Source organism: Eumetopias jubatus, unplaced genomic scaffold, assembly GCF_037043125.1.
Source record: "Eumetopias jubatus isolate StellerSeaLion01/CBP00866 unplaced genomic scaffold, mEumJub1_p1.0 scaffold_13, whole genome shotgun sequence".
NCBI classification, from domain to species: domain Eukaryota; kingdom Metazoa; phylum Chordata; class Mammalia; order Carnivora; family Otariidae; genus Eumetopias; species Eumetopias jubatus.
The window spans coordinates 17,857,923-17,926,827 of NW_028274819.1; the positions used below are offsets into that span (position 1 = coordinate 17,857,923).

Consider the following 68,905-nt stretch of genomic DNA (forward strand, 5'->3'; position numbering starts at 1 on the left):
ATGCTCCCAGGGCCCTCTTGGGATGTCGGCACAGCCGGGTCAAGGAAGCACAGATGCGGCTGAGACGCTGCTCAGAGCTCACACAGTAGTGAACGATGGAGCTGGGGTCACACCTGGTCTCTCCTGCGCAAGGGGAGGCTCTTCCGCCCTGCCCCTCCCACCCTCCCCTCCTCCTCTCCGTCCCCCCCAACCCCTCCCCTCAGGCCCCCCTGGTTCAGGCCCAGCAGCAGTTGTGAGGCAATTTGCAGAGCTTGTCCACCCTGTGATCAGCGGGCTCTCCGGTGAGCAGACAACCGTGGGCGGGGGGGGGGGGGGGGGACGGGGGGGGGGGTTGGGCAGGTGTCGGCAGGTGTGGCCGTTCCTGGGCCCGAGCCCAGCTTCTCCGGCTCAGTGCCTGCCTCTGAAGGCAAATGAAATCTCACCCTGTGGGAAAGATTGGAGAGAAAGCAGGAGAAAATAGTTCCTTTCAAGAAAGGGGCCCAAAGGGACCCTTGTTTTACTAGATTCCTTGAGAACCTCTGTGAAGCGAAGCTCTTTTTAATGTATTTTGAAGGAAAACGGAAGCCCAGGAGAATGGTGGGGTGCGGCGGGGGAGGTGGTGGTGGGGACCATTTCTAAACGTTCTTCCCTCTTTGGGTCTCAGCGACTTCTTTACAGTGTAGGGATCGGCCTTGACAACCCAAAGCCAACAGCACGTGGGCCTCCCATTCAGGACGTTTAGACTCTGAGGACAGACTGCAAGGTTTCCAGAAGGTGGGAACTTGATTTGGGTCTTGAGGGATTTGCAGGAGGAAGGGCAGGAGCAGTGACAGGTGGTTGGCCAGGGCCAGGTACGAGGAAGCAGCCTGAGGCCTGATTGCAGGGGAGGCTGTCGGAGGGAGGCAGGGGCTGTCAGAGGGAGGCAGGGCCTGTAGTGGGGGAGAGCCTTGACCCAGGAACCAGAACACCTCCCAGCTCTGCCACTGACTTGCTGGCTGATGTGCTGTGAGGTCTCTGCCCCTTCCTAGGCCTCAGTTTCCCCATTGGCAGAACTGGAGGGAGAGGTTTACACTGGGCGGCCTCTGAGCTCCCCTGGCCTGCCGTGGCTCTTCCAGCCCCTTCCCTCCCCACTGGGCAGCGCCAGCCCATCTCCAGCTGAGGCTGCAGGCCTCACTCCACTTCCCGGGGCCCTCCCACTCTTGCTGTTGGGCCCGCAAATCCCCCTTGAACCCATTTCTTCCTGGATGCTCTCACCAAGGGGGGCTTGTGGGGTCATCCTTCCCCAGGAAGAGAGGACTCTGGGACTTGGCAAGTTGGGGGGTAAAGGGGGCAGGTCTGGCTTCCGTCCGCCCCCTCACCTGCCAGGGGCCCATCTGGTCCAGGCTGGGTCCCACCTGAGAGGCCATTCAGCACTCCCTGCCTGGGCCTCCCCCCTGCCCCCACCCATGTCTGAGCAGATGGCCCTGTTGCCATCCCTCCACACAAACCAGGGAGCCCTGAGGCCCCGCTGGAAGCGGAGGACTGTGGGGTCTGCCCTTCTCTTTCAGAATTGGTTAGCGTGCAATTTCAGGCCCCGGGCCCACTACCTTACTGGACCTTTGTTGTCATACCCGGCACCCTCCCCACCTCGTGCTGCCCAGCCAACCCCCCTCCCCCATTCGGAGAGGCCCCCACACGAGGTACCACCACCTGCCTGAGACCACAGAGCTCCTCAGAGGACAAGCCCGACTGGAGCCCAGATCGCTGGCTCCTGGTGAGTGCCCCCTGCCTCACAGCTGTGGTCTTTAAACTGCAAGGGCATAGAGATCTCTTGAGGGGCTGGGGAGGAGGCTGGTTAGATTGTGACCTGGGAGGTCTGGGGAAGGGCCTGCGAATCTGCATTTTTGGTCAACTCTCCAGGAAATTCTCAGGTCTCACGGGCGCTGCCACTCTGCCCCCTGTGTTTCGAGCCTGAATGGCAGTTAAGGGTCCGAGACGCCGGCAGGACAGGAATTATCCCCATTCCATTCAGTTTCACATGGAGCCAGGCCTGGTCCTGAATACTTATGACTCAGTTGATGGCTTCTGCACAACAGGCCCCTGCCATCTCCCCAGGGGAGCACAGGAATGGCCCTTAGACCATCTCTGCCACTCCTCCACCTCCTCCCAGTTATAACACTTAAAGGCCCCCAGTCCTGGAAAGATGATGATGTCTCCCCCGATTCCCAGTGCAATCCTAAATAAGATTAGCACTAAACTCTAAAATAACTGTAAGGATGTCCCATGATGGCAATAGCACTTTAGTGCATTTAAAAAATATATTGAATTCTTTAAATTCATTTTTTTTGGTGGCCCTGCTTCTGTGGCGCCCAGAGCAATATCCCCGTTTCCTGAGATAGCTCAGTGTCCCTGGGCCCCATCCAGTGTGGGGTCTGGGCGAGGAGCCCGCTGGCCGCCTAGAGCACCCCTCTTCCCTGGACCTGGTCCCTTCCTGTCTCCCCCACCCCTAGTCCCTCCAGATTTCCTCCCTCAAAGCTGGAATGCACCCAGCAGGGGAGCTGTATCTCCAGGAGGGGCCCTGCAGCAGCAGACTTGTGGATGGGCACTTGAAATGTGTGTCTCTTGTCTCCTTGACCATCTGGCTTCCCTGCCTGGGGGGGCTTTGAGGGAAATCCCAGGTTCCCTCCTCACTCCTGTGGGGAAGGGGCTCCTGCCTAGCCGTCTTTAGAGATGAGAGAGAAGGGCAGGCCACCCAGGGATGCAGCCCAGAAGTCACTCACTCCTCTGAGGACACTGGTGTTAGGTGGTGCTGGAAATGCAGCAGCTGGGGGGGTCAGCAGTGGCTAAAAAAAGCCAGCTATGTTGGGTGCCTTGTAAGGCACTGGACGTCCCCGGACCTCACTAAGGTCAAACAGGGCCTATACCCTAATCCCACTTTATAGGATTATTCGAAGATGAAAAGAAACAGCACGCACACGTACAAGGCATTTAGCACAGAGCCTGGCTCGCAGGGAGCATGCAACACACTGTCCTTATTGTCACTATGAGCTACTTGGACATCTTAAGAGAGAGCACTGAAACAGGAAGCAAGCTACTCACATTCCCTTTTTTTTTTTTTTTTTAATTTGAGAGAGAGAGAGCACAAGCAGGGGGAGCAGCAGGCAGAGGGAGAGGGAGAAACAGACTACCCGCTGAGCAGGGAGCCTGACATGGGGCTCGATCCCAGGACCCCGAGATCATGACCTGAGCTGAAGGCAGACGCTTAACCGACTGAGCCATCCAGGTGCCCCCACGCTACTCATATTCTATTTTGGGCTCTGTCACTAATGTGTGGGTGGCTTTGAACAAGTCTCATAGCCCTTCTTGGGGCCTCAGTTTCCCTATCTGTAAAATGAGAGGCTGGAACCAGATGATGTCTCTGACTTCCATCACTTCATCACTTTCCAGAGCTCCCATGTGTCCTTTCTGACTCATTTAAATGCCAGCATCTCTAGGAGGTCTATCCTGAGACCCCCTAGGCCGTGACCCTACTGGTCACCCCTCCAGCACCTCCCCCCCTCCGTCTGACACTGCATTCCTCCCCCCCCCCCCCCCCCCCCCCCGTGCAGGAAGACCGGGTCCTGGGAGGGTTCCCATCCTGGCTGTGTGTGCCACCTCAACCTGTGATTTGTAGCTCTAGGGTGAATCAGGAGATTAAGGCGACACTTTGCCAGATCCCTTGGGGATATTCCTCCCTCCATTTTACGGATGGAGACACTGAGGTCCTGGCTATCACACAGGCCATGCCACACAACTCAGGGAGTCTGGGAGTCCCAGAGTGTCAGCCTGATCTCCCGCAGTGATGGACGACTCCCACAATCATCACAGCAGCGACTGCTCCTTAAAGTGGTGATTTTTCACTCTTGACCGTGGGGGCCTTTCTTTTTCTCTTTTCAGTTTGCATTCACCAGCTGCGGGGAGGGGACCGCACAAAGCGAAGCAGAATGTCAAGACAGAAAAGGAGAGGGGGCAGGAAGGCTGGACAGAGGAGAGGCCAGAATGGCTGTGGCATTCCTCACCATCTTCCAGCCCTGGATCCCTGGTGGGCGGGGGAGAGCAGGGTGAGGTAGGAGGCAGGAGGGTGGGGGCAGGGTTCTAATCCAGGGCCAGGGAAGCCACGCCCACCCCTGCTCTCAGTCTCCTCCTGATCCCCCCACTTCTCAGACACCCACAACAGGCCAGCACTGTGCTGGGCACAAAGATAGAGCAGCAATGAGACACAGTCTTGCCTGGAAGGAGCTCTGGGCCAGCCCTAGGCACTTGGAACCTAGCTAGCTGCCAAATCCCCTACAATGCCCTGAGGGCCCTGCTGGGCTCAGCTGGTAGGAAGTGGGAGGCGGCGTGTCTGTGTGGCCCAACCTTGAGTTAGAGGATGGGGGTGGGGCAGCTATGGGAGTCAGGAAAGGTTGCCAGAGGAAATGAACTGAGACAGGAGAAGCTTGAGCAAGAGCCAGCCCATGAAGACCGGGGCATGACAGCAGAAGAAAGTCCCAGCAGAGGGCACAGCACATAGAACAAGTCCAGATGTGGAAGACAGTGATGCACAAGAGGGCAACTTGGAGTAGCATCCGCTCAGAGTCTGTCTTCACCAGATTTCAAGTTCCTCTGATGCAAAAATGGAGTTCCCCTTATCGTTCATTCCATGTATATATGTATGCATGCGTGCATTCCTTCGTTCTTTTTTTTTTTTTAAGCTGGAACAATATAAAGTTTATTACAAATCATGCAGAGTGAAGTGGCATGAAGATCTAGAATGGCCTTTACCCTTGGGGCTACCACGTACTGTGGCACAGGCTGTGTACTGCAATGCTCCCTCTGAGATAGGAGTAATGCCCTGTGGCCTTGCTCTACACTGCCATTAATTAGTAGTAATTATTCTTCCCCTGCCTCAGCTTATATAATATGTATAGAGTAAGGTGCTGGGAATACAGTGGTGAGTGAGACAGATCAAGTCCCTATCCTCAGAGAGGGTATATTCTAGAGGAGGCAGGTAAAAGAAACAGGTAAATTTTAAAATTTAAAGGCAATCTTAGATATGACACATTCTCTAAGGACACAAAACAGGGTGAAGCAGTTGAGGGACAGGGGCTGCTATGACTTGGTGATGTGGGAAGGCCTCTCTGCCTAGGTGACCTTTCAACTGACACCAGGGGTGAGAGAGAGAAAGGCAGCCCAGTGAAGGCCTCAGGGGAAGAGCATTGCAGGCAGAGGGAACAGCAGGTGCAAGGGCCCGAGCTGGAAATGCTCGGGGGATGCAAGGCCTAGGGTCGCACTGTTTATCGTGACAGGTCTGGATTTTATCCTAAGCAGGAAGGAAAGCCGTGTTTCCCAATCTCTGATTAAGCTCTCTTTGAACGAGTGACCCGGAGGAGGCACAGCTGGGAGCTGGGGGGCCAGTAAGGAGAGGCGGCAGTCCCAGTGGGAGCTGGGACTCCCAGCTTGGGCTGGGGAACTGGGTGGCGTGCTAGGACAAGTGGCAGGAGCCGAGGTGAAGAGGCCCAGAAGGGGCACGATCGAGGGGGGTGTCAGTGTCCATAACAACAACAAGAACAACAACGAATACAGTGGTATTCCTGAGCACAAAGCACTTCCGCAGCACTTTTTCTCACCTGGTGAAGCAGACAGGACACCAGTAATAGGCCCCATTACAGCTGTGTCAATGGAGGCTCCGAGAGGTGAAGAGTCCTGCTGAGTTCCCACAGCCTGGAGGAGGCCCATGGGCACTGTCTCCCTGCCTCAGTCTCCCCACTGACACCCACGCTCTACAGGCCTGGCTGGGGTCCCCCACAGCAGGGCGGCGACAGTGCCAGGCACTTTGGGCTCCTATTGACTGCCTTGGGCTGAAAACACATGTGAGCAATTGGCAAAACACAGGGAAGCTGCAGTTCAACATGCTTAGATTGGCACATGCAATGTGCCCTTTTCTTACGTAAGGACACAAAACAATAATTTATTTATACTCAGAAGCCAGAATATTGTCTCCTGCCAAAGCTTCCTGCAACCCCCTTCCTCCACCCCCACCCCCACCGAGGAGCTTCCAGAATGCCCTGGGGGGGGGTCTGCAGGGATGGTAGGGGGACCCAAGGGCAGGAGCAGAGCTGCCCTGGGACCTCTCCAGTGAAGGCGCAGAGATATCATTGAGAGTATACCAGTCCTGAATTATTTCTCATCTGATTGCCAGACTCAGCCTGTGAACAGGAGGTAAGAAACCTAGGAGATAGGGACCAGGGTTTGAATCTAGGCTCTGTCCCTTATCAGCTAGTCATTTGGGAGAGATGCTTGTCTCTCACGTGGAATTAGGACAGCACTACCTCCTCGTGGAGGCTGTGTTGAGTCCACAAAGTCTCCTGCCTCTAGTAGGTGCTCGATAAACACGAACTAACCTTGTGAGCCTGGGGTTGCTGTTATCCCGGTTAGCGAACGGGCAAACAGAGGCCCAGGGAGGCTACCGAAGTTACCCGAAGCCACACAACTAGGCAGAGCCATTGGCAGGTTTTCAAAGTTCTGTGGTCTGGGTCTGAAGACTGTCACCAAGCATTAAATGAACCTGAGGGCTGTCCACTTCACCTCAGATTTACCCGGTGCTGAGAGAGACCCACTGTGTGCCAGGCCCGGCGGGGCGATACTTAAGATGAGCAGACGCAGAGCCACCGTCCCAAAGCACACGGCCTAATGAGGGCAGACAGCTAACAATAACTCCCATAAGGCAGTGTGTGGGAACTGTCAGCAGGTGCTCCGAGGCCTGGAAAAGACTGCCTTGAAAGGGGGGTTCCTGATGTTGGGGGGTGGTCAGGGTGCTGGGACAGACCTCCCAGAGCGGACCTGCTGCATGGTGGATGGGAGGAGGGCATTCCTGGCAGAGGGCCCAGCCTGGGCAAAGTCCAGTAGGGCTGCAGCATGGGAGCATTTGGGGGGATGGCAGGGGCTGCTTCCCAGGGTCTGGGTATGGTGGGGCATGTGGGGGCCAGGCCTGGTGTGCTGATCCCCACTAACCCAAAGAGCCATGGCGTGTCCTTGGCACCATCTGTTCAGTGGACACCAGCTGCAGTACTGCCTGAGCCAAGCCTTCTCCAGGCCCCCGGATGCAGAGATGCACACAGTACTTTCCACCCTGTCCACAGCATCCTGCCACTCGGATCCCAAACGGGACACGGAGACACCAACTGATCCATGGTAGTTAGCAAGACCTGCTGTGGGGCACGAGGGAAAAAACGAGGGCTTTGGACCCATTCCGGGATAGGAATTTTTGGTGCCAACCCTTTCTGGGCCTCAAATCTCCATCTGTAAAATGGGTCACCTCACAGAGGGGAGCTGGATATGAAAGCCACGCGTCCTGCACCTACAACTTGCCCTCTGCGTTGGTCTATTCTCTCTCCCCCAGCTCGGAGGGGCAGTGGTGAGTAGGGGAGGGGAAGCCCTGGCTCAGCCTCCGGTCTCCCCCCTCCCCCCCCCCCCCCCGCCCCAGGACAGGGGATCCGCCTCTGAGAGACCCTCTGCCGCGAGTGGAGGGCTGCAGCCAGCCACGGAGGGGTTAACCCGCTCCCGGCGTGGGAGGAGGAGCGCGCGGGCTGAGGACTCCTTGGCTGGTGCTCCCTCCACCGCCCCGGAGCCCCCAGCCCGCCATGAGCGCGCAGCCCGCGCCAGGCCCCGTTACGTAATGAGGCCCCCAGAGCGCGGCGGCCGGCCGCCTTTGTTGCTGCGATCCGCCTCGGCAGCGGCCCCGTGAGTATTAATAAACCGATCACTCAAAATGGCAGGCTGGGCTTTATTTATGTAGATTCGGGTTGGGGCACCCCGGAGGGAACGATCAACACGGCCCGCCACCTCGGCCCAACCCCGCCCCGCGGCTCCCTCGCTCAGAGCCCCTGCCCTCCCGCCTGCCTTGGCCAGCACTCCTCCGGAGAATGCAAACACAATTACTCCAGAACCACACACTGTGGGTTCTAGGCCCATCTCTTCCACTTCTCTGATGGGAAATCTGGCAAAGGGAGACTCATTTAGCCTCACCTGTAAAATGGGCCGAAGAATACCAAAGCGTCAGTTTCGGTGAGAGAATCTTAAGAATCAGCTTTGCAAACTCTAAAGCCAGGGTTCTCAGACTTTAGCTCCTATGAGAAATCAGCAGGAGGACCTGTGGGAATGCAGATGCTGCCCCAGCAACTCCCTCCCTCCAGACTTTGTGATCTGGGGTGGGACTGAGAATTTGCATTTCTAACATGTTCCCTGTCACCCTGTTTTGAGAACCACTTCTCCAAAGTGATATTTTATGAATTCGAATCCACTGGCACAGGTGATGCCCTTGTCGGAAACTTGAATGATGGCATTGGGTAGGGGGTGGGGCACTGCCTTGCAGGGGGGTGGGCTATCCCCGCCCAGGGTCAGCAGCATAGCCAGAGCCATCTGGGGGCACTGGGCCAGACTACCTGGGGTTCCAGTCCTGACCTCAGTGCTTTCTAGAGTGTGGCCTTGGGCAAATTTTGTAACTCAGTGGGCCTCAGTTTCCTCATCTATCAAATGGGGCTAACAATGGCACCAACATCCTGAGATTTATGACGATTAGGTACATATAATGAGCCTAGACCGGTGCCTAGCACACAGTAAGTGCTCAGAATGCTATCTATTGAGATGATGAAAAAGCCCTCTGGGGTATGGTCACCAGGTGGCCCAGCATCCCCTTGGGCTGGAGGCCGGTGAGGTGCTGGTCACAGCCCTAGCTGGCCACCTGGGGCCCAAGGCCCTGACCTCACAGCCCACAGCTCTCACTGTGATGCAGTCCTGGGGTCTACAATCTGCAGCCCCCACCCACACAGCAATTCTTTTCTCAATCAGGGCTCAGCACTTGGAGAGTCTGATGCAGCCTGAGGCTTTGCAGAAGCATCAGCTGTACCCACAAGGGAGAGTCCACAGTCCATCCTGAGTTTTGGGGTGTCCTGGACCCCCAGACATTCCCCTCACTCTCCTGGCTGGAGGGAGGTGGAGGTGAAGGATGGCTTTCCTGCAGACAGCCACGTGTACCCCCACCCCTCCCCCCAACTCACTGCCATTGCCGCACGTTCATTCATTCCTTGAGTCAATGAACATTTATTGAGCACTTACTGTAAGCCAGGCCCCGAGCTCAGGACTTACATATAGAGTCTAACTTAATCCTCCAAGTATCCTGAGAGTCATCATGATTTTCCTCTTTCCATTGGGCAGCTGAAGAAACCAAGGTTCAGAGAGGCTGAGAAAGTCGTCTAAGACCACAGAGCTAGTTAGCAGAGGACTAGGGCCTTGTGCCTAAATCCAGGATGATTTAACTCCCAAGTCCTGCCTGTACCTGCCCTCTGGAGCTCAGCCCTCTGGAAGCAGGAAAGGGTCAGCTGTGGTCCTCTGGCCCCCAAGCTGTCCCACCCTTACTGTAGGAAGGGCTGAGCCCCTTCAATTCTACCCCCATCCTGATGGGTTGTCTCCCCACAGGTGAGGAGCTGACAGCCCGCAGCCTGGCTGGTGGCAGTGAGGATGACTCATAGGAGGGAGGGCAGCCTCCAGGGAGCAGGGTGGAGGGAAGGAAGCCTGGGCAGTCTCCCCAGGCTGGAGGCGGGGCCAGGCAGTGTCGGGGAGGCCTGTCTCAGAGGGCCTGCTCCGGCAGGCTCCTCTCCATCCCCAAAGCTGTGCTCAGCCTGTGACCCCCAGCAGTGGCGAGGAAACTCGCAGAGGTCTTACCAGGCAGGCTCTCTAACCAGGAAGGAAGCTCTAGAGGAAGTGAGGGGAACCGGGAAGGGGAACCAGGAGGGGTTACAAAAGCCTAACTCCTCTGCCTCACTCCCTGGGACAGTGGCCCCTTCATCCTGGTCCAAAATGGTGCTCCTCCTGGCAGCTTCAGCTAACCGTGGCTTGACAACTTCCTTACCCCAGAGCTAGCTACCTTTTACAGTTTACCAAGCACCAGCTCCTGCAGAGTCCCTCTCCCTCTCTCCTTCTGGTTACTACTACTGATATCAACAATAGTGCCTCTTCCTTGCTAAGAGCTTAACATCTGTCCTCTTTGTTAAACTCCCAGTAACCCCTAAGAAGTAGGCTCTACCCATCCCCCCATTTCACAGACCAGGAAACTGAGGCTCAGAGAAATGAAAGCACTGGCTCATGATCCATAACTAGGATTTGAACCCAGGTCTGTCCACTCTAGAACCCCTGGGTTCAACCACAGGGGCCTCTGACGACATCTTCTTCCTCTGTGTGCCCCACCCCCCATCCCGAGGGAGGGGGTCACTGCTGAGCCCAGTCCCCAGCCCCAAAGACTAGGCCCAACGGGCATTCCCCTAGCCTCTCCACCTCACCGCCTCCAACACACAGGTGCCAACACTAGTCCCATGCTGCACCTTTGAAATCCAGTTGCATTTGCACTCCTCCCCAGGGATTCACAGTCCACAGGTGATTTCAGGCCACAGACGCTGGCATTTCCTGTGCCCATGCCACCCTCCAGCCACGCACCCGCCCACATGCCACCCATCTGTGCAGATGAACGCATGCACACACGCAGGCACGATGAACGTGCTGCCGCCCTTGCTGAAGGGGATGGGGCAGGCTGCTCCCAGGCTCCAGTGGGAGGCTGGTGGGGGGGAGTGACCCTCCCCCAGCTGGCTGGCCCTTGGCTCCACCTCCACGCCCACCCCACCCGACCGTCCTGGGGCTCTGAGGGACAATTTCACAAAGAGAATCCCAGTAAACATGATAGCACCAGGGATCAGCATTTCCAGTTTGCAGATCTTTTCTCATCTAATCCCTCACTTGACAAGGACGAGCTCCCAGAGGCAGGTGTTTTATATTTCCATTTCTCGGGTGCAGCAGAGGGTCACACAGCTAGTTAGGAGTGGAGCCAGGGCCCTAGCCCCCTTATCTCGTCCCCTCCGCTAATGCTCCTTCTCCCGAGCTGCAAATAATGATGACACCTCATGGTCAGCAGGTCCGAGCACCTGTTCTTGCCTACCTTTGCCTTGTTCTCGCCTAGCACTTGACAAATGTCAGTTTCAGGCTCACGACAGCCCAGCACGGTGATCTTTTTTATGCCCAGTGTAAAGATGAGGTAATGGAGAAGTTAAGAGCAGAATGGCAGTCTAAGGAACGTTCCTGAACTAGATGCACATCACTTTAGAAAACTCTATGGGAAGGTAGAGAGCAAGAGTTTCCAGTGGGTGCTTTAGGGAGTGCAGATGCGGGGGTAATGGAGAGCTTCTTCCCTCTCCTGCCCACCCAGCCCCTTTGCCTGTCGCCAAGAGCTGCCTCCACTGCTGCTGCATGTGCATCTGTCTCCCAGGAGCTGTGAGCTCCCCAAGGACAGGCACTGGATCCTGTTTACCACCAGAGCCCCAGCACTCAGCACCTTGCCTGACACACAGTTAGGGCCCAGACAAGACTGCCTCCTTCATGAGGCTGGGGGGGGGGGACAGCCTGTTCTCCCAGGCTCCCCGCTGATGGGCTTGGGGAACAGAACACACAATCAAGACCTGCAGGGCTCAAAGGTTATCCACATCCTATGCCACCTAAGGTGTGAATGCCTCCTCTAGCACCCCTCATTGACTCTTCCCTGGCTTCTGCCTGCATGCTGCTAGTGACAGGGTGCTCACTACTACTAAGGCAACGCCTCACATGTTGGAGATCCTGGGGGGATTGTTACAGAGTCCCTCTTATGGATGTGAGGTCAGGCTCTTGGGTATGTACAGTGGTCATGCCAAGGGCAGCACTGGCAGTGTCTCCATATCAAAGGGGACAATCAGAGGTGACACTTCACACTAGTGAGGTCGGTACCCTCCCGGCAGCAACCCAGAGCCCTGCATGCTGGGAAGACAGAAGAGGCAACAAAGGAATTCATCATCCCAGCTTGAGCCGGCTCTGTTGAGGCAGCAAGCTGAGAGTCTGAGCTGTTGCAAAGACTACTATCAAGCCTCGAGTCAGGTGGATCTTGGGTCTGTGCTTCATCCAACACACTTAGGAACAATCCTGATCTGTAGCTCTAGCCATTCATTCATTCATTCATTCACTTACTCATTATTGGCCATCGGTGACTGAGGGCTTTGTCTGGAAGCAGGGATGGTGGCACTGTGGGCCACAGAGGTGCCTCGGGATCAGAGTTGTTCCCTTGGTAATGAGGACAGCTCAGTCACCGAGAATTCTCGAGAGCCAGATACTGTTCTGTTTACTTCCGTGTAAAGGGCACAGCCTCTCCCGCCCAGTCCCAGCTCTGGGGAGGGCAGTGAGAGTCTTCTTGGCAAACAGTCTGCGCTCAGTAAGTGTGCGCTGCTGCCGTTCCATAACCAGGGGCACTTCCTACTATGGGTCAGCCCCATTTTGTAGGTGGAGGGAACAAGCCACAGAGAGGTTAAGTAACTTGCACAGGGCCACACAGTTACCAAATGGCTGGGCCAGGATTTGAACCTGGGCAGTAGGTCTTGTCCCAGAGCCTGCTTGATTAACCCTTCAGGAACTGATGCGGAAAGAGCTCAGACTCAGAGTCAAAATGCCCATCTAGCTAGAGATCCAGGGCAACCACTCACCTCACCTCCACCTGCTCTATTTACTGATCTCATGAAATGGAGCGTGTCATCAACCTTGGCTTTCTGAACCCACCCACCCCCCACTCCCATCAGATAAGATGAAGAGAGCCAGGCATTTTGCTCAGAAGGAGGGTGCAGAACCACACCTTCACCCCTCACTTCCCCCACAGGACGTGCAGAGATAAAAGGTCTGACAACTGTGCCCCCCACCACATGTCCAGGAGCCCCAGATAAGATCTTTGTCCCCTGACAGTGCAGTTTAGAGCAACATCGCAGAGACCAGATTTTAGGGTGGAGGATGAAGAAGGTGGGTGTGTATGTGGAGGGGGTGGGTGTCCTATGCAGGGGGAGAGAGAAGGGTGGGTCTAAGCTGGAAGCCCAAATCAAAAGTCACTAACCATCATCTGTAAAATGGGATTAATCATGCCGCTTTCATAGGTTGTGGGAATCAAATGAGTTAATGCTCGAAACTCCTTGAGCACCCGGTGCCTGGCACGGAGCGGGCGCTCAGCAGATGGTGACCATTGTTGTCACTGTGTTCCCTACACACTTGGGTGTCTACCAGCCAAAGCAGTCCCTTCCATTTTAGACACTGGCCTAGGCCCCAGGGGATACCCCGAGGATATTTAAGACAGTGTGGCTTGCCAACCTATGGGGGTGTTGAGAGTCTCAGGAAAGGGGCGCAGTCTTCAGAACTTGCCAAGAGTCTTCCTGGGCGGCGCGCGGGCCCTCGGCTTCGATTCTCCAGCGCCTTCTCCCGGGGCGTGAGCGCGCCCCCCACAGCAGTCCCTGAGAGAGCCTCAGCCAGGGAGCCCCGGAGCCCAGTGGCCCCAACCCCTCTCCCCCTCCCGCCCGGCGGCCACCCTCGGGGGCGAGGCAGCCGGCGCGTGGGAGGGGACGGCGCGCCATTGGCTTGCGCGCGGGACTGAGAGGAGGGACCAGCGCGGGCCGCCAGACTCGGGTAAACCCCGGGCGCGCAGGACGCCGCGCGCAGTCCCGCCCGGCCCGGCCCTGCCCTGCCCTGCCCCGCGCGGGCGGCGCGATGTGAGGCTCCCGAGGGCCCGAGCGTCCCCTGGCTCGCCAGCTCCGCGCAGCGCCGGCGCCAGCATGCGCTAGGAACGTAAGTTCTGTTCCCCGCCGCCGCCTCGGAGCCTCGCACGCTCCCCTCCCGCCGCCGGCCGGTGCCTGCGCAGCGCAGCCCAGCCCCGCGGGGCTTCTCCCACCGCGGAGACCGCGGCGGACCTGGGGACCCCGTGCGCGCAAGCTGGACGCCCCAGGACCTCTTGGCCCCGGCGGATAATGCTGGGACTCCACGGGTCCCCTCCCCCCCCCCAAGGCGCAGTCCCGCAGCCCCTTCGGTCACCTCCTTTGGCGCTCTCCACTCGCCGCCCTTCCCGCTGCTTTGGTTTCCCTCTCTCCCCCGGCTTTCTGCCTCCGCTGTCTCCTCCCCGTTGGACTGTTTATTTCCCCCCCTGCCTCCCCCTCTGCTTCGGAGCTAGAGAGAAAGAGCCAACAGCAGTTTCTGTCTCCCTGGGGTCTGACTGTTGTCCCCGCGCTCGGTTCTCTGTCCCCTCCCCCCCATCGCCATTGTTCCCCGGTCCGAGGAGTGCGCGGCACAAACTTGCGAGTGCCCCTCCTTCTGTCTTCGCCCCCGCAGGGCCGCGGACCGCGGTGGCGGAGTTCCCGCTGGCCCGACCTACTGGTTCGGCGGGCCGTGGGTGCGCCCAGCCGCCCGGAGCTCTCCACCTGGGGTCCCCAGCTCTCAGGCCCGGGTCTCAGAAAGTGGGTGAGTGCCTGGAGCTAAGAGAGGAAGGACACAGTGGAGAAGGAGGAAGCCAGACTGGGAGAGACCCTGGTCTCCGGGCGGGCAAGGGAGGCAGGGGTGGGGGGGGGAGGGGGAGGAGGCAGAAACCGTAGCCACGCCTAAGCCCCAGTTGTTGGGTGGGAGGGTCCGGGAAGCACAGGTGGAGACGGACGCCCCCCAGACTCATCTAAGTCGCGCGCTCAGCGGGAAGGTGGCAGTGTGGGGCCATTGGCCTGGCTCTCGGAGGGCTGGGGCTCCCTGCCAGGGGCAAAATACTCGCACCCACCCCGGGGTGGGTGGGGGGGGGGTCTATCGAGGAACCGCCAGAACCCCGCGCGCAACCCCGGCGCGCGGGTCAGGGTCGGGCGCTTGCGTTGCCTCCCCTCGCTCCGCCCTCCCTGCCCCACCCAGTGCCGGGCTCCCGCCTCCCCCTCGCGGCCCCAGGGGAACAGGTTTCTTCTTTGGAGCAAGGGGGCGGGGGGGGGGGGGCTGGAGCGCGCGGAGGCCGGAACCTCGGGGCTCCCCACCACCGCCCCGCGCTTCCTGGTTCATTTCCTTCAGACAAACTTTTCCTGGTGGGGCCGTCCTGCGGGGAGAAGGCATCAGGGCCGCGGGGATGGCCACCCCAACTGTGCGGCCTCTTGGACCTACACCTCTGGTGGCCGGTGTAGAGGGGCCCACGACCCTCTGCAGCCCAAAGAGCCCAGGGACACAGAGTGGGGTGGGGTGGGAAGCGCTGGACGAGCGCCAGGAGGGGACACTGTCCATTCCTTAGCCGAAGCCTCACACCAGCCCCACGCTCAGCCCAGGAGGAGGGAAAGTTTTTCTTGTTGGGTTGTTAGGAAATAAGGCACTGTGTATTCTCCAGGTCTCTGTTGTGCCATCTATAAAATGGGCCATCTGGTCCCTGAGGTCCCCTCTGGCTCCATTAGCCAGGAGCAAGCTGCCCTGGCTTCTCTTTTTCTGCCCACATGTTGTGGGTTTAATCAGTTCTTCCAAATTTGGAGTGCAGGGCTGGGGCCCAAAGGCCTTCACCCATGTCTGGCTGTCAACACCTGCTGGATCCCTGCCCCCAGGCTCCAGCTGTAGCTTCTCCAACTCTGTACTCTGCTGCCTCCCCTCCCCCCCCAAATCTTCTGCTAGCCACCACCCCTCCCAAAGGGCCTGCCCCTCACTGTGTGAGGGTAGGAGAGCAATGAAATTAGCAGTGACCCCTGATATACATAGTTCTAGACTCTTCTTTCCTTTGATTGAACAAATTGTGGACCCTATACCAAAGGTGATTTAGTGAACCAAGTGCCAGACAGTTCGGGGCACTGGGAGACAGCTGAGAACAAAACAAAGATTCTTTCCCTCATGGAGCTGACACGTAAATGGTGGAGGCACAAATAATAAAATAAAGTATATAGTGTATTGGGAGGTGGGGGGGGGAGTTGAGTGTTAGGCATGTTGAGGCTGGGGTGGTTTTGCCATTTTAATGGGGTGGGGTTGCCATTTTAAATAAGGTGGCCTTCCTGAGGAGGTGACTCTTGAGCCAAGGCTCTGAAAGAGTGAACTGTGGGGCTAGCTTGGGGAAATAAAGATCCTGCAGAGAATGGCCTGTGCAAAGGCCCTGGGGCTGAAATATGTCCGCCATATTTGAGGAACTGTAAGGAACCACTGTGGTTCCAGTGGAGTGAGGGGGTGGGGCAGAGAAAGGAGGCAAAGCTGACTGAAAAGGGATGAAGGGTGTCCTTTTCACAGATGAGGGAAGTGATGCTCAGAGATGACCTGGAAGTCAGCACAGGACATGCAGGAGCCGCAACGGCAAGGCGGACTGCCTGATGTTCTGCCTCCTGGTCCATACTATTTTCACTTCACCTTGCATCTCAGCTACTCACTGGCAACACTGGTTTGCGTCCCTGCCAGGGTCAGGCCTGGCCAAGTGCCGGAAACGTGGAGGGGAGCCACCCAGGCTTAGTACCTCAAGGTGTTCTGTATCCCTGCCACCCGTTGTCAGCCGTTGTGAGCGCCTCAGGGCAGCATCTTCCTCCTGACCCAGCGTGACCCTTGTTCCCTTCCCATTTCCTTCTTAAGGCCACCCCTTGTAAACACCCCATTTTGTATCCACGTGTAGCTCCTTGAAGGGGACTGAAGCTGGTATGGTCAAGGGGGAAACGGAGGCAAAGAAGCTGAGTCTCCTAGCCTGAGAATAACAGCAGCGACGTTGTTACTGAGCATTCATTATAAAACGGGTACGGTTCTAGGTGTTTTTGTGCATCTTCTCATCAGTGGGTTGTAGGTGTCCTTATTACACCCATTTCACAGATGAAACTGAGGCCCAGAGAGATGGTGTCACTGGCCCAAGGCCATGCAGCTAATAAATGGTAGAACCAGGATTTAAGCACAGGCATTTTGAGTCCTGATCTACTCCTTTGACCCTGAGCCAGAGCCCCAGACCCTGGGGGGAGATGGTCAGTCCTGGACTGTTGTTCTGGCCCATAGCATCCTGGGAAAAGTACAGGGACCCTTTTGCCTGCCTCCCCCAACCCACCCAGAAGGCAAATCACCTCCTGCTTCTGGAAAAGTTGGCTTAAAATGGTGGAGCATCCCTGCAGGGAAGTTCACCTGCCCCCCTCTTGTCCTCCCGTTTCGGAGGTTTGGAGAGAGGTGGGAGGGGCGGTGAGGGGAATGGCATGTGTCTGCTGTCCCTCACCACAGCCCTGGCCCCTGGAAGCACCAGCTGCTTTTGAGGGCCCTGACGTGGTCACTGGGCTGGTGGGGAGGGGGGCAGGCCCATTCCCCATTGAAAAGGTCAGAAATTCCCCTTGCGCTCGCCTTCTGTGTCAGCAGGGACACGGACGACCCTCCCAGTGACATCTGAGTGGTGACGGCTGGCCGTCAGGGGGCTGAATTCCCCTTGCACAGCAGCCTCAGACCCAGGGGGGTGAGGCCCAGGGATGTCCCCTCCTCTGCTCTGCTCTCCCAGCCTTTCCAGGGTGCAGGGAATGTTTATTTTTGGTCCCCGAAGCTCTGGAGATGTTTGTGATGAACGTTTGGGCTTCCCTCTGCCATTCTGGAGATCAGGCACCTTCAAAAGAAAGAGAACTAGTAGATAAATTCTGTGTGTCCCCAGGGGCAGCCCGGCAGCTGGAGCTAGGGCCTCGTGTCCTGCCGGCGAGTGGATTTAGAAGCCACATCGGGAACATGACAGAGACCACACTCCCAGTTTTCCTTAGATGAGGTGCCCGAGTCCCAAAGTCGGGCCCTGGTTTCGCTGCGGTGGCAGACAGAATCTCTGGGGACCTCAGGTGTCCTGTGTCCCCTCTGGGCCCCATGCCAGCTCCCATGTTCCTGGAGGTTCTTGGAAATGGAACGCGGAATCCCTTCCTTGAGTCCGGGACCAGGTCTGTCCCTCCAGCGGCCTTCGCATTGTGCCCCCTTCCTGTCCCCCTCCAGCTCTACCTGTCGTCCCGCCGCTCACATCCACCCTGAGCCCGGCGGGGAGGCGGGTGATGGATGATGCGGGACTGGCTCCCCGTCTACTCATCTACTCGAGAGGCAAGGCTGACTCAGGCAGGCTCGGCCTTTAGAATGACTATGCTCTCGAGGGACGCACCTCCAGGAGGCTCTGCTGCCGCAGCCTTGCCTTGGCTTGGTGCCTTCGCCCCGAGACCCACATGACCAAACCTGCACCCGGGAAGCCATGGAGATGACGTCAGTCATGATGTCAGTCAGGCATCAGGAAGCCCCCTTTGTGTCCTGTGACTTCCTGGTTTCGCTGTAATTCTGCCACCCACCTGGTAAGTCAGGCATCTTGACCCCCATTTACAGCGCAGGAATGGAGGGTCTGCATGGCTAATGGGTCCCAAGGCTCAAGCTAGGAATGAACGTGGGTCCGTTCACGCCCACGCCTCTCCAGCACAGCCCTCGAGAAGTGAGATTCACTCTGCCTGAGGGCTCAGGCTGGGGGGTTCTGGATTGGGGGTCTTTGGGGGGCCTCTCAGCCAAGGAGCTGATGGGCCACCCCAGGAAGGGACCACGGGGTGGATGATGGGGCAGGGGGGCTCTGCACCTTCTAGCCTCCCTGGCCTCCTTGCTGGCCCTCTCTCCTTGCCTCCCCTTCTCTCTGACCGCCCGCCGGGAGGCGCCCTCTGTCACTGCCCCCTCTCCTGGCGCTGCCCGGTCCCACACCCTGTTTCCAGCTATTTTGCACCAGTGTGATAAGAGAACAATGGGTCTCCCTGTAGCCCTTCCCTGGTCCTGCTGGAGTCACAAGGCCTTAACCCAAGAGAGGCTAGACCCCAGGAAGGAAGGAGTTCAGATACTGGCAACCTGCCAGGGGCTTTCAAGAGGCGATGTGAGGAGGGAGATGGCTTACGGCTTAGCTCTTGCTAGAGGTCAGGTTCACCAAACAGCACCCCAGGCCCGCACACACACACACACCAGCTCCTCTCAGGATATCCATTTATAGCGTAGTTAACTTGCTCCCGATTTCAGCTCTGCCACTTAACCCTGAGAAGCTTGAATAAGTCCCTCAGGCCTTAGTTTCCTCGTCTGTAGAATGGGGGTGACAGTACAGCCATTCTCATAGGGTTGTTTGGGGGCTGCCAAGAATTCCTGGCCTAGAAGTATTTGTCCTCTGCCTCCAGCCCTGGGGTGGATGCTCTCAGGGGCAGTTCCTACCAGATGGGGAGGGACAGGGGGGCACTGTCCCTCCAGCAAAGGGTCTTGTTTGAAAAGGAAGTGGTTCTTGGCTGTGATGTTCAGTGTCACAGTGACTCCCCCCTGCATCACCGGGAGGCTCAGCAGCTGGTGGGTGTGCTGGGCCCCAGGCCCCCTTCCTCTGCGCCTCCCCCCCACCCCCACTGCTGGTCAGGTTTCTAAGCCAGCCCTCATGGGCACAGTCTCCATGCCGGGGACAGCTCTGCAGTCCGACTGTTTCTATGGAAACCAGGCTTCCTGGGAAGGCTGCAGGGGGGTTGCGGAGAGGTCCTTTAGGACCAGCATGGGAATGACGCCCCAGCCCCACCTGACCTGCCGCCAGGACAGGGCCTTGGCAGCCCCCCCATAAGCAATGCCGTTAATGGCTGTCCTGTATGGAGCCCGCGGCAGGTGCCGGGCCCCCTGATTGCCTTTGCTCAGTGTCTCATCATAACCCCGTGAGCTAAAAAATAGTACCGTGGTTCCACCAGGGAAGAAATGGAAGCTCAGAGTGGTTAGGAACTTTCTTGAGGTCACAGGCAAGAGAAAGAGTTGAGGTTTGAGACCAAGCTTGCCTAATCGCTAAGTATATGCACCGCCCCCATTCTCCCCTGACACCTGCACCCCTGATAAGCCTCTCTGTTCCCGGCCTCTGTCTAGTCATGACCCCCTCTGTCTTGCTGCCACTGGGAGCTCTTTGGGGATGTTCTTCCTGCCCTCAGATGTCCCTGCACTTGATGGGAGGGGCGGGCAGAGGTGTGGGGAGGGGCTGTGCTGCAGGGAGTCAGATCTTGGCCAGTGGTCAGGTGGGGGGAGCAGCCCCTTCCCCAACTCACGACTTGGTGACAAATATTTGGTGAGCTCCTCACGTGCCAGGAAGTGTCCCAGGCCTACAGAGAGCCCTGTCCCGGGGTGCTGGTCTTCTAGCGATGGCCACAGCTTTCTGAGGAGGGGGGCATCGAGAGGCCTCACCACACTGTCTCCCCTAGTCCTGACCCCCACCATTTCCTGGGCACTGCATGGGCCAGATCCTTCGCCAAGAGCATCTGTACCCACTCTCCTATGTCTTCAGCACCCTAGACCCACTGGTCCGAGGCCACCGGCCCATAGGAGAGGTCTGATTCGAAGCCAGCCCTGCCTGACTGCAAAGCTCCTTTCCTGCACTCGCCAGCCACTGGCTCATTGGCCCTCTCCGGGCCTCAGCTTTCTGCCTCGTCCAGTGTGTGTTTGGAGCCTCCCCTCCCCTTGGGCCCTGCCCCGTCTGAGTGTGACCCCGGGTGTTCCGGATGGGGTTAGGGAGGCCTGCTTCCCGTGGCCTGGCTGCCCCTCACTGGCCCGTGCCGACCGAGCACCCACTGTGTGCGGAGGTGCAGCGGGGAGATTCTCGGACCAGGCAGCAGCCCTGCCTTCAGATCACGGGGTCTCCGGGAGCCCAAGTGCCCGTGACGGGACCAGGAGTATGGGCTGGCAGTGGCCTCCTGTGGCCACCCACGCTGAGACCCACGGGAGTCCAGGCGACAGAGGAAGGGGATGTGTCCTGGGAAGGCCCCTGAGGAGGGGCTGTGCGGCCCTGAAGAATAAGGAGGGTGGAGGTGGGAAGGAGCAGGGCTCAAGGAGGACCTTCCTGGCTGGGCAGTGGTTCAGAACTGGGAACCACCTGGCTTTATTGGGAATCGAGGTCGGAGAGGCCCGCCAGGTGCAGAATGTAGAGGGTCATGAACTCGGGCTCTAGGGGGCTGCAGGCTGCCTTGTCCCAGCTCCTTGCGTGGCAGGTTCTCCTCCACCTGCCCGGCCCTTAGCCTCGGGCAGCCTGGCACAGAGGTAAGGGGGAGCCCTGGGGGCCCTTCGGAGGGCAGCTGGCTCTGGAAAGGAAGCAACAGCCCTATCAGGCCGGCTGTTTCCATTGTGCATGGCTCAATGGCCGCATGAAGAACGGGAAGTAGGAGTGTGGACAGGCAGGGCACTTGGCCCCAGGCCCTGCGCATGTTCCCTGTCCTGAGCCTCCCGCACTCGCACAGAGGGAGTGTTCTTACTAACCCCATTTCACAGGGCAGACACTGAGGCTGGGAGAGCTGCATGGAGCTGCCTGAAGCCCTGCGGCTGGTGAGAGAGCAGACCCAGGATCCGAACGCACCCCCGGCTCAGCGGCGGTGCAGGGAGTGGAGCGGAGGGAGGTGCGCTCTGTCCTCACCTAGGTTAAAATGAGGCCAGGCTGAAAAACACCTGTGGAGTGGGAAGGGGAAGAAAGTTCGAGGGCAGGTCTGAGGAGTCCATGTATGTGCCGTGCCTTGCCTTGGGGGGGGGGGCATGGGGGGGTCTGGCAGGTGCATGGGGTACTGCAGCTGTCTACCTGCACTCCCCAGGCGGGGCCCCGTGCTGTGGGGGAAGAAGAGACAGAACTCAGTGCTCAGAGTAGTTAGCTGTGTCAAGGCAGGTGTTGGGGACCCTACTCCCTGATTTCACTCTCCCCAGGAGGCCTTAGGGCCCTTTCGGGGGTGGTGAGCTCCCTGCTGGCGGCTGGGCTCAGGGCGGGGGAGACCACAGTGGGTCCCTCCAGCCCAAGTACCTGATGGCGGTGCCTGTGGATGAAGCTTGTCCCCCTAAGAGTCATGCCGGTGTCCAGTGGAGCCCAGGCCACTGCAGTTCTCTTGCTGTACCCCGTCCCAGGAGGCTGGCACTATCACAACCCACAGCCCTTGCTTTGCAGGTTCGGGCCTGCGGTGCAGAGGGGAGCCTTGTGTGCGTGTTGGTGGGGAGGGCTCTTCGGGCAGAGGAAGGCAGCTGATGCTCTGAGCAGGGGGTCACTGAGACAGCCTGGGGCCTGGCAGGCTTGACCCGAGTGCCACCTTACGCCACAGGACAGAGACCTGTGCGCAACTGTCAAACTCTGGAAACAACCCAGATGGCCTTCAGTGAGTGGCGGGGTAAACTAACTGGTGCATCTTCCCCCATGGGATATTACCCGGCCCTAAAGAGGACCAGACGGGAAGCGCCCAGCAGCCCGAACGAGTCTCGGAGGCATTTTAGCCTTACGCGGAATGAAAGAAGCCAGTCTCAAGTGGTGTTCGGCTATATGAGTCTGTCTATAGAACGTGTTTGAAAAAACAATACCAAGCTAGAGCGACGGCCCAGAGATCAGTGGCTGCCGGGGGCGAGGTGGGAGGGCAGGGGAGGGCCAGGGCAGGTGTCCCGATTCGCAGGTGGTCGTTCTCTGCAATTATAGGTGTGCTAAAAGTCGTGTAGCTGCAACAACAAAGAATGTCGGTTCTGCAGTATGTCAATTAAAAAATGAAAGGCCAGAGGGGAGGCCAGAAGAGGAAGGAGGGTGAGGACCAGGCTCCCCGGTGCTTCCTTGGCTGAGGCCCGGCGAGGGAGGCGGCCCCGGCGGTTCCCAGCTGTGGCTGGCAGCTCTCATGGAGGGCCCCCAGGAGGCGGGAGGGACACCAGGCTGATTATCACCTCACTCTGGAGTCTCGAGAAGTGGTGGCAAGTGCTGAGGCGTGGGGACAGTGCCCGGCCGCCCGGGGGAGCAGCGTGGTTAAACCCTGCCTTCTCCAGTGGGGCTGGCCACCCCCCCGCCATCAAACGGTCTTCGGTTTTCATCGCCAACCCCGACCACCTCCGTGCCCCCGGGGGTGGGGGGGAGGGGACCGCATAGCGACCCCCATTTCGTAGATGAGGAACTAAGGTCTGGGGGCTGGACATCACTCACCGGAGACCCCTGAGACTGACCAACGGATGTCTGTGGGCCTCTATGGAATGAGATGCTGGAATGTGGCATGCGGTGCTGTTGGGTGGGGGGGTCCTGGAGTTACTCAACCCTGTCTCTGTTGAACTTTGTTGACCTTGGTTTTCTCATCTGTAGAATGGGTGTAAATCGTTCCCATCGCGTGCCAGGGATGGGGGGGAGCTGTGACTAGACGGGCCCAGGGCCACCCCTGGGCCAACTCTTGGAAGCCTTTGCCTCACTGGAGTCGACACTTTTGTCTCCTTTGCATAGGTTTTGTGCTGATTGAAGGCGAGACCAGCGGTCACCTCATCTGTGTGTCTCCCAGCCCAGTGCCTGGCACAAAGTAGGTGCCCAAGACCCGGCCCGAGGTGGAGCTGGGGGGTGGCTGGGGAGTGGGGGCTGTGGAGGACCGTGAGCAGACATGGGGTGGGTGTCCCTGGCCAGAAGGCTCTCCTGGCCATCCTTCCTCTGGATCCCCTGGGTCCTGGGGCCACCCCCCTCCCCTTCTTTCAGTCCTGGCAGATTTGAAGGAGGTTGTCTTCGAGACAGGGAGGGAGGGCTTGCTGGACAGAGAGATTATCTGGGCAAAAGTTCAGTGCGGCACCTGGACCCCAGGATTTGGGCAGATGCTCCCTCTTCTGGCACTACTGGCCTGGACTCCTGTTTGCCCCCACCTCCCAGGAACCTTTGAATGTGGTCTCCACCTGGGTCCAAATGCCTTTCCCGGGCCCACACACTCCTCCAGGGCCATCTGTAAGGCTCCAACCAGCCTGATTACCCAGGGTGCGCCATGTCCGTGGAGGCCAGATGGGCTCACACAGCTGGAGGAGCTTTAGGGACCTCCTCCCCCATCCATTTTATAGATGAGGAAGCGGAGGCCAGGAAGAGGAGAGGCCCTTTCATCAAACAGCCAGGTGGTTAAGGAGCCAGGCCCTAAGCCTGGGCCCCCCCAGATTTCTTGTCGGTATTCCAGATGCTGCCCCAGGCTGACAGGGAGGTCTCACCAGGCCCCGGGGTCAGGTCTGGCTGCCCCTGAGTCTGGGAGCTGGTCAGGACCTGTGGCTGAGGCTGGTGTCTCCCCTCAGCCCTTCTGTAGGCACCGGGCTCCAGGACAAGATGGCGGCCAAGCAGCCCCCACCTCTCATGAAGAAGCACAGCCAGACGGACCTCGTGAGCCGCCTGAAGACCCGCAAGATCCTCGGCGTGGGCGGAGAGGACGACGACGGGGAGGTACACCGCTCCAAGGTGGGCAGACGGGCCTGAAGCTGGCCACACCCGGGGTCCGCCTCTGAACACCCATCTGGGGAGGCAGGTCTGGCCTGCCATTTGGGGGAAGAGCAGCCCACGGCCTGGGGAGCTGTGGGAGCCCTGGGACTTAGCTCCTTTTTTTTTTTTTTTTTTCCCCTTGGAACTTAATGGAGATGTCAGGGGAATAATAACAAAAATGAAGACAAGACAGATCATTAGAATGAATTTCGTGCTTATTATGTGCCCATTATTGCACCAATTGCTTTATGATTTAATCCTGCTAGTCCTGGGACATAGTTATGAACCCATTTTATCGATAAGGAAACTGAGGCTCAGAGAAGTCAAGGTCAAGCCGGTAAGTGGCACAGCCAGGCTTTAAGCTTGTGTCTAGCAGACCCCTGAGCTTTAATCTTACTCACCATATTTTCAGCTTCCCGTAAGCTCTGGTGTCAAGAAGAGGCAGAGGGGGGTGACCTCAGTGTGACCTTCCCAGCCTGGGGGACCCTTGGGCTAAGCAGAAGAACCCAGGTGGGTCCCTGGGCATGCCAGGGGCTCAGGGAGGGGAGTGAGTGGGCTGGGCGTGCACCTGACCCCTCTTTGTCCACAGATCAGCCAGGTCTTGGGCAATGAAATCAAGTTTGCTGTTCGGGAGCCTCTGGGGCTGAGGTGAGCGTTGAGCGTGAGTTTTTGGTGGGTGCCGGGTTATGGGCAGGTGCTGCGTGAGGTCCTGCCTCGTCAGCTTTGCCCCCGTGTCCCTGTGCCTGTGACTTCATCCCATCACATTCCCTCCCCCTAAAACCAGCCATCCCTGGACCACTTGGCTGGAGAAGGGAGGGTCCCCTGGGGCCTGGATGTGGCAGCGAGGGGGCCTGGCTGTGACTTTTCTCTCCACACGCTCCCAGGGTTTGGCAGTTTGCTTCTGCTGTGCTCTTCTCTGGCATTGCCATCATGGTGAGCCCCCTCTCCCGTCCCCCAGGACCTGGCCCTGGGTCTGGCTCCCTATGTCCCTCCTCCGGGCCTCTCCTGGGGGCTCCTCCCCTGCCCTGGGGCTGCCTCTCCCCCCGCATCGCTCTACCTGTCAGGGCTCTCTAGCTCCCTCCACAGTCCCAGCCTGAACCCTGCCTGCTCTGGAGCGTCCTGGATCCCATGGTCCATGTTCCTGACTCCTTGCCCCTGGGAATCTAGAGCCTTCTGTCCCTGACACAGGGGAGTGAGGGACAGCCACGGCTCTGACACTGGACTGCCCCAGGCACCTCAGCCCGGCTTCGGGGCGGGGCGTGGGGAAGAAGGAAGATGTCCAGGGGGTGTTTCAGCAGCAACCCCCTCCCACTTTACCCTGAACTGCCTACCCATGCCCGCAGGCCCTCGCCTTCCCTGACCAGCTCTATGATGCCGTCTTTGATGGAGCCCAGGTGACCAGCAAGACCCCCATCCGCCTCTATGGCGGTGCGCTTCTCAGTGAGTATTGCTAGGGCAGACATAAGGGGCAGCTACGGCCCAACAGAGACTGAGAGGAGCTTGGGGAAGCCTTTCTTTGTGCAGGGGCTCCCCTTCCCAGCACCCCGCCTACCCCCTTCCGCTGAGTCTGTCTCTGCTAGGTGTGTGCTGCCATCTTGTGGCCACTGCTGGAATACACCCAGGGGACAGGGCTGCGTCTTTGCCGTCGTCTGGGGCGAAGGCTTACCGAGTGCTTACTGTGTAGTGCACCCCCCCTGGTCATTGGGGTGCAGAGATGAATGAGGCTCAGGCCCTGCCCTCCAGGACCTCGCCACCTAGAGGAGGAGGCAAAATCAACACAGTGTCTGGAAAACCCCTCCCACCCTTGGGCCTCTCATTTGAACCGCCCTGTTTCCTCTCTGAGGAAGTTCCTGGTAGGAAGCTGAGGTACAGCTTTTAAAGCCTAGCACAGGTAGTGTCCCTCCTCTTCACCCAGACATTCTATGGCTCCCTTTTGCCTGCAGAATAAAGGCCCAACCCCTCCACCTGGCTTTTGGGGTGGTCTGTGACCTGCCTCCCCCAGATCCCACAGTGGGCCCCGGACCCCAGCCACATCGCATGATGCCCAGCCCCGCTGTTTCAGCAGGCCTCCATGCTTCTGTACACGCAGTCTCCCCAACCTCGTGCCAATGGCACTAATACCCATCCCTCAGGGGTCTGCACTGGTACCGGGGGAGGGGGCGGGGGCTGGTGGCGACTGGGGTGCCTTCAAAGCCCTTCGCCCAGGCAGCGGGAGACCTAGGGTTATGGGGTTAAGTCGGATGATGGATGAGTTTTAATGTGGGGAGTGTGAGTGGGGGTGGGGGATGTAGAAGTCTGGGATCCTGCCCCGGCCCCAAGGGGGTGGGTGGATCAAACTGCCTGATCCCAATCTGCCCTTTTTCCCCCGCCCCAGGCATCTCCCTGATCATGTGGAACGCTCTCTACACGGCCGAGAAGGTTATCATCCGATGGACTCTGCTCACTGAAGCCTGTTACTTTGGGGTCCAGTTCTTGGGTGAGTCCTGCGGTGGGCAGCGAGACAGGGAGGCTGGTGGGGTGGGGGGTGTGGGCAGGGCAGCTTGGCCCCTGGCTCTCCAGCTCCTGCCACTTGGCTTCCAGGAAGGGATGAAAATCTGAGGGGGAGGGGCTCATGCGGCCGTGTCTACCTGTATGTCTGCGCACCTGTGCTCACGCACCTGACATACGTGTACCTTCTTGAATATACGTAATGCACGTCCACGGCCTCCCACACGCATGTGCACCTGCAGCCTCCCCTGACCCGGCACAGGTGTGACAGCGCACACCCAGTGCGGCCCACATGCTTGCCCTCACCCCAGTACCTGCCCCATGGGGGACATCAGATCAGACACGTCTGCGAGGTCCGGCAGCCGGCAGCAGCCCCCGGCACAGCAGGTCAGCCTGTGTTGGGGGCTGAGGCACGGCCCTCGTCTGCCCTCTGTCTCCTCCTGCTCTTTCTCCCGCAGTGGTCACTGCCACGCTGGCTGAGACGGGCTTCATGTCCCTGGGGATCCTGCTGCTTCTGGCCAGCCGCCTCCTTTTTGTCGCCATCAGCGTTTACTACTATTACCAGGTCGGCCGAAAACCCAAGAAAGTCTAGCCACTCGCTGGGCCAGGGAGGCCCCGAGACACCTCAGTTTCCCTCTGGCTCCTGGAAGGCAGGAAGGACCCCGCTCGCCTTCCTTTCCTCCTGGGCACCCCCAAATGCTGTGATCTCCTGGACTCTCAGGTTTGGGGAGGGACAGAGCCTCAACACCCTCTGCCCTTCGCCCCACACAGCACCGCCTCCTTTTCTTGCTCTTGGCCTCCGGAGCCCCTGGATAGACACTGACTGAAGAGCTTGAGTAATGGGGTATTGGGCTGAGGCGAGGCTCCTGCCCCTTCTGCCAGGAGGCCCTTCTTTCGTTTGAGAGAGGTGTGCCCTGCTTCCCTGTCCTCCCCACACCCCCACCCGACCTAGTGCCCACACAGCGGAACGTGGCTTCTGGGTACACCTGGGAAATCTGACAGCTTGACCCTGGGCCCGTACTCCTCGGTGTGGGCCCTCGCCACCTGTGGGAGCTGCCGTCGGCCCCGTCAGTGCACATCCCTGCCCTTCGCACAGCCCAGCTGCGGGGCTGATGGGCAGGGATGGCTGTCATTGAGCTGGTACCTCCCTCTTCAGCCTCTCTGTGAGGCGGGCCACCTGTAGCCAGAACCCGTCCCCAGCCCAAGCCCCGCCACCACGGGCTCTGTCCTAGGGCCTTGCTCTAGGCTGTTCTGCCTTCAGCCCAGCCCCTGGAGGCTCCCAGGAGCCCCCTCCCCTCAACTGGCCTGGGTCCAGAGGCCACCAGCAGCCTCGCCCCCCAGGCCGGCCCTGGCAGTGGGCACAGAGCGAACCCTGTGGAGAGGCTCCCGTGAGTGATGGGGTTTGGAGATGAGGAAGAAAGAGAAGCAGCGGCATTTCCTGGTCCCCTGGTATGTCCTTCAGGTTCTGCCGTCCGCTTGGCTCAGCCCCTTCACCTACCCTCACCCTCTCCCCAGGGTGCTGCCCTGAGACCCGGCGGGCTACGGCTGGGTGCCCTTCCAGGTCAGCACGGGAAATAAATAGATACATCTTTGCAGGCCTCGTGCACCTTCCCCACCCCGAGTGCCCTGGAGGAGGCTGACAAGCGGCTCCCTCAGAGCTGAAGGCCCCCCCCCGTCCTGCCGTGCCCTCCCCAGCCCGTGTGCCCCCCGTTGTCTGTCACTCCGCATCCTCCCCTTCCCTCTGGGACACAAGCGTGTGCCCCAGGCGTGGTGGCCCTCTTGTTCTGGGGACAGGTATGGAGAAAGGCAGCCCGGGCCCCGCACTTGCTTCTCGTCTTGGAATCGAGTGTGTTCGGTGGGGCGAGGTGGGTGGTCGGCAGGGGCGGCCCAGCTCTGGCCGCTGCTGGCTGCGGCTCTGCCCGGGAACCTTGCCCTGTCGGCGCCGGGCCCAGCTGTCCCTGCAGCCATGCAGCTGGTCCCCAGCAGAGCAGCGCGACTGCTTCTGTCCCACAGCTGAGGGGAGAGGCCCCGTGGGTCGGGGAGCAGATGGGAACCTGGTGGCTAAGGAGAGGCTGGGCTCTTTCCTCACCTCTGTCTCCTGCCACTGCAGTGTGGGCCTCTGCCCAGAATCCAGTTGTTGGCTCACGAGCCCTGGCCGGGCGGGGCGCCCACCACCCCCCGGGGCCACAGTCCTGTCCTCCTACTGACGCAGGCCTTTTAAGGCCTGGTTCCTCCTCCGTCGGGTGATGGGTGGTTTGTCCTCGTGCCCAGGGGACGTGGTGGCCGGCGGAAGTGGAGAGCTCGGGAAAGCTCGGGCTCAGCCGTCGAGGTAGCTGCTGGGGCTGGGCTGGCCGAGCGGCCTCACCCCCCAACGTGGCCTTGCCCCTTGCGTGGTCAGGAGGGCCTGCCAGGATGGCACTAGCTTGACATTCCGTGCTGCTGGCTCGGACATCGGAGCTAGGCCCAGGGGGAGGGAGCCTGGCAAACAGCCATGTGGTCTGGGGACATGGCGGGGGCACATTAAGGCAAGGAGCCATTGCTGGGACGGAGGCAGGGGTGATGGGGTGGAGGACCCACATGTCTGAAGAAGACCCGGGGTGGGCCCAGCTCTCCATCCTGAAGGTTTGGGACGACCCCCCCCCCCACCACCCTCCACCCTTGTCCCTGGAGCCCAGCACCCTCTGGCCAAGCTCCCGCCTCAGCCCCCGTCTTCCCCCCCCACCCCCCGCCAAGCAAGACCACCTTTCTTCACAGTCACTATTTATTCTTCGTTCCTTCTTCTTTTTGTAAGAAACAGTCACAAAAACCAGTGCAAAACCATCAGTGTGGGTGTCCTGTTTTATATTACAAAAACTCCTCTTGATATAGACTATAAAAAGGGGGGGCTCACAGGAAATAAACATGATAAATTAGCTCTGCTATCTACCGCAAGGAACATTTACAGTTTTCAAAATAGACTTTCGACCTAGGACCCATGGGGGGAAGGGAAGAGGGGGCTTCTGGGAGATGGGGGTGCTGGGGCCTCGGCTGGTTTGGGGTGTCCAGTCTGGGCCCCTTAGGCATGGAAGGACAAGAGAGCCTCCAAACCCTTCGGATGGCTTCCCTCTTCCAAGAGGCAACCAACAGTGGGGGGGGGGGGGTCTGCTCTGGCTCCTGCCTGGTGAGCTGCCTAGGGGAAGTCCCCCCCGCCTCAGCAGCCAAACCACAGCCACCAGCACCTGTCCTGGGCTGTATGTGGACCGGCCCAGTTAGATCTCCGATCCCTGGGCCGGGGTGGGGGGGTGGGGGGGTGGGGGGATGTGGAGCCTGACTGGGGCTGGGCTCTAGTCTTCACACCTCGGAATGGCTGCAGACAACCTTGCAGACAGCTACCAGCCTGGGCAGTGCTAGAGACTGCCCGCTCTTCTTTTCCATCCCCGGTGTGGGCAGCAGCGGATTCGGGGCTCCTTGGCACCTTTTGGGAAAGCCCTTATTGATGAGGCTCACCACCCGTCCTTGAACCTGCCTCAGCCAGATGTTCCTCTGGGACCTGCCCTGCCTCCCACTGATTCTCACGGGGGTGGGGGGTGACAAGGAGTGGGAATGGACGAGACTGGGGGAGGGAGGGGAGCGGGTGCCAGAGGCCGGGCCCTTCTTACCTTGAAGGCCCCAGGTTCTCCTGCTAGGGGACCGGATGGGACCCGGAGGCCTGGGATGCCCCTGGACTGGAGCCACACGGCTGCCCCGTGAGACCCTGAGTCCCGCAGTTTTTATTTTTGTCAACCTCAGACCAGCCATTTGCCTCTGCCAGGAAGCTGGAGCCAAGCATGTGGGTGGTTGGGTGGGTCTAGAGAGGAGCAAGCCCAAGGCCTTGCTCAGGCTGGGCTGGGCTACCAGCTGCAGGGCACTCGGGGTCACTGGGAAGTTCGTGGCATCATGTCCGGAGTTGCCAGGGCGGGCTGTTACAGGGACAATACAGAAAGCCCCAGCTCGGAGACCAGGAGGGGGACCTGGGACTGGGGGTGGGGAGGGGGGCCAGCAGAAGGATGAGATGGGGAAGGGGAGAGTGGGGAGGAGGGTCAAACCCAACTTTTACAGCAGGCACAGAGCTCAGGGCTGCATCCCTAAAGGGGGTCAGTGGCAGAGCAGGGAGGCATGGGCTCCAGCCACAGCTCTGTCTCTCCCAGTGGCTGGCAAGCTGGGAGGCTGGAAGCTGACACAGGGCCTGGGATTTAGAATGGGCTCTCCCCAGACCCTGAAGAGGGAGTGTGGGGAGGAGACCGGGCACCATGCTGCCCCTCCCACTGCCATGCCTGTGGCAGACATCACTAATCAAGTCTTAATGATGTCTGACAGACATCACCAATCAAGATCACGCCGTCTTCCCGGCCCCCTGACCCCAGGCCAAAGCTCAGATCCTCTGAACAGCCCCCGGCAGTCACTCTTGATTCACTGGGGTGGAGGCATCTTGCAATACAGTTGCCAACACTGGTCTAGAATGTGAGGCCTGTGTATGAGGGACTGGTTTGTGGGTGCTGTGTGGGTGTGAGTCTAGGGGAAAACCTCTCCCTGCCTGAGCCTGGAAGAAACACTCAGAAGTGTGCTATGGACCATAAAGGGACAGGAAGCCATGTGGCAGCAGACATGAGATGTCTTGGAGCTCTTTAGCCTGGAGAAAATGGGGCTTGGGGGAGGCAACGTGTGGCCTTAGTACTTTGGGAAGGAGAGAGAGAGAGTGGGATGCCATGGATGGAACCAGAGAACAACAGAGAACTCTAATGTGTACTGAGCTGATGCTAAAATCTCAAAGCAGTGCCAAGACAGAAGTCTGTCTTGGGAGGTAGTAAGCTCCCCGTCATTGGAGGTATGCAAGAAGAAGGGGCAAAGTCTTGGCAGAGATCTTGTGGAAGACATCCAAGCCTCGTTCTGGGTGGGGAGAGGAGAACCAGATGATCTTGGGGGTTCCTTCCAGCCCTGGGAGCCACAGAGTTGATGGAAAACAGGGAAGGGGTTGGGCTTGTGGGAAGAAGTGGGCAGTGTGGAAAAGAGACGTGTGTGTGTGTGTGTGTGTGTGTGTGTGTGTGTGTGTGTGTGTGTGTGTGTGTGTGTGTGTGTCCGTCCCTGGGAGCTTAGAAAGAAGTATGGGGAGGTGGGAAGGGAGCAAGGAGGACAGTCCAGAATTTTCTTAGCGGAAGTTCTTGACCAGCTTGCTTTCTCTCTCCTGGGGAAGCCAGGATGCTGAGGCCAGGGAAGGGTGTGAGCAGCGGATCTGCTGGGACATACAGAGGCCTGGAAGGAGCGACAGGCAGCCTAGAGACGACTGGGTTCTTGTTCAGAATTGTCATGCATATGCTGTGTGACTGTGAATGAAACAGTGCCCCTCTCTGGGCTTTCCAGATTATTTGATCCAACAGATGAGGGAAGCAAGGACCCCGCCGGCTAGGCCATTCTTGGATCCAGTGTCTGCAGCCCACTCTTGGCCCCAGCCTGGGGCAGGGACAGTTCCATCCTCAGAGGATCAGAGGTTGAACGTTAGGTTCCAAGTTCTTCAGGACATGGTGACTGAGTCTCCTTGGGGCACCCCCGGGGCTTTGTCGACCTCTGAGAGTTGCTTTTGCTTCCTTGTTGGCTAAATCCACACTTTCTTGGCACCTGGAGCTGAGGAGAAGGCCCAGGCCTGGGGCTGCCAGAGGCTGGTGGGACCGAGGAAGGAATCTGGTCCTGGGGTTCCTTTGGTCTCTAGTGCAGACTCCTCCCTGGGGTTCAGGCGCCAGGACCCCTGCAGAGAGCCCATGGCACCCACCGGGAGACGAGGCGGGGTCCATCCATCCGTAGTCTTGTCTTCATTTTGTTTTGTTAAAAAAATAGCTATTTTCCTCTGCCCCTTCTCCTGGCCACTCATCATGACCTCACCTCCTCCCCTGGGGCCAAGAGGGCAGAGGCACGGGGGAGGGGAGGGCTTTGGGTGCTGGGCAGTGGTGGTGGGTGAGGCTTCAGGCTCCAGGCCACGCCCTCTACTGGATGCCCCGGAAGAGACACATGGCAAAGATCATGGCGAAAAGCTGCAGAAAAGTAGAAGTTGGCTTGTTAGGCTGGGCTCCCAGCCAGGCATGGGGCTGTCCCACCCCAGGGGGAAGTAATCATCGGCCCAGAAAGGGGGCTTACCCATCGCTAGGCACACTCCTGCAGGAGGGATCCCTGACGTTCCCTGAGGGCAAGCACCTTTTGCCAGCCACTGGCCCCCTTCGTGCAGCATAGGCATGGAAAGAAGGGGGCTTTGGACATGGGTTCAAATCTAGCTCCCCTATTTGCCAGCAGCAACCTCGAGCCAGATGTGTCCCTTCTCTGGGCCTGAGCATGTCCTGAGGGCTTCCGGTGCGCCAGGCCCAGTTCTAAGTATTTTCTCAGAAACCTTTGACAGAGCAGGAGGCAAGGCACAGAGAGGTCATGCAACCCGCCTAAGGTCACACAGCTGCAAGTAGGGGAGCTGGGGTTTGAGTCTAGGCACTCTGACCCCACAGCCCGTGCTGAGAAGTCCTGCACACTCCACTTTCTAGCTCACAGGAGGGGAGTAAGACTGAAGTATAAAGTGATTAATGACGCAGTGGTGCCCGTTAGATAGTGGATGTGGGAGAAAGTGACCAGCATCATTATTAAGGGGCAGGGAAGATGTAGCCCTTGCCAGAGTTGAGAGCACAATCAGTGAACACCTCACTAGGGCCCTGGGAGAGGGGGCGGTGGGCAGGCAGAGACCTAGATTCGGGGATGCCCCTCTGACCAGAATGGCTGAGGCCCCCATAGACAGGGGTCTTTTGCAAGTAGCACAAGGGACAGTCCCCAGACCACAGGCTCAGGGCCAGATCTCTGGTTGGGGAAGTGGGGTGGGGGAGGTGAGGCCGGGACAAAGATACAGCAAAAGTCCCTTTTTGGGAGCACAGCTCTGCCTCCCCTCGGGGTGCAGCTGGGCTTGTGGGCGCGGGGGGGGGGCGGTGAGGACAGCAGGTCAAGAATACAGACATTGTCTAATAAGCCCCTAGTACAACCGGCCAGGCACGGAGTCCCCATCCTCGGCCATCCTTGCGACGCCCCGCAGCAACCCCGGCCTGGGAGCAGGGTGGTAGCTCCATTTCGCAAAGAGGTCCTCTGTGGCCCAGAGGCCCCGTCTGGGGAGAGGCGGAGCTGGGAGTTAACCCCGAAAAGCCCGTGTTCTTCCTGCACCGGACACACGCCTGCGATTCCCGCAGTCCCAGCAGATTTATCTGTCTCTCGTTCATTCCCCCCCTTCCCCGCCCCGTCAGAGACCTTGTTCACCTGGAACGGTGCTGGCATACAGTAGGGGCTCAATCTGTGCTTGCTGAATGAAAGAATAAACGACCCCTCCCTCTGCCCCATCCCCAGTAGTCTCCACAAAACTGCTCCACGTGGGGCCGGAGGACACCCTGAGAAGGGGGGGCGGGGAGGCTGCCTGACTTCGTTTCCCCGCCCGCCCACGACTGGCTGAGGCCCGGGAGTGGTCCTTCCTGGAGATGGTCAGGCACGGGCTACTACACAGTCCAAACTTCGGGAGAGCTTTGACATCCAGAAGGGGGTGGGGGTGGGTGGAGAAGGAAGGGGCAGCTCCGCCCCTCGGCTGAAGCGCCACCTGGTGGCGGCGGCCAGGGTCTGCAGCTGCCTTCCTTTCGAGGGGGCTCCGGGACTGGGGCTGAAGGGGGTTAAGACCGTCCTCGTGGGCGCCTGGGTGGCTCAGTGGTTTGGGCGACTGCCTTCGGCTCGGGTCATGATCCTGGAGTCCCGCATCGGGCTCCCCGCTCGGCGGGGAGTCTGCTTCTCCCTCTGACCCTCTTCCCTCTCGTGCTCTCTATCTCTCATTCTCTCTCCCTCAAATAAATAAATAAAATAAAAATCTTAAAAAAAAAAAAAAGACCCTCCTCGTGAGGTCGACAGGGCCCCACAGAGAAAGGGCCTGATGTAGAAGCACAAGCCGCAGCCCCTCCCTCAAGGCAGCGGTGTTGGAAGTTTGTGGAGTTCTCTCTGGGGAGGATTAGCCAGAGAGGAACAGGGATGGGGAGGCAGTGGGAGAAAGATTGGGGGGTGACTCTCAGAGCCCGCCCACTCACTGCCGGAGACATGCTCAGATGAGCCCGGAGTCCAACAGTGACTCAGGCAACAGACAGACCCAGCTGCGCTTTACCACCCCACAGTTCCCGCAGTGGGGGACCCATTTGGTCCTGGATTTAGGATGTGGAGACAGAGGTAGGCTGGGGATCTCTCTGAGACCCCGCATGTGCCTTGCTTCTGGGGAGCTGCAGAAGTGAGGGCTTTTACTCACCTCAATGGCCAGCACCCCTATGGCGAGGGCTCCAGCCAGGTAGACGTAGGTTTCAAAAGTGTTGAGGATCACTGTGTAACAGCCCTGGGAGGGAAGGACCAGAGGTGAGGCCAGAGCTGGAGACAGTCTGGGGTCAGGGGCCAGCATCAGGACTGAGGTATGAAGCCTGGGAACTGGCCCGTGGCCTCAGAGCTCAGGCAGCAGCAGCCTTACCCTGTCAAACCCCTGTTGGCACCGTTTGGTTGGGGAGGGGGTGGGGGGCAGGAGGCTCATGAGCAGCAATTTGGCAGCATCACACCAAAGCCCCTCCTGGCCCTCCAGCTCCTCAGGTGGGGCTGGGAGCGGCCAGCCTGAGCACCACATCCACCATAAACGCTTTGTGTAGTAGCCACAGTGATTGGAATAATGAAAAATTTCCCCCAAATATCTGGACTCCCTGCTGCTCTCGAAAAACCAGGAGATCCAGGGGCGCCTGGGTGGCTCAGTCGTTAAGCGTCTGCCTTCGGCTCAGGTCATGATCCCAGGGTCCTGGAATCGAGCCCTGCATCGGGCTCCCTGCTCCGCCGGAAGCCTGCTTCTCCCTCTCCCTCTCCCCCTGCTTGTGTTCCCTCTCTCGCTGTGTCTCTCTCTGTCAAACAAAGAAAATCTTACCAAAAAAAGAAAAGAAAAGAAAAGAAAAACCAGATCCGGCAAGTGGAGTCATCATCTCTATATGGAGGTCCCTGTCAGATGGGACAAGGGCTCCCTGGGGGTCCACAGCCCCCGTCATTCCCTGTTGAGCTACACCCACCCTCTCCACTCCTTCTTATTAGCTGCCTGCTGGCTGAAGGATTTTGGTGTTCAGCCTCTGCCCCAAGGAAACACAGCCCATTCCTCAAAGCCCAGGGCACCCTTTACCTCCTCCGGGCAGCCTTCCAAGACAAGCCCAGCCCTCCAGGCCCCTCTAAATGGATGAATTCCTGTGTTATTACTGCCCTCTCAAGCAGCGCTGGGGATACACACACTGAGGTAGAGATGGGTATAGACACACACAGGGCACGAGCGGCCCTGCCGATGCCCTCACCTTGAGCCAGTCTTGCCCTGCTCACTCTGCTCCAGCCCTACTGGCCTTCCTCTCTTGGTTCCTGGAGCACACCATGCTCCTTGCCACCCCAGGACCTTTGTACATGTTGCTTTCACTCTCTGGCTGGAATGCTTTTCCTATGCCAGGAGGATGAGGGTGTAGCACTTTATGTTGACAGTCACAGCAGCACCCAGACTCACAACCTGCCAGGGAGCGGGTGGGGAGCACCGGGGATAAAGCAGAGAAATGTGATGCTGTGAGGAGAGAGGGCTCAAGATCACCCAGACAGATGGGGAATATGGGTGGTTTCTTATTGGTGGTCACCACTCTGGCCTGGAGTCAAGCTCTAGCAAGGTCATCATCTACTGGGAGACCCCCGGATTCGTTTCCAGCAGGAGAACACATTTCTGACTTGCCTGGGTGACTGTCTTGACCCAGGGAAGGCTGAAGAAGAGCTGGAGAAACTGCCTTGGTGGGTCTGACTCATACCAGTGGGGGAGTCTGAATATTCATCATGGATCACCTTCTTTCGGGATTTCCTCATTTCTGCTCGTTGGAGTTCAATGGTAAACATTGGAGGGCTAACTCAACATCCACAGATGAGTGCCCTCTGCCTTGGCCCTTGATGGCCACATAACCGAGTCCTGGCCATCAAGATCTATTCAGATGTCTACTGGGGCTTTCTGGGAAAGACAGTGGTGCCACACTTTCCCTTCTGTCTGTCTTAAACATGGGTGGGATGTCTGGAGCCATGGCAGCCATTTTGCCACCAAGGAAAGGCCACGAAGATCACAGAGACCAGGCTTTGACTGACAGGACAAAGCTACTGATGTGATGGGAGAAGCCACCACCTTCCAGAATTCTTGCTGTGTGTGAAGCACAAAGGGCATTTGCATAAACCCCTTTAGTTGGGATTTCGGGTCCTTGCATTCAGTCGTTTTGCTCACTGATTCAAGACTGTGACGGGGATGCAAGGCACAGTCAGAAATGCACCCTGGGCTTTAGGGAAATGGGCTTTGGAGAAAAACCAAATAGTGGTAGTCCCTCCATAGAGGCTTTGAAAAGGAAGGATGCTCAAGGTGGGGGGGGGAATGTGAGGGTCTCTGAAAAGGATCCCAGAAAAGGAAGAGGCACCATAAAGAACTCAGGCAGCTGTGCAGGGACCTTCCCAAGGAGCTCTGATCCCAAAGTCATGCCCAGAAGATGGAAGGAGGTGTCATCACCAAGGATGAGTCCAGAAATGGGAAGCTTATGAGGATGAAGCCCTACAGGAACAATGAAGCCTCCCGGAACAATCCACGGGTGGCCTTAGGACATCGGTTTGGCTCTGGGCCCCAGGCATCCCAAACAGCAGGGCCTTGGACAAGCTAGAAGTTTGTTTGCCTTTCATATGAAATCCTCAGCTGAGGTGGCCTGTCTGTTTCATGCAGCCGTCCGCGGCCCAGGTCCCTCTCGTAATGCCCTGACAGCCTAGGGTGCCACCCTCCACGGCCAGGTCCCAGATGGTAGTCACCACAGCTTCATGCCTGCCAGGGGGGAGCGGAGGAGGGGCCGGCCCAGGACTTTCTCTTAAAGACCGTACGCAAGTTGGACAAGTCGCTTGGCTACTGCAGGGTCACCCGGCCTTCCTGTCAGGGAAGCAGGAAGTGCGGTTTTGCCCTGGTGGCGATGGCATCTGCTCAATGCCATCTTTCTAAGGAGGACTGCTGGCTCTCCGACGGTATGAGGAATCTGAGGTCCAGAGAGGGTGTCACAGCAGGTCACAGTCCGGGCCTGCCTGACATGGAAGCCTGAGACCTCCCCTGCCTCCCCTCCATGCCCTGCAGCTTCTCCTAGAGGCCGAGACCCAAGCCCTTGGTGGCCCTCCCTGCCCCAAGCTCACAGTGGCCTGAACCCAGGGCCCCCGTGAAGTCCTCTGCCCCACGTGGGTGGGGGAGGGGGTGCCGAGTTCCAAGCTGAGGCTGAGAAGACCTCCGTGGAGGGCCAGGGGCGGGCCTCAGCACGCGGCCTCCCTTCTTGGGGCTCTCCGAGGCCTGCCCTACGGCCCCCATCCCAGTCCTGTCCAGCTTGGCATCTGGTTTTATTTTCTTTATAGTAATCATGACCGTGTGAAATTATTACTTATAGTTTGCTCCTCGGTTATCATGTGCTTTCTTTAACTAGATCGTGAGCGCCTTGTCTCCCGTCTCTTGCTGTGTCCCCTGCATCTGGAACTCTCCCAGGAGCTCCTCGGGGGAAGCTTAATCAAGTGAGGGGCATGGGGCATGCCCTGGGTTCATCTTTGTTCTCGCCCTCCTACCCCCAGCCTGGTCTCACACACATACGCCCGAGGGGCCAGGGGCCCAGGGAGGGTTGCTGCTTGGTGGGAAGGAGGAATCAAGTACAAGGGCACTATCTGTCTCACAGTGTGTGTGTGTGTGTGCGTGTGTGTGTGTGTGCGCACGCGCGCGCGCAAAGCAGGGGCCCTGTGTCTCCCCCAGAGATGACACGTGCAAGAAAGGGAAAGGGCTTCTTCCTGGGACTGAGATAAAGTCCTTGGGTGGCAAGAGAAGCAAAGAGTCTGGTAGTTTCCCTGACCTTGGAGGAGAATCTTGCTCCTTGGGGGTCAGAGGGGGCTTCTATATGGCACAGGTGAGCTTCCCCCACAATAAGAGCTAAGGAGGGGCCCCCTCTATGTAATTCAGGTTTGGGCTCCGACCTGCATTGTCAGAAGCTCAGGGAGTGCTCTGCCCGGACCACCGCACAGCTCCTACTCACCCTTTAACCTTTAACCCCTGACAAAAGGCCCACTCCTCTGGCTTAGCCATCACCGGCCCATCTGCCACCCTCATCCTTCCTCTACTTTGGCTGGACCTCAGGGGCTTCATAGCTCCCACCCACCCGCCCAGCTCTGGCCATCCAAGTCCCCCTGCCTGGGGGGAGAGCAGGGCCTGCTACCTGCTTGTTCAGGAACAGGTCCCTTCCCAGCAGGCACTCGTCCCTGCTCAGCAGGACCCCGTCCCGAGTCTGTGGTTCTCTTCGACAGCAGGCCTCGGGCACCTCGTCGCTTTCCAGAGTCAGCAGTCGGAAAACTGACGCAAACCGAAAGTCTTCAGGCCCGTTGACGCCACAGCAGCCAAACTAGGAGGAGAGCGAACGGAAGAGTCTGGGGGGGTGGGAGCTGGGCCCTGGGGGCAGAGGTGGACAGATAGCCTCCCCCGAGGCCATCATAAGGCAAGGTGGTGGAGCGGAGTCAAGATTCAGCTAGGGGTTGGCTCCCTCTTCTCCTCCTGTGTGACCCCGGGAAAGTCGCTCAACCTCTCTGAGCCTCTGGTGTCCTCCTGTGTAAAACGGGGATGGTGGTGACAATTCCCGCCTCCCCGGGCCTTAGCGCCCACTAAACAGTGGCTGTGATTACCCTCACTGACAATGACAGAGGACTAGGGTCAGGGATTGCAAACAGGTTTCAGCCAGAGTTTGGACTATGTTCCATGGGCCTTTAATGATGGCTGGGTCATTAAATGAATAATGAATGCTGGGTGGATGGCGATTCCCAGGCCCAGGCTGGGCTCAGTGGGCCAGCCCCGACTGGTTAGTGATGTCTGGCACAGGCACGTGAGCCAAGCGGGCTCTGGAGGCCAGACGTTTGCTGCACCTGGCCTCATGGCTTTGAAGGCTCACTGCATCCCTGGGCAGGGCGGGGGGCGGTCACTCACTGTGATCATGACCGAGTTCCAGGTGGCAGAGAAGACATCGGTGTCGTTGTTGCCCTGATAGTGCTTGGTGAGCTCCTTGGTGAAGAACTCGCGGGTGAGCTGCGGGAAGAGGCAGAGGGCGGTGTAAGAGTCCCCCCAACCCCCCAGCAGCGTGGGGCAGCCCCCACCCTGGTCTGGTCTCTTCAGCTAGCTGCTTCTGGAGGGAGGCAAGGCCCCAGGGCCCCAGGGCTGGGCATTCTCCTAAACCACTAACTTGGGGTGGCCCCTGAGTCCCCACTCCAGGGCCTGTGGCCTCCCCTTACCGGATCACCGGCAGGAAAAGGAAGTCTACCCACACACCCCTCGGTGAGCCCAAGGCCAGGGCACAGAGGGAAGCTCTCTCAGCCCTGCAGCTCTTCTCAGAAGCAGGGTTTATCCAGGTGGGGGGCTTGCTCCTAGCCCCACTCCCTCTCCCCTGAGCTGCTCATCAGAGCCAGGGGGTACCCCGGGTCCCTGGCCCTGAAGAAGTCACGGTGTGGAGCGGGGAGTCTGCAAATCCAGTTTCTAGACAGGTCCGTGGAAGGTGCTCCTGCCCTCAGAATATTCTCCCCAGGCCTCACCACTGTTCTCCCCTCTGTAGTGAAAGCACAGGGCCCTGCATGGTGCCCAGTTGCAGGCTCCATTCTCTGCCCACAGAGCGGCTGCCTCTTCCCCTGTGTCCACGGCTTGCCTTCCTGCTCCCCTGGACGAGCTTATGTCTCCAGACCCCTCACGCCTCTTTCCTTCCCCCTCCTGCTTCCAGGCCCCCTGTGGCTGCCGCGCCTGGCTCCTATAGACTCAGGGGAGGGGGCTGGTGCCCTGGGTGGTCAGAGCTCCCGGAAAAAGTGGCTGGTGAGGGCAAGTTGCCCAAACTGGATACTAGCCAGGGCCTCAACCGAAAGGGCTCTGCTCTGTCCTCCTGCATATGTCACATATCCCAGGGCTTGGGGGACAGCCTCGCTGACTATCCTCTGCCTGTCAAACAATTATGGCTGGGTGCGGGGTGGAATGTAAGATTTCAGAATCAGGTGTGGGGTGGTATCAGCTGCTTTGGAAGAGCAGAGGCCCTAAAGGACCCTCCGAGTCTGCCCTCTGGAAAAGCCCTTGCAGGAAGAGGGGCGCTGGGGTGGCGGGCCACGATTTGGGCTGGAATTGCTGGCTGAGAGGCTGCGGACTCTGCGAGGCCCTCTCTAAGGAAGGGAGGGGCTGGCCACAAAGGGGGGCCAGGGCACGGGGGGCCCCCACACGTACGTTCTCCCTGAAGATGAAGGCCAGGATGGCTGCCGAGAGCTCTGCCAAGAAGATGATGAGGATGAACAGGAAGAACTGCAAAGAGAAGCGGCAGGCTCGTGAGCCCCAAGGGTGGCGGGAAAGGGCCAGGTGACCACTCGCTGGCACACCCGTCCGTCTGCCACGCAACTGACCCAATGTACCAATTTTATGAGACAAAGGAACTTCACTGCCATACCCCAGACATTTTTTCATAATAGGCATACCAACAATTCATCTTTGGGGGTCAGCAAGGTAAATAAACAAATATGCCTTCCGGGCAAATGGCACGCCTTCCGGGCAAATGGCACGCCTTCCGGGCAAATGGCACCCCTTCCACGGTGCCCCTTGTGCGGTGTTCAGCCTGAACAATGCCACCCGGTAGCCCTGGAAGGCCATCGATGTTGACCGGTTTGGGCCCTCTCCACATGGAAATCCAGAGTTCCCTGGGGACCCCTGATTGGCTTTCCCCACCCCGCCCGCCGCAGCATCACCTCTCCCTGCCTGGCCGCCTCTCCTTCCCATGAGCAGTGGGGAGATGATGTTGATCTTCAGCCACGATAAAGGAGCAAGATGGGAGGGAAGGTAATGGGTCCAGCAACACCTGGAAACCCAGGCGCTGGAGTGTGAAATCTAACAAGATCCTTCTCTGCTCTACTCATTGCATTTCTTGATGTTCCCCAAATTTTCCACGATGCCTCCTAACTTGGGGCCCTTGCAGGCTACCCTCCCTCTGCCAGGAAAGCTCTTCCCTTTACAAAAGCTCCTCATTTTTCAGACCAGGCGCAGCCCAGCCCCTCGCCTCGTGGTGAGAAGCCTTTCCTGGCTCCCCCTCATCGCAGTGCCCTGCAGAGGTGCCTGCCCAGCAGCTGCTGCACGATCCCCCCTGGCCCGCAGATCACAAACAGAAGCACAGAGGCCGTAAGAGCATGCATGCTGCATTCCCGGTGCCCACCAGCAAAGGTGTCAGTACAGGGCTGTCTGATGAACCAGTGAATCCAGGACTGACCCGCTCACCACAATGACCTTGTTCCCTGCCACATCGCAGACCCTGGTCAGTGTGGGCACTGCTTTGGCTGAGGGCTGTTGGCAGAAGAAACAGGAAATGACTTTGCCTCTATTATTCAGTGTTGCAGGTGCCCTTGGCATTTCCAGTCTGTGACAATCCCGGAGTCGTCAGCCCACCTGGAGACCACCAGCAGAGGACCAAATGCCCACTGCCCACGGAGACTGGTTCCTCCACACCCTCCCAGTCACCGCGGCCGGCTGCCCTGAGACCTGCACTGGATGTGCCCGAGCTGGAAGGAGGTGGAGGGTCCTGGGCTCAGTATCAGGCCAACTCAGCCTCCTTGTCCCTTCCTGTGGCTTAAAAAAAAAAACAAAAACCCTTCGAGCCTCAGTTTCCTTGTCAGTAAAATGGGGATGCTAACATCCACTCCTGGGATCATCATGGGGAATCATGAAATAATGGATGTGAAAGTCTCTGTATGTCGTCAGAGGGGCTGAGCAAAGCTTGTCGTTGAGGGCCTTACAAGTGTAGAAGGACCACGGAAGCCAGCTCACGCGTGAGCCTCGGAGGGCCTGGCTCTCAGGGGATCGCTCAGCGCGTTTCCCGCAGACATCCGCTGCTGTTGGCAATGCTCCTGGGTAGCCCTCCCCTGGATCACATCTCTCCCAGTCAGAAGAAGGTTTCTGTCACTTTATCCTCATCCCGGGAAGACCCCAGTCACGTTCCCTCCCTGACTTTTCACCTCTAACAGCGACCGCCCCACACAGGCCCTGGGGTTTCTCCAAACTGCTTGGGCTGCGGACGGAGAGCCTCAGGGTGAGCCTCAGGGTGGATTTCGAGATGGTCTATCCAGGGTGCGGACGTGAACCGTGAAACATCCCGAGACCTGTCAACGGCTTCATTTGTTTTTTAAATGTCCAACCCCAGGGAGAATGCCTTGCATAAACACCCCTTCACCCTCGTCCCTAGTGGTCATCTTCAGCCACGGGCTGGCCGGTCAAGCTGCCTCCCACATGGGCTCCGGCTCAGAGAGGCTTGTTTGGCCTTAGAAGCACCACGCAGCCTCTTCTCTCTCTGCTGGAAAGCGTGGCTCACGACTGGCCTGAGGGACTCTTCTGAGCCCTGGGGGCCTGTTTCCCCAGGATTGCTAGGGTCTGGGGGGAGAGTTCCCTGCCCAGAGGGCCCCCTGTGCCCCGGGCAGGCTTGCCCTCCCCACCCCACCGCGACTCCTACAGTCCATTCTGCCAACCCCACAACCACCACTTCCACAAGAGGCTGTGCTGTGCAGCCTCTCATCTCCCGTGACAGTGATGGAGGCCCCTGGCAGGGCTCCTGGCACTTCCATTTGGCCGGTGATGGATGGGCATCCGGCCCTGTTTCACATGGCCGCCATGGGACCGCCTCCCTGCCCTCTGCCCTCTTGGTGCAGTCGCCGGCAGTTCCCAGGCTCGCAAAGAGAGGCCCTGGACATGGTTTCCATCCTCAGCGAGGTGACCGAGCTGGCTCTGGCTATCGATCATAGCTGAGACAGTCATAAACCACGGATGAGACCGAGCTCACGCCGCGCGTGCTCAGCGCCCCGGGAGCGTGGGGCACTCCTGGATGGTGCAGCTGAAGGGCTTTGCACAAGGCCGGCACAGCGGAGAGCTGCTCAGACCGTGGCTCAGAACCAAGAGGCAGGCACGGCTGTCCCGAGGGCAAGTGCTGGTGCGGGCGGGTCCCGAGAAAGTCATGCCAGCTATCCTCTATTGAGAGCTTACCACTGAGGCGCCTGGATCGTTCGCGGCTCCTTCCTTGGGGTGCTTTCGGCAGCCTGGTGAAGCAGCTGCGGTTGCCATCACCCCCTCCAGCTTCCCCGGGGGACCCGGGGACCCGGAGAGGGTGGTACACTCATAAGAGCCTCCAGGTCTGAAGACTTTCAGATTGCCCATAGGGTCTCTTGTGGACCAAGCTAATTCTTTTAGTTTCATGTTTACCAAGTGCTTGCCTGTGCTGGGAACAGAGTTAAGCAAGATGTGCATTTTTACCTTGAGCTTTACCGTGATCACAATACTGTGGCTGGGAAGGCAGTATCCTCATCTCCATTTTACAAAGGAGGAGCCTAGGTTCAGAGAGGTTAAGTAACTGCCCTCAGGTCACACAGCCAGGAAGTAGCAGAGCAGAGATTAGAACCTAGACTTTTCTGACTCCAAAGCCCATGCTCTTGTCACGCTTCTAAGACCACCTCCTCTCTGTCCCTTTATTCCAAGGCTATTCATTGAGCACCTACTGTGTACCAGGCACTCTGCTAGGTCCTGGCAAACTCATATACACAAGGCAGATTTGGTCCCCACTGTCACGCAGTTTACGTTGAGCCGAGGTTCATGATTCCTGAGATGAAATTCAAGAATGAGCCTAGTAACTCACTGAAGGAGAAAGGAGGGCTGTCTCCAGAGGGAGGGGGCCTGCAGATCTCCTTGCCATTGACCCCTCCTGGAGCAGGGTTTCCCCAAGCCCTAGATGCCACTTCTGCCCACTGACCTTCTCCAGCACGAAATACCTTCCTCTTGCTTAATAGGGTTATCGCTGGTTATTTGGAGAAACTCCCCCTGGACCCGGCCACGGGGCTTGTCCCGATGCCTCCGGCCTCCCCGGGGTTCCCCTCATGGGGCGGGGCCTTTCCCAGGGGGTTTAAGTTAATCTCACCTCATTCCATTTGCCGAAGGACACATTTGCCAGTAATTCCCGGACATTAAATGTTCACCACTTTGCTTCGGATGGAAAAATTCACAAAGGGACGGAAACTGCTATTTTGCCTCCTTGCAAACATTTCCAGACTTTTCTAGCCCATCTGCCTATGGGCACATCCACTTTCAGTTCTCGTTTCTAATAAATGTTTACCAAATTTACATACTTTATGTGCCATTCAGCTCATTTATCTCTTCTAAATACACGCATCTCCTTTTGCTGTTCTCCTTTCCAATTTAGCATGCCTTTGACATAAAATATAAAAAAAAATTTGTATCTTGAAATAAATAGATCAAAAACATTCTGCGAACGACTCCTAGGCAAGCAACCGTGAGAAAGGGATGCCACAAAATGCCCACTATAGGCTGAGATTATCCTACTGTATTTGAAAAGGCTGTAAAACTGATCAACAGGAGTGTTTGGAAACTGTATCTTTAGAAAAATTAATCATTAGGTGATGTGGTCATTAGGCTCATTGGTCGGCTGAGGGTGATGGGGCCCTGGGGTTTTAGCCTCAGAGTGGGGGTTGGGGAGGGGATGCTCTGTTACCCCACCCCAGGCCTCCCAGTCGGCTGAGGTGGCCAAAGTCACTCCCTCTTGGTTCTTCTGTTCGTGACAAGTCTTCTCTTCCTCCCCAGAAGGTTGAGGAACAGGGGCGTCAGGCTTCTCGAGGGACCCCGGAGGCTACCATGGGTAAGACTTGGTGCCGCTCCTCAGCAGGAACCACCACACGGCCAGTCCAGGTCAGAAAGAGAAGCAGTTCTTCTTATATTTTTAGGTCATGAATCTTTTTGGAAAACCTTCCAAAAGCTGTGACATCTCTCCCCAGAAACATACATGTTCATACAACAAAACACACGCAAACACATATGTATAGGCGCACAACACACACACACGCACACACACGCACACACGCACACACACACACCCAAGGCCCTAATGTAGTATTTTGCACATAATTTTAGGTGAATTTCAGACATGTGAGTCCATTTTAGGTTAGGAGCCTCTTGACTAGCCCTGGTCTGAGACACAGGGGGCTGGGGTCCAAGAGTCCCCTGCCTGTGACTTGCACTGAGATGTCAGGCTAATAGGCGCTGGGCTTCAGAGAGGGGAGGAGAGGGGAGGGAGGGGAGGGGAGGGAGAAGGGGGAGGGGAGAGGACACGGGGAAAGTAGGGAGAGAGGAGCAGAGACTAGGAGAGCTCAGGAGAGGGATAGGGAGAGGCAGCAGGGATAGAAAGCAGGAGATAAGAGGCGGAGAGACGGAGGCAGAGAAAGCAAGAAAATAAAAGGATGAACATAGGTAGGTCTCCTAGATCTCGAGACTAATGGAGAGAAAAGGGAGGAAGGAGAGGGTGGCGGAAGAGAGGGGTGGAAGGGGTACTTTAAGGTTCTAAGGGGGCTCAGCTCTCCCTCGGGGGGCTGGGGCGAACCTCAGCTGGTCCCTGGGCCTTGGTCTTCTCCACAGGGACCGATGTACCCATCCAGCGGCAGGCTCAGAGGCTGCCGGTTTGTGGGGAGGACTCTCAAGGCCCCCAGCCTGCTCCCAGCGCAGCGCCCCGACCTGGCCTCCTGCCTTGGCTTCAGAGATGAGACACCGGGGGGGGGGGCTGAGGCGAAGGGAGGAATAGCGGGGTTGGCGTGACCCGGGACCCATATCCCAGCTCCTTTTAAAGTACCCGTGGGCTCCCAAGCCTGCGTCGCCCGGGCTGGCACTGTAGAGGGCTCTCCGCCAGGGGGCGCCTGCAGGTTTCTTTGTTTCTCCCCAAATGCGAAGTTCGCAGTGTTCAGGTTGCTGAAGGCCAAAAGGGACCCCGGCTCCCGGGTCACACATTTCACAGTTGATTTCGTTTCCTGTCTGGGATGTGGGGAATCTCACTGTGACACGAACGGGGGCCGTATGGTCTGTTCTAATCTGGGCAGGAGGCACGGTGCCAGATCTCTACCTCCCAAAGCCACAGGAGCGGAGGCATTGCAAGACAGTCCTCCCGCTGACCCACCCACGCGTCCCGGATTGCCCGACTCCCGACCCCTCCGCCCACTCACCCACGAGGAGCATCTGCACGTTGACCCATCCACACACACATTTCCCTAAGCAGGGCTGTCTTTACCTGGCCCTGTAGCGCGACTGGGCTCCAGCTAGAAGCTCTCCAAGCCTTGGGCGCCCGCAGGACCTCACTGGCGGGGGAGACCCACCCCCAAGTCCAGGAACGTAGGCAGAGGCCCAAAGGACCCAGCCCAGGGGAATACGGAAGGTCAGAGAAACAGAGCATCCACTGGTGGCCTCATTTGGCGCCAACCTCCAGCTAAGCTGCCCCTTATTTAACAAGTCAGGACGCCAAAGCTCAGGGAGGCTAAGAAACTAGACCAAAGTCACATCATTAGCTAGGGGACAGAGCAGGGTGCACGCTGAAACCCAGGCCTGCCCACTGCCCTCTCATGCCCCTGGGCCTCCCACTGCCCACGCGCCCGTCCACGAGGGCCACTCCTGGAGGACAGCCTAGCTAGCTGGCTCAGACCTGGGTGTGACCGCGGAGTCCCCTGCGGTGTAGACACAGCCCCCCCCCCCCGCCACTCTGCCCCCGGGGCACCCAAGGGTGGGGTGGGGGTGGGGCTACTCACAAACAGCAGCAGACACTTGTTCTCACGGACGGCCCCACAGCAGCCCAGGAAGCCGAGCAGAAAAAGCAGGCCGCCCATGGCCAGGAGGATGTAGGCGCCAGTGATAAGCAGGGGGTTGGCGGCCACGATCTCCCGGAAGCCGGTGGGGTCCACCATGACCCAGATGCCGATGCCCAGCAGGCAGGCCCCACCCAGCTGCTCCCAGGGTCGGTCAGGAGCGGGGAGAAGAAAGAGGCAGACAGGGGGTTAGACACTCCACACACACACACCGTCTCCCCTGAGTCAGGCCACATGGTGGAGCTGGGGAGCCCCGGGGAGCCCCAGAAAACCGGGCAGAAACCCTATTTGCTGCACAAACCAGTGTCCAAGCAATGCTTTTCACTGTTTTGCATTTTCCTGGTTACCCAGACCTCAAGGGCTTCCTCTACACCCAACCTCTGGTCCACACCCCCTCGTGGGCTGCTGGGGACCATGTCCCGGGGAATTTATCGGCCATTTTTATAGTCTCCTTAAATGTCAGAGCTGCAGGATAATGAGGTCACTAGTCCAACCCTCTGCTTCCATACTGAGCCCCAGAGTGGGCCATGACTTGCTGAAGGTCACACAGCAAGTTCACGGCAGAGCCAGGGCTGGATCCTAGGCTTCTCTGACACTCACTGAGGCCACGGCACACGCTCTGAGGCCTGTACCACGCTAGGGGCCAGGAAAACGTGGACACAAGCCGTCCACTTTGTCCTCAACAGGAGCTCACCACTCTCAAACCGGCTCCTCGAAAGCCTTCTTGTTTATGTCGTCATGTCCACGGCCCATCTCTCCGTGCCCTACTCATCTTTGGAGAGAGGCAGCTTAGTCCAGAGAAAGGGCTGTGCCACTTGTCAGCTGTGTGACCTTGGGTAAGTGGCTTAACCTCTCTGAGCCTTAGCTTCCTCATGGGTAAAAGAAGATACAAATCCCCGCCCCTCCCCCCCGCAAGGTGGCCCCAAGGAAGAAAGGACAGAGTGGATAGGAATGTGCTTAGCAAGTTTCAGAAAATATCCATTCCATTTTCCTTGGGGACAGACAAGGACTGGAAGCAGATCAGGTGGGGAGAAGAACAGAACAATTTGGCCTCATCCAGATTTTGAATGGGGTGAAGTGTCTGAAATCCCTGTGTAGTGGCAGGACCAGAGGTCCCCCAGAGGTCCCCCAGAGGCACGGGCCAGCAATGCCAGGCTGCAGCTAAGAGCAAACCGATGAGCTTTGGGTGTCCGAGAGGGGTCTGCAAACTGGTGGGCAGAACTGCACGGCCTGGGGCTCGGAGCAGGAGATAATATTCTTAGGTACAGGGGTTGGGGCAGGGGAGCGGCGGAGAGGCCAGAAGGACCCAGCATTGGTCGGAGAGAAAGGGAAGGCCAACGGGGACTGCTGATGACAGAGGGCCCATGGTCACCCTGTGCTGGACACTGCCTTTCCCCTCCGTCCCTTACAAAAGCTCTGGTGAAAGCTGCCTCCCTCCTCATTGCTCTTAAGGTTTTGGGGTTCAACAATTGTGTGCTGAGGGCTGCTTCAAGGGCTCAGACTGAGCTGCCCAAGGGGACGCAACCCCGTTGCAGGTGGGGACACTGGAGCTGGAGCTGTGCTTTCAAGTACAGAATCCACAGGCCAGAAGAGGCTGGAGCTAAGCTAGCCAGTGCTGGCACATTCCAGGCACTTCCTAAACCAATCTTGCTTAGTTTTCAAAAAAACCTGTTGAGGTAGGTAATGAAGGGATGAAGATACTGAGGCTCAGAGAGGTGAAATGTGTTTCTGATCACACAGCGGGTAAGACGCAGAGCCGGCTTTGAACCCAGGGTACTGCCAGCCCCTGAGAGGGTTCAGATTACATCGGGTGGTCACAGCAGCTCAGCCCAGCCAGCTCGGGGGCGTGCAACTGCCCTGGGGCTCAGGGTTGAGTGGGGCTGTCTGGGCTGCCCTCTTCTCCTTCCCCTCCTTCTCTCCGGCCCTCCACCAGGGGTCGGATCCTGAGGCAGCAGCCAGGATGAAGGCCCCTACCCTTGGTACAAAACATCTCCCCTGTGACCTTGGGTTCTGCGGAGTGGGGCGGGCACCATCGGCGGCCTCTCGTCTGGGAAATTCTGGCTGGGCGGGGAGATTTGCTTCTGGCACTGGTCCCTCTCCTGACCCCAGGACTCAGCCCGGTGTGCCTATTTCTCAGCCATGGTCTGTTCTGCCCACCCAGCAGAGGCCTAGGGAGACCCCAGGCTTGCTCCAGCAATACTTACAAATATGAAGAAATTGAAAACAAACATCAGATACTTCATGCAGCTCAGACAGTCGCCTTCCATGGTGTTCTACCTATAAGACAGCAAGCCCCTCAGTTTCCCTGTTGGGGGACCCCACCTAGAAAGAACCCTTGCCCCTCCCCCACGGGGCTTCCCCGAGGTCAGCCCTGCCCTTGCAGCCCAGCCTGTGAAGGAAGAGGGAGACCGGTAACAATTACCTCTCTCGGACGTAGCTTTTTATCTGAGGGGGCCAGAGTTAGGAGTGAGAACTCGGGGAAGCAAACCTGCCTGGGTTCAAGCCCAGTTCTACCATTCATTTGCTGTGTGGCCTTGGGCAAATCACTCTACCTCTCTGAATCTTGCTCTTTCCAACCTGAGAAAGGAGATTAAAAACAGAAGCTTCCTCCCAGCCGTGTTGTGAGGATTCACGGAAATAATGCGGTAACATGCTTAGAACGACGTCCAGCAGGTGGCAAGTGTTCAGCAGGGCTGCCTCGAGACAGGGCTTGATTGCAGAGGTGAGCCTTCATTTGGGCAGATGAGCCACCCAGGCTCAGAGCCTTCAGGAACTTGCCAAGGTCATGGAACAGGATCAGAATCCGGGCCTTACAAACTTCCTGCCGCCCCACATGCCCTCCAGCTTGCAGGACAGCCCAGGGCTGTTCCATGGTGCCAGTGGACGGGTGTCACAGGGGAAAGGGGGGGCGGGCACCTACCTAGGGGCCCAAGCCCCCTTCCTGAGGCCAAACCCTCCCCATGCCCTGACTACCTCCATCATGAGACGTACGGCATCCCACCTACCTAAGGAGACTTCCCCGTCTCTACCTAAAAGTATGCCCCTGGTAGTGAGTCACTGCATACAATTCCGTTCAGCCAACATTTACTGTGTATCGACTGGGTGCCAAGAACTGGGGCTTGAAGCCAACAAGATGCAGCCCTTCTGCGTCCCCGGGGTTAGCGGACAGCAGCATCTGCTCTCACGAGTCAGACCTCAAGCACATGGTCACGTCCATACTCAGCAGTCAATATTGCCATACTTTCTTCATGACGGCCCCGGGAGCGACTTGGGCTGGTGAGGGGCACGGCTGCAGCTCAGCCTGGCCTGAGTCCCTCTCCAGGTGACCCCAGCAGGTGGTCTGCACTTCCGTGACAGGGTGTGGTGCAAAGGGTCCTGGGAGGACACTTTGTGTTGGATGTGGTCGAATGTAGGGAAGATGGTGCTTCATTACTTTCCACGGTTTCCCATCCTCCCTCCAGAGAGAGCTGGGCTCAGTTTGTGGCAAGGAGTATGTGATTATCAGAGAGATTAAGGGATTTGCCCAAGGCCACAGAGCATGTAGGAAGCAATGCTAAGATCTAACACCAAAGCCCATGCACCGTGCCTGGTACACAGTGGGCACTCAGCAAATCTGTCCCCTCCCCACCCCAGACCATAACCCGATGCCCTCCCCAGCAAGGAAGGCCTCATAGTCTAAGGAACAAAGGGGCCAGGGCTATGCTCGCCTCCCGCACTCCTGGCTCATTCCACTTGGAGATGACAGGACCAGCCCCACGTGGCATTTTGGTCAAGGCTAAAGGGTTTTAAAAGTGCATTTGAATCCATAGGGAGAAAAGCACAGGCAGAACCCGCCGCTGGGGAAGGGCATGCAGGAAAGTCTGGTGCTTCTCATCTCCTCTTCTTGTGGTTTTTGCTAGTGTGCCAAGCATTGACCTTCGCTGGGCAGTGGCCATGGCACCGCTCGGGCACCTGGGAGTCCATGAGGAAGGTGCTGGGTCAGGCAGCCAAGGGCCCTGGGGCCCGAGGGCTTCCCTCCTTACATGGCCCGGCTCCTCGGCTCCTGCTGGCTTGGCTGATTGAGCAGGGGACACCCAGGCAGGGCACAGAGCACCCAGGCCAGATGCGCTTTCTTATTTTATTGGGTGGCAGAAACCAACGCATAAGGCCACACAGTGATGAACCCAAGGCCACTCCAAAAGAAAATCAGGGAGTGAACTTGAACTGAGGGCTCCAGGCTCAAAGCCTTTGTCCTTCCGAAGGCACCTGGCCCAAGGTCTTTTGTTAGTTTGGGTGAGAGGAGAAGGGGAACACAGGGTTCCTGGAGTCACCTGGCGGGTCGCCACCCCTGGGAATAATAACATTGAGCATTTAGTAGGTGCAGGGCTCTATCCTCGGCACCAGACATGTATTAACTCACAGAAACCTATGAGATAAGTACAATCACCATCCCAATTTTCTAGAGAAGGAAACTGAAACTGAGGCAGAGAAAGGCTAGGCGACTTGCCCGAGGTTGCAGCTGGTGAGTGGTGAGGCCGAGATGTGAACCCAGGCAGTCTAATTTGGAAGAACAAAGGCTAGTTTGTGTGTGCGTGTGTGTGTGTGTGTGTGTGTGTGTGTGTGTGTGTGTGTCTTCTTTCCTCCACTAAGCTGTGGCCTGAGTTTATGAAATGTCATCTGCCTCCAAAGCTAGCATCTGGTGACACCATCCACTCCATCTCAGGGATCCTTCAAGCGCCTCCAGCCTCAGTCCTGCTCCCGGCTTCCTCTCTCGCTCAGATGTGGCCTCAGCCCTGGCCTGGGGTCTCCCTACCTCCAGCCACTGCCCTTCCAGCCAGTGCCCCCAGAGGGGCCTTTCTACGAGGCACATCAGGCCCCTGCTAACCGCCTGGCCCCTACAGGAGACCAGCCATCCCCTAACCGTGGACTGCAAGGGCCTCCAAGACTCTCACGGCCACCGTTTGGTACACTTCTGCCCCATCGCCAACATCAAAGGACAGTCCCGGGAGCTCCCTTGGTAGGCACCCTTGCTCCCTTCTGCTCGGACTGCCTTTCCACCTCCTCCCTTCCCACTTAGTTCCTGTCCGTCCCTCAAGGCATCACCTCCATCCCCGACAGCCCCCATCCTGTCTCTATCTGCCCAAGAGCTCCCATGGCCACTGCTGATCTCCACCCCTGCCTCCCCGCACACTGTGTAGCATCATGTCATCAGCCAGTGCTCTGGTGAGCTCCTGGAGGCGTGGGATGGCAGCTGTGCCTTCCTCCAGGGACAGAGCAGGGATTGGTACGTGGTCTGGACTGCATAAAGCCCCGCCACCTAGCAAACGGTAATTAAACAGCACGGGCAGGAAGCCTGGCTCGAGGCTAAGGGCTTTGCGTGCGTGGCGTCTTTGTGTCCTCCGCACCCCAGCAGTTAGAAAGAGGGGGACTGAGGATCCACACAAGCAGAGGGGCTCCCAACTTCCTCCTTTCCTCTCTCTGCCGTGCCCTCTCCAGAGTGAGGACGGGCCCCACGTCCCTCCTTCTGATGCCCCACGTGCCTCTCTTTGTCTCCAGATCCTCTTGAGGCTGGAGAGCCTAGAGCTGCCCCGCATAGGCAGGATCAGGAGGACCTGTCCCTTCCTTTGTCCCGGGACCCAACCTCCCGGCGGGCAGTGGAAGGGCTGAGATTCGGTGGGGACCCCCAGGTCTGACCAGCCAGCTGTTTAGCCAGCCTGCCTTCTGATTGGTCCGCGCCCGTGCCCACCCATTCTTGACCATCGTGACCCTCACCCTTAGCCGTGGGTCATCTCTGTCTCCTCCGTCAGCCCTCAGCCCAGGCTCCCTGCCTCCAGAGCAGCTCCCCAGGAGGCCATCTCCACGCCCACCTACCAGCCACGCCCTTCCTCTAGCTCTAGCCTTCTAGAAGCAGCATCTCACCTGCATCTAAACACAGTGGCTCTGAGCACAGGCTCTGGAGCTGAACACACCTGGGCTCCAATCTTGGCTCTTCATCTTTCTACAGCTATGTCTTTGCCAAAGGACCCAACCTCTGGGAGCCTCAGCTTCCTCGTCTGCAAGAACGGGCACTGAGGGCCCACATCGTGCATTGTGGTGAGAAGTCAGTGACTGCACTGGCCTGGAGCGGGGTGGACAGCTCTTCCCCATGGCCACACCAACCCGGCAGGTGTACGGACCTCCCTGGGCCGCTGCTCGCCCTGAGCTCAGGACCCCAGGACAGTGCCCTGAAGCATAGGTGCTGCACTCTGACCCCCTTTCCTTTTGGTACCAGGCCGACTCAACTCCACATGTCTGCTGAGACTCGGCGCTCTTTGGAAACGGGGAAGAGCACAGGAAAGAATCTTTATACAGCACTGACTCCTTGACAGCCACATGCCACCTCCACGAAGCGCCTGCCCTGACTCTTTCAATGACCCCATGAAGTGGGAAGCACTATCCGTTGTACAGATGGGGACACTGAGGCTCAGGGAAGGGAAGCGACCTGCCCAACATCCCAGGGCTTGTAAGCATGCTGCTCAGCCCACCCCAGATCTCGTGCTCCACCTGGTCCCGGGGCAGCTTTCAGGTAGAGAGAAGGGCAGAAGGAGCACTGGACTGGGAGTCCAGAGCCCGAGTCTCCTGCCCTGCGAGTCACTTCCTCTCTCTGGCCTCAGCATCTTGTTTTGCAAAATGATGGAGCAGTTTGATGACTTGTCAGTTCCTTCCAACAGGCTTGAACTGGATGGGCCTTTGGAGGGCAGAAGGGACTGCCCCACTAAGATGCTGGAAGTCTGCGAGAGGCCAGGCTCTAGTGGCCCCCTCCTTGGCCCACCCAGGCCAAGCTGCTCTCCAGGGCAGGGTCTGGCTTCAGCTGGCTTTGGCTTTGTAGCAATTAAGGGGCATAATAAATGGCAGCTCATAAACGGGCTACCTGTATTTATCACGTACCACATTCGTTACCGATTACATCTAATGGGTAGCTTGTGGAGTGCTGGGCTCCTGGACAAATGCAGTAAAAGGAGCGTTTCTCTGGGAAGAAGAGCCTCTGACAACCTCAAAGGTGAAGCAGATAGAAAAACAGACGATGGGAGCTGGAGGCAGGATGGAGATCCAGAGGCCCAATTCCAGCTCCAGGGTAAGGGGTGTGAGTGGAGAGAGGGTGTTGGTGCCTGACCGAGGATCAAATCCCAGCCCTGCTAGGCTTCGCTGGTGGCGGGGGGCAAGTTTCTGAACTGCATGCATCTGAGTTTCCTTGTCTTTAAAATTAGTATAAAAATAATGCTTTCCTCATAATGCATGGAAAATACGGAGCGCAGGGCTTGGCACGTGGCAGCTAACACTAGCAACAGCTAGTAACTGTTGGCAGGTCTTAAATTCTTACCACGGGCCAAGGAACATGCCCAATCTCAATCCTCATAAAGCTCCAGGGTAGAGGTAACATTATCTCCACTTATGAGGCCAGGGAATTGAGGCTCAGAGAGGTGCCATCACTCATTCAAGGTCACACAGCACGGAAGTGCCTCAGCCAGGATTTGAACCCACGTGTGTCTTCATCTGGAGCCACAACTCTTCATCATCATTTTTGATAAGTGCAAATTCCCTCGCCCCCTTCATCCATCCTCCACAACGCAGGCCTGTCGTCATACCTCCACTGGTACCTCATTTCTCCCTGTTCAGGGCGATCAGCCTTCTGGGCCATCATCCACCGCCAGGCTGAAGTCACAAGACTGATGCCAGCCCGCTCCACCTGCCATCAGGCGTTTCTGAGTGTGGGATACACCTCCTTAGCCAAACGGCCGGACAAGAGGGACAGACCAGGGGACCCCCCCCCCAATCCCTGCCTGGATCTGGCTGAGAGTGCCACTCACCCACAGAGCCTTTTGGAAGTTAAGTGAATCACAGCCCAGTTCCCTAATCTACCTCTAAGGAGGGTGGGGACATAGACAGTCTCTGGAAGGTGGGCTGAGAAGAATCTTGAGACCATGAGGTCCTGTTTCTCAGAAATGATGCTCAAAGGCACTTATGAAGGAGGCGTGGAGGTCTCTCTGCTGAAGGGAAATGATACGCCCCCCCTGGGCCCGGGGTGAAAGGCCCACTGGGGTTTGCCCAATCCCTGGAGTTGACAGGGACCCGGAGGGGACCCTGGCCCCCTCCACTTTCCAGCCTCACGACCTCGGACAAACACACAGCTTCCCTGGGCCTCTGCTTTCACGTCTGCAAAACGGGGCCAGGAACGCTGACCTCCTCAGGAAATCGTGTGGGCTGAAGATCGAATGCGACTAGATGCAGGGCATCTCATGTCACGCCAGGCTCTCAGCGGCTCCGTCCCTCTTCCCTCCCTGCGGCCCCGCCATGAGGCGGCTCCTCTCCCCTACTCTCTCGGACACCAATACACTGGCCAAGTTCCCCGCGCCAGGAGAGAGGGGAGGATTCTGATGCAGAGGATTTCTGAGTGGGAAGAGTGGTTCTCAAACCGGGGTCCCTGAGACTGGCAATCTCCTAAAGCTATTTTCAGGATTGCAAAGAACACCTCAGAAATCATCCACTCGCTCACCACCAGCTGGCTCAAGGGGCAAGTATCTTGGGTTTTGGGGGCAATTAAACCACCCCAGGCTGGGGACCCTATTTCTTGGGTTGTTCAGAAGCTCTAACCTCCAGGTATATATGACTTTGCGGTACAAAAAATGCAGGAGAAACTCGAATGTATACCTAGGAAATGACTCGGTAAAGGCAGCACTGTTTGGTAGATAAAATCCTTTAAATCTTGGGGCCCAGAGGGATGAAATGCGGGAGTCAACATTGCAGGCAGAGTCGACTTCATGTGAGTTCAACTCTCCCCGTGCACGGACGGGGAAAGCGTGTGGGGGAGCCGGCTAGGTGCTGAGGTTCCACGCAGGGGTCTGTCCCAGGGTGAGCATGGGGGTGGAGGGGGGGCTGCTGCCCTGGATCTCATGGTCTCAAGGCTCCTGTCGTGATGCCTATCATGGTGTCCCCTCACCTGGCCAAGTGACGGCTCTGGGCTCACAGATGGGTGTTTCGTCGTACAACGTGACTCCCAGATGCAAGTGACTATTTCTCGTACAACAAAACCCGGTGGTTCAGAGCTTTAAGGGGATTTAAGGGAAACTTCTCTCTGACACTACTCTTTGCGTCACGAGTGGCTTAGAAGCCGGTGCTTGTGTAATTTATGATACCAGTATTTTCCGTAACAGAAGTTCTCGGTCATGAGCAGGTAGGGCCCCCTCACTTTGGAAATGAGAAAACAGGCTGAGAAATGGAAAGGGGGTGCAGCCAAGTCAGCAGACCAGTTAGTGATGGATGTGAGCCGAGCACCCTGGTCTTGAAGGCCACATCAGGGGCCTGGGAATACACTCCAGGCTCGGTCTTGTGCTTGTTTATGTTGGTAGCATGTGTCTTCCCTTGTTAGAACGCATGCTTCATAAAGGCGGGGACTTGTTTCGTTCACTGCCTTATTCCTTGTGTCCTGAGCAGTGCCTGGCACACAGTGGGTCCTCAACTCATAGGTCTGAATGAGTGAATAGTGGGAAAAGAGAAACAGAGACAGAGAACAGTGCAGATCTCGCGAATCAGAGAAACAAAGACCAGTCCGGAAGAGAGGGAAAGACGGAGAAAGACAGACAGCAGGAAGTGACGTGGGTCGAGACAGACAGACTGAGAAAGAACTGAGGCAGGGCAGTGTCAGGGGAGAGGGCAGAGGTACACGGGGGGGGGGCCACCAACTGCTGACTTGTCACCTGGGCAGTTCTTTGCGTGTCAGCACAGAATCTCCCGGCCAGAGGGGCTCTTGTATATCCTTTTATCGGCCCAGCTTGTCCTAGAAGGAGAAAATATTCAATTACTATAGGAAGTCAGTAAGGAGCCGCCACGCTCAAGAAGCTGTTTATGAAAACCTGCCCTAAGGATGCACACAGGGCAAGTGCCTTGCTAATCTGGGTCCATTAGCACTAATGAAAAGCTCTCAGCATCTGGGCCCACTCCAGCTGGGGAGGCCTGCACGGGCCGCCTGCCCTCTGCCCAGATGGCAGCTCCTGGGTCCTCCCAGGAGCTGTGTGGGGAACCACAGCTTTAAGAGACTTTCGGCTTCTGGCACGGGCTCGGTCTGTGCTGACAGACCGCATGTGGCTGAGGAACTGTGAGGAGGCAGCGGGCCTGGTGAGCCACACACCTGGATGCCACCTGGATGTCACCTGGGCATCTGCAGGGAGGCCTCAGCTGGGAGAGTGCCAGCAGGGGCGTGCTCCTCAAATCCCCGCCCCAAGGGAGAAATTGGATGCTGGAAAGTGTTGCTTCCCCTCACAGAAGGATTTGCCAGAAGGCTCCTATAGGGAGCCAGAGCCCAGCCGCGGAAATGAGGGCTTGCTTTCAGCCTTCAAATGGGCCCAGATGGAGGCTTGTGTTCTGCCACACCTTTGGGAAAGCCCACGGCCCAGTCCTGAGCTAGGAGGGCCTGGAACAGTGAGGAGCTTGGGCCGTGGGGGGCATTCTCATGGGGAGGAAGGGGGAGACATGGGGGTCTCGGGTGCCAGATGAGATTCCTTCCCGTTCATATCCGTGCAGGGGTGGTGGACAAAAGACTCCTCTCCATCCACCCATGCATCTGCTCGGGAGACACGTATTGAGCACCTACTGTGTGCTGGGTGCCGTGTTAGGAACCGGGGATGCATCTAAGCTCACCCTCTGTGTCGGGTGGTGGCGGTGGAGGAGATTGGAGGAAAGAAAGGGATGACGATAAGACTGGGGACCCGCAGAAAGGAGGACTAACTGTCCACGGGTGTAACTCTACGCCACTGGGGGCAGTTGGGGGCGATTCTCGGGGAAGGGGCGGCAAAGGGGAGCAAGTCTTGAGGAAGCGTGGAGGCGAGGCTGGGCAGATGGAAAGGCAGGAGAAGGGGCCTCCCTCCTGAGAGCTCGCTGAGGCCCCCCGTACCCCTATTTGGCCTGAACACACACACACACACACACACACACACACACACACACACACACACACACGTGGCAGGCTCGTCAATCGCTTGCCTCTGGATCTGCTGCAGAGAGCTTTGGGCTACACGCTCACGCGTGAGCTCCCCGAATGCTCACGACACCTGGAAGTAGGGCTCACAGGGGCACGGCCGTTTACCGAGAGGAAGCCCAGCCCGGCAGGGGGAATGGCTTGTCCAGCATCTCACAGCTAGGATGCCTGGGAGCCGGAATGCAAACCCAGAATCCGGATCAGCACGAGCTCTGAGAGAAAGTGCTTTACCCGCCCATGTGGGATCACACTGCATCCTCCCAGCAGCTTTGCTTCGTGGGCTATCGGCCCATTTTACAGAAGGAAACAGTGACTGACCGATGTTAAGTGGCAAAGCTGAGCATCCTCCTGAGATCCCAGGAGATCCCAGGCAAGGCGTCCGAAAAGCTGTACTGGGAGCCAGGAGCGGGGGGGGGCAGATGCCCAGCCCCATCTGGCCTAAATAGTGATGAATCCCCTGAAATCGGCCCTCGGGCTGAGGGGAGGTTCTGTGCACCCTGGCCCCTACCAGGCAGGACACAACCAGCAGGGTGGGCACGAAGGAGTGGGGGGAGCAGGGAGAAACCCCCTGGGTCCAGGTAAGGTCCAAGAGGCTCTGGGCTGGAACTTTGTCCAGGGATGGCTCACAGGGTGAGAGGAAGCCAACTCAGGCTCCTTTCTAGAGGTAGGGTCTCTGCGGTTAGGGAAAGGAGCCCCAGTTCTAGTTCAGGGGCTGTATCCCATGCCTAGCCCCCCGCGGGGCTCAGGGAAGTGGGGCGGAGTCAGTTTTCTCCTATCCATGTTTTTCCCCTGCCCCAGCCCAGCCCTGCCCAGCATCTCAGGCTGGCAGTTGTCCTGAGTATGATGCGACCCATCTTCCTCTGGACATTGAGGCTGGAACGAGAGGCCCCGGGGGCACACAAGGCCCATCCAGTGACAAGGAGGAGGCACTGAACTCTGTCTGGCATCTGCCCGCTCCCTCTTTACTGGATATCTCTGCCCCATTGTATGCCAGCTCCTGGGCTGAAACGAGCTTACCCCTCTTTGGGGTTCCAACTGCCCTGAACAACCTCCCATCTCTCTTTGTCCTTCCTGCTCCCCCAATCATGGCCTGGCTCCCGTTTCCTGACCCAGCAAAGATCTGCGTTAAGGGGAAGCTGGCAAAGGGCGGCCGAGGGGATGCCTGCCACATGCACCCCACCTCAGCTGGGACGGCACTTGCCTTGGCCAGCTCCCTTGAGACCTTCTTCTAGAAAGTCACTAACCCTCCCCGAGATGCCAGGTTCTCCTCTGAAAACCGTGACCCTCAATTTCAAAGTCAAATGTAGTTGTAAGAATTCATGATATGGGGGCGCCTGGCTGGCTCAGTCGGTTTGGTTTCAGTTCTTGGTTTCAGCTCAGGTCATGATCTCAGGGGTCCTGGGATCGAGCCCCAAGTCTGTCTCTGCGCTCAGCCTGGAGTCTGCTTGAGTTTCTCTCCCTCTCTCTCTCTCTCTCTCTCTCCCTATGCTTCTCTCCCTACTCACACACTCTCTCTCAAATAAATAAATACGTCTTTAAAAAAAAATTCATGGTATGAAACACATGAAATTAACTGATATGATATGAAAACCCTTGGAAACCTGCAAAGGGCTTTTCTTATGGGGAGCTAGTATTACCAGTAACATCATATATCGGAAATAAGTGGAGCCATCAGTGGAGGGCATGGGGGAGAACCCTGGGCAAATGGCTTGGTGGAGATAGCTATAAACACCGTTCCCCTATGTGGCCCCAAATTCAAGGTAACTGCTACTATTTTGTGATAACCGACTCTAATGATAACTCATAGTACTGCGCGTTAACCATGGAGCAGGGTTTGCTAAGCATCTCTCCTATGTACTCCTCGCCTACGAGGGCTGTACCCTTATTATCCTGTTTCCCAAATGAGGCAGCTGAGATTGAGAGAATGTAGTGAACTGGCCCGAGTTTATTCACATGGTTAGTCAGACACGGCCACGATTCAGGCATAAGCCGGCTGGACTCCAGATCAGAGCTCCCGACAAGACACCAGCCCACGGAGAGGACACCCGAAAGAGGAAGAGCTATGCCTTGGGCTCCAAAATTTCCAGCCCAGGGCTGCTCTATCCTGATTCAGGCAACCAGGACGACTCCCAGGGAGCCAGCTAGCATCCTCCCCCTGTGCCACCTGGAGGCCCCTGGGGGATGACCCAATCCTGCCATGCCTTGACAGATGGGAGCCCTGAGGCCCGGAGAGGGGCAGAGACGGGTGAAGTCACGCAGCGCCTCGGGGTTCTCTTGTGCAGGCCCCTGCCTGGGCCAGACAGCTTTATTAACCTTGCCCCTCCCACCGCCCCAGATGGCAGTTAGATCCCATCTGCACAATGCGGGCCCGGGAGGGGTTCTCTGATTAAGAAGAACAGCTCAGTTCATAAATCACTCCTTTTACTCTCACTGCCCTCGGCCCCCGGGCATACTTTCTGGAGACAGAGAGAAGGAGGCAGGTGGACATGAGCGATGGAGAAGCCCCATGGGAGGAAGCAAATGCAGGTCTGGGCTGGGGTAGAGCCCAGAAGTGTCTTGCAAGCACCCCAGCCAGGCGAGGGCGCTGTGGGCCAGGGCAGAGCCTTCAGGGTCCCACTGGAGCCACCACGCCTCCAGCAACCTGGCTTTCCACCAGCAGGGCTCTACCCGACAAGCTGCAAGACCTGGGCCAGTCTGCCTCCTGAACGTCCGTCTCCTCACCTGCAAGATGGGGGTTTTCAGAGTCTTTGCAACTACCAGGGAGGGTGGGGTGGGGGGGTGGGGGAAATGATGGGGCTAACAGGGCTTTGGTGGCTGCACACCCAGTTCCTTCCTCCCTGCACGCCAGGCCCCTGCTCGTGCCAGCCCTGGGCGTGGGCCAAGGCACAGACACCGATGGCTTTCCTCCCGCAAGGACTCACTCAAATCTAGTGCCAAGCCGTAACCCCACACTTGGAGAGGAGTGTTAACAGCCATCCCAACCAAGTACTCTGGGCCAGCCCCAAGAAGCAAGGGCGGGGCTGGAGGGGGCACCCGATGCTGGGGGGCCGGGGTGCGGGGAGCACAGGGCCATGATAAGGCGCTGTGTCACGGGTGCTCACCTAGAGCGATCTTACTCGATCCCACAAAAAGCTTAGCAAAATAGACGATCCCCTTTCACAGCCCGGGAAACCAAGGCTCCACGGGGCTAGAAAGGTCCCAGAGCCAGAACCGACACCAGGTTTGCCGGATTCTGAGCCCTGCGTTTGTTTTCCTTCATCAGGACACGCACGAGGCAGAGGCTTGTTGGGATTAAAATGACTCTTGCCACCAGGTTCAAAGCTGAGGGGGGAGGAATTATTTGCTTGCTGGCCGTGCCTGCTGGGCCTCCTCCCAAGACAGACAGTCTCGTAAACAAGCAATTGGCCCGAAATCCTGGCGTGCCTGGTGATGGCGCGGACACGGGGACATGGACACAGCTGAGCGGGGGCTTAAATCTAATTAGGCTCCTGGGGGTGGCGCCGTGAAGGTTAACCAGGCAGAGCCTGCCAGGGATGCAATGGGATCCTAAAAGACAGCCTCCCCTGCCCCCCAGACTCACAGAATCGTGAATGTCGAGGGCACAGAACATCTGATCTGCAGGTCTAGGAAGGTCCCATCTTGAGGGTCCCTGCCACAACCCTTTCCCCTGTCCCAGGACTACCATGGGCCTGTTTCCATCAGACAATCTTCAAAGAAGGAAGTGCCTTAGGGAAGGTGACCTCCAAATCTCTCTTTTCACAGCAGATGCTGAAGTCCAGAGGGGGACAGGGTCCTGCCCAAAGTCACACAGCACAGCTGGAAGCAGGAGCTCCTGATTTTAAGTCTGCTGCTCTTCCCCGACCCAAGGCAGCCTCCCAAGACTGACATCTGAATTTATTTTGGCTCCTGACAAGACGAGGCACAGACCACCTCGGTGAATCCTCCCGACCACCCGGGAGTTGGGCGCTCCGGATCCACCAGTGAAGAAATTGAGGCTCAGAGAGGTGAAGTCACTGGCCCAAAGTCACACAGTAGGTTGGAAGAATGGTTAGGACAGACAAAGCAGAGTTACTGTCCTTCTGCCCTGTCTTCCAGAGCTACGGCCATAGGGACTTTGGGCCTGCTGATGCCCCCAGTGACCCTTGCCACAATGCATACTTCCCATTCCCTCCATGGACCTGGGCTGGACTGAAGCCACAGAAGATGATCATCCCAGACACAGGACAACGGGTCCATCCTCCCGCCTTGGCGCTCCGACGGCCTGTTTGCAAAGGCCTCTGCGGAAAAAAGGCTCTGTGCCTTCTTGCAGAGACTTCCACTTGCCACGGTCAAGGTGCTGAAGGCAAGGCGACCAATTTGAACTTGGGCATGAGCAGAGAGTGTCATTCAGTGCACTGGGTACAAGATTTGGCCTCAGGACACCAGAATCCAAGGGCTGGGAGGGACAAGGGCAGGGCAGAGTGCCGATGCCAGCCCTCCTCCCAAAGCCAATCCTGCCCCGTCCTCAGACCTCCCTGAGCCTCAGGGAAAGGTTCCCTGACTGCCAGCCCTGGGACCCGGGGAAAGGGAGGCGGATGGAGGAAATGAGCGGACATTCCAAGCAAACAAGGCTCCCAGGTCCCAGGGGACATCCTTGTGGGCTATGACAAGGACACTTGGGTTCTGGGAGACGGTGTGGGTACCAAGCAGATGAGAAAGAAAGCCAGCCTTCCAGTGAGGGAGCAGACAAGAGATTTTAATTCTCTGGAAACCCTCCTGCCTTTGGACAGAACCTGGGGCTGGGTGGGCGGGAGCATCTCTTCTGCTTCCCCCAGAGATCTGAGACGGAACTGAATACAGGGAAGAAGGAGCTCGGGGAGTGGCTGGTGTCCCCTGGTCAGGGGTGGGTGCTCTGGGCCTCTCGGCCACCCACCCCAGCCCCGAGTCGCTTTCAAGGAGCAGAGTCCACACAGAGACCAGGAGGAGCCTGTAGGCCCGGTGTCCTCATCAGGCTCGCTTCCTGAGGGGCACCCACAGGATGAAGTGTTGGGAGAACAGCCCATCCTTATGGTTTTCTAGCACATCCATGCCAGCTGGAGGGAGGCTTCTCCAGAAAGGAGGTCACCCCCATCCAGTAGCCAAGGACACCCGTCCAAGGGCACACCGCCCAGTCAGGGCTGGATGACATCGACCAGACCCCCAGCCTGGGTGCTCCCTGCCACACATCGGGGGCAGCCGTGGCACATGCTGGGGGTGGCCTCAAAATTCCGCCTGGGGAAAGCCCACGGGAAAGGTGAATGTGGCCCTGGCAGGAGCCACAGGATGCTGGCTCCAGGACAGGAAGGGGCAGGGAAGGGGGACACCCGATATGTTGTCTGAACATGTTGTTGGCCCTTTCCCACGAGACATAAGCCCTTGGTGGCCAGAGCCATGTCACCTGCCTCCTCTGAGTCCCTTCAGGAGACACACAGGGTACTGGCTGGAATATTATCGATCTAATAACTGCTCCTGCTTCCCACGTGCCAGGGACGGCGCTGAGCACTGTCCCCAACACCACCTTTAATGGGCCAATCATTTCCAAGTCACTGGGGAATACACTGAGGCTCAGAGAAGGTGAGTGAGCATCCCACAGTGGCCCAACTGGCTTCAGACCCCAGAAGGCACAGTGCTAGGTGCTAGAGCACCTCCTGGCTGACCGGCTCTTAGACCACACAAGACAGAACCAGTGGGGAAGAGAAGCCCGCAGGCCTGAGTCCTGGGTTCAAGTCCAGGAAGTTCTGTGTTGCCTGCCTTCTCTCTAACTCTGAGTCCTTCCGCTGTTTCCACGGCCAACTGCATTTCTAAGCCTCGGTGGGGAGTAGGAGCCCCTGGCCCTCCCTCCTTTCCCACATTTCATCCACCCTCAGAGCCTGGAGCTGCAAGAGACCCTTTGAAAGACTTGGTAATCCATCCCAAAATATGCAGGGCTGTTGCTGGGGCAACCTGGTTCGCTGCACAGCCTGGATTTAAATATTTAATGACTTCTGGGGTATGAAGGGGGCCTGGGAACAGGGCAGGAAAGGGCACAGGTCTGAGCCCTGGAGGCGGGGAGGGAAGGAGTGGGGGAGCCCTGGCAACTCCTCCAAAGAGGCCCCCCACCTCCGACGCAGAGGAGGGTGCTGAGGGCTCCAGGCTGTGGCTGCCCCTAATGTCCCACAGGATAACACAGATTGTGACTGGGACCCAGGCAATGGGTGAGACCCAGAATTCCACCAGTAGGGGTAATGGGGGGAGGTGACGGGGGGGGTTCTCTTTTGCAGGTGGACAAGAGAAATTGATTTTTTCAAAAGGGCCTACTGTACAGTGGACGCCGTGTGAAGTTCTTGCCTTCTGTCCTTTGAACCTCACTATCATCCTATGGGGCGGGTCTAGTATTCCCAATTCACAGCTGAGAAAAGTGGGATCAGAGACGTGCAGTGACTGGCCCCAGGACACACAGCTGCTAAGCGGCAGACTTGAACCCAAGGCAGTGGGCTCCAAAGCCGGTGCTTTTTCTGTTCCATCTATCAGGAGCCAGGGCCTGAAGTGCTGCTTAAACTCGTAACAGCAACGGCTAGCATGTATGAAGTCCATTCTATGGGCCAGGCACTGTGCTAAGGGCTTTGCGTGTTCTAATTCACTTAACCCTTACGACGACACTGGGAGGTAGGCACTGTTACCCTCATTTTACAGATGTGGAAGCTGCTGAGGCCCCAAGAGGGGAAGTAAGACACCAGGATCACAGGTAAGCCGGGGAGGCTAGATTCAGGCCTCCACAGTCCACTCCGGAGCCAGGACTCTTCATCTAGCTCTTCTTCTTTTTTTTTTAATATTTTTTTTTATTTTTAAAAAAATATTTTACTTATTTATTTGACAGAGAGGGTGGGAGAGCACAAGCAGGGGGAGCAGTAGAAGGAGAGGGAGAAGCAGGCTCCCCGCCTAGCAGGGAGCCCGATGCGGGGCTCGATCCCAGGACCCTGGCATCATGACCTAAGCCGAATGCAGACGTTTAACCATCTGAGCCACCCAGGCGCCCATCATCTAGCTCTTCTTACCCCACATTCAGAAATGTGTATAAGAAAAACAAGTTAATTAATTGAAGTCAAACTGAAAATCCTTTTTTTTTTTTTGCCCTGGCGTTTTGTCCACATCCTCCACAGCTGGATAGGATGGCAAGAGGAAATTCTTCCAACAACTTAGCAATGAAGATGAGTCAGCTTGAGGCTTGCTTTCATTGACTTGCTCTACACACAAGCCACATGCACATAAACCCACATAGACTGCAACGTGACAGCCACGCAGACATATGCTCACAGACAGACAGACACACGTGCACAGACAAATGTACAAACATATACACACACACTCACAGATAGGGCCACTGGGCACCTTCCACCTGATTGAACTAACTATAGTGTCAGGAAAAAGACATCCAAAGTCATCCGGTCCACGCCTCTGCCAACATCAAGAATAGCTGGAAGAGGCAAACCGATCTGATCTTATTCTTAAATATCTTCAGTAAGGAGGATAAACCCCATGACTTCATTCTGATGTCTCCTCAAGTAGGGAAGTTCCTCCTGGCATCTAAGCAAATTCCATCCCGCTTGACATTAATCACAGCACAACGCTTTCCCTCAATACCCTGCTTTACAGCTCCCAAAGCCCTCCTAAGCTTACCCTCTTGCTTCATCCTCACAACCATCCAGCAAGGCAGGGCAGAGATGATTTTAATTTATGGGGAGTAGGGCCCAGAGGAGTTAAGGAGCTTGCTTGAGATGACACAGATACTGTTCAAGTTGGGCTTCCATCCCAGGTGTTGTGCCCTGCCTCTGGCTGCTGATTTCACCTTTGTTTCAGTGACCCAGTTTGCTGTCAAGGTCATGTCAATTTCACTTCTCTCCTCTCGGTCTTGAGCTTCCTTGTATCTCAGGCTGTGTTCAGTGAGGGGACTTCCCCGGGACTTCACCGGCTCTGGCTCACTTCCATCCTGCCTATGTGATGCCTGGTGCAGCATGGAGGGGAGACCCCTCAAAGCTGGGTTATCCTGGGTGATCCCGAAGCTTCCCCACCCTGAGTTAACAGGTTTCTTGTACTGGGGCAGAGGGGTGAGGCTTCCCTCTCCTTCTCACTCACCAGGGCAAGAATCCCTGAACTCCTCCGCAACGCGCCCCCCCCCCCCCCGCCCAGGGCCCAGGAACTGTCTGCTCCCTCCCCCTCCTAGCCTCCTGTCGATGGGGGTCACTGCCCCAGTTACATTTGCTTGGCAATAAATATTAGAGTCACCGGGTCTTCCCAGGGCAACTGCACTGAGTCTAGTCACCTGGCCCGAATTAGGGAGGCCATAACCCCTTCCCATAAAGGGAATGCTACAGGTATTTGCAGCTCAAGTTCTAGAGGGCAAACAACAGAAAAACCAAGAGAGACCATGTCAGAGCTCCTGTCTGGCTAAGAAAAGCCTGCGAGGAAATGAATCAAAGGAAAATCTGGGGTGGGGCCTGAGCCGATGGACAGGCAGGAGTCAGAGAGCCCTGTTTTCTTTCCTCCCCATAAAAAATCATCCCAGCTGCTCCTAGGATGCAGGTCTTAAAGGATGCAGGTCAGGGGTGGGGGAGGGAAAGGGCTGGACTTGGGTGGAGACCGGGACAGGGGGTAAGGAGGGGTGGGGGCTCAGACAAAGGGGAACGAAGGCATCCTCCATCCTCCCCAGAAGCCTGGTCATCAACTCCACCAAATATTATTTCCAGGCCAGGAAAGATGCTGGCAATCCCGCCCAGAAGCCTTGGGGATGAGCAAGTATTCGGTCTTACAGAGCACCAGGAGAGGATTTCTACTTCCTTCTGACAACATAATAATAATGAAAAATAAAACTTCTTTAGGTCCTGGTTTCCCCATCTATCCAATGGGACAGAAATCCCCACCTTGTGCTCTTCCCGTGAGCTGGTGCTGGGCAGGATGGGAGACCTAGGGAAGGGGACAGGAGGGGCTCTGCCAGGGACTCATCTGGAGCAGAGGTGGCAACTTTTTCGTTAAAGAGCCAGGTAAATATTTTAGGCTTTACAGACATGTTGCTTCTGGTCACAACTCTGATTCAACTCTGTTTTGTTGGAGAAAGTAGCCACAGATTGCATGTAAAGGAATGGTCATGGCTGGGGGCCAACACAAGTTTATTTACAAAAAAAGACGAGACAGGATTTGGCTCACTGATGGTGGTTTGCGGAGCCCTCGCCCTAAGGAGTATTTAGGGAGTGACCCTGAGTCAAAGCAGCAGATTAGAAGTGAATGTGGTTCCCCCTATCTTGCAGGGAGCAGAGAACGGGAGAGAACAGAACCGGGTGTTCAGAGAACTGGATTTCAGCCCTGTGTCCAGGCTGTGCAGCTTCTGCCAATTCCCAACACCTCCCTGAGCCTCAGCGGCTTCACTGTGCACACAAGGATAAAGATGGAAGCACCTCCCCAGCTTATGGGGAGGGTCTAAGGGGGCCCGTGTGGGTGGGGGGCAGTGCCCTTAGCAATCAGCAAACCCTGGCTGGGAGGCTAAGTTAACCACAGCAGGCAGGGCTCTGGCTGTGCCCCTGGCAGCTGGTAAGGGGGGCATGCCAGGGTCTGAACAGCCCTGGGGGGAGCTTTCCCTCAGAAGGGGCTGGAGAAGTTGGAGCTGGTTACCCTCTGATGCCAGGGCCTGGCCCTTCTGCCCTGTCTGAATCCTGGAATGCATCCTTTGTCAAGCGCTCTTTGGAGCGGGGGCTCCCCTGTACCAGGGCTGCCAGAGGGCCAGGAAGGCTGAGCCCTTGACCTTGGCCCTGCTACTGCTGAGTCTGGCACATGGAGACACCATGTCCGGCCAGCCCTGGTGGGCCTGCCTGCCGCAGGTCTTCCGTGGTTCTAACGAATGGCAGATGACCCAGGCAGAGCCTATTATAGGCCAAGGATGAGCCTTTTGATTAGCCTCTTGTGCCTGGGAAGGCCTCCTCCCTCTGCTGGTAAGGCCCAACAGCAGTGAGAAGGGGCAGAGAGGCTGGTGGATGGTGTGGCCAACTCTGAGCCAGTCATGGCCTCTGCTTCCCCAGGGAAGGGAGGAAGGCATTGATGATGGCAATGATGAGTTAGGATTCACAGAGCGCTTACTATGTGCCAAGCATAGGTCTAAACACTTCGTATGATTAACTCATGTAATTTTTACAACAGTCTATGAAGTGGGCACAGTTATTATGCCCATTTTACAGATGGGGAACCTGAGGCACAGAGAAGTGGAGTAACTTGGCCAGAGTTGCACAGCTCTTAGGCTGGCATTAGAACCCAGGCAGGTAGTTCCAGCATGTGGGATCAGAGGGTGTCTAAGACGTCTCAGAGCTGGTGGGGCAAACCTAGTTCTCCAGAATTAGGAAACCCACTAGAAAAGAGGGGAAAATGGGGGGCTCAGGATCTAGGCTTTGCTTTGCCACCAGCCAACAGCATACTCTCGAGCAAGTTACTTGTCCTCCGTGGGCTGCCCTGGGGAGGCAGCCTGGGGAGTGGCCAGAGGCATCAGAGTGACAGGGGGGACTCATCTCTCCCGCTCACTAGCGTGCGGCTTTACCTTCTCTGAGCCTCTGTGGACCATGTAGTCTCATGGTCATGCGACCGCCGATGAGACCACTTTGCCTGAGACATGAGAA

General features: G+C 57.6%; 2 protein-coding genes across 2 annotated transcripts; one reads left to right on the forward strand and one right to left on the reverse strand.

Moving 5' to 3' along the window:
* Positions 1-13,530: 13,530 nt before the first annotated feature.
* Positions 13,531-29,104, forward strand: TP53I11 (tumor protein p53 inducible protein 11). The gene is made up of 8 exons (XM_028111068.2): positions 13,531-13,647; positions 23,015-23,087; positions 23,830-23,989; positions 24,600-24,658; positions 24,895-24,943; positions 25,354-25,450; positions 26,385-26,486; positions 26,956-29,104. Exons 3-8 carry the CDS (start codon positions 23,861-23,863, stop codon positions 27,087-27,089), a joined length of 570 nt encoding a protein of 189 aa, XP_027966869.1. The 5' UTR covers positions 13,531-13,647; positions 23,015-23,087; positions 23,830-23,860; the 3' UTR covers positions 27,090-29,104.
* A 3,386-nt stretch (positions 29,105-32,490) lies between these two features.
* On the reverse strand, positions 32,491-49,530 carry TSPAN18 (tetraspanin 18). The gene is made up of 7 exons (XM_028111439.1): positions 49,468-49,530; positions 47,207-47,401; positions 40,833-40,907; positions 39,564-39,662; positions 38,806-38,988; positions 34,806-34,889; positions 32,491-32,538 (listed from the first exon to the last, which is right to left on the reverse strand). Exons 1-7 carry the CDS (start codon positions 49,528-49,530, stop codon positions 32,491-32,493), a joined length of 747 nt encoding a protein of 248 aa, XP_027967240.1.
* Positions 49,531-68,905: the final 19,375 nt, after the last annotated feature.

Excerpts from the sequence above, each read along its gene's own strand:
- TSPAN18 (XM_028111439.1), bottom strand. The coding sequence starts at position 49,530 with ATGGAAGGCGACTGTCTGAGCTGCATGAAGTATCTGATGTTTGTTTTC. Across the intron at positions 47,402-49,467 it reads TTTTCAATTTCTTCATATTT|CTGGGTGGGGCCTGCCTGCT; the intron begins GTAAGTATTGCT and ends CCCTGGGAGCAG. Across the intron at positions 32,539-34,805 it reads TAGGGGTGCTGGCCATTGAG|CTTTTCGCCATGATCTTTGC; the intron begins GTGAGTAAAAGC and ends ACTTTTCTGCAG.
- TP53I11 (XM_028111068.2), top strand. The coding sequence starts at position 23,861 with ATGGCGGCCAAGCAGCCCCCACCTCTCATGAAGAAGCACAGCCAGACG. Across the intron at positions 24,659-24,894 it reads CGGGAGCCTCTGGGGCTGAG|GGTTTGGCAGTTTGCTTCTG; the intron begins GTGAGCGTTGAG and ends ACACGCTCCCAG. Across the intron at positions 26,487-26,955 it reads CTTTGGGGTCCAGTTCTTGG|TGGTCACTGCCACGCTGGCT; the intron begins GTGAGTCCTGCG and ends TTTCTCCCGCAG.